At 44.9% G+C, this 72,089-nt stretch overlaps 1 protein-coding gene across 1 annotated transcript; it reads right to left on the bottom strand.

Annotated features, from left to right (window-relative positions):
• Positions 1–36,851: 36,851 nt before the first annotated feature.
• LOC135057553 (glutathione S-transferase P 1-like) lies at positions 36,852–70,935 on the bottom strand. Its single transcript, XM_063963403.1, has 7 exons — positions 70,899–70,935; positions 62,818–62,853; positions 61,732–61,844; positions 50,192–50,279; positions 40,427–40,530; positions 38,068–38,175; positions 36,852–37,185 (listed from the first exon to the last, which is right to left on the bottom strand). Coding segments are annotated over exons 1-7 (633 nt in total). The 5' UTR covers positions 70,900–70,935; the 3' UTR covers positions 36,852–37,002.
• Between the last annotated feature and the right edge of the window lie 1,154 nt (positions 70,936–72,089).

Below are 72,089 nucleotides of genomic sequence, written 5' to 3'. Positions count from 1 at the left end.
TGCCCCTAAATGTCCTGCTGTAAAGTGACTATGAGCTAAATCTAGTACCATTCTCCGATAAGGCTGGGCAACTACCAGCTGTTCCACCACATCCTCACCCTTTTTGACAATGTGGTACAAGAGCTCATTACAGATGTCCATGTGAGGATACGTAACCCTGTCACCTGGTACCACAGTTTCCCCATTAACAATCTTAACATTCTCTCTAGCCTTTATCAAGGTAGGATCCTTTAACTATTCAGATGCAAACAGATCCTTCTTTACCTCCAGGTCAGGCACGCTTTCAGTTCTAACTACTATGTCTTTGTTCCCAGCAAGAGGGTCCTCACTGGACTCCCCATCTGTCACTTCCCCAGCCAAACTAGCAAAAGGCAAAGGGTCAGAAAGTTCCGAAAACACACGTACATCCATAAAATCACTGGTATTATCAACTGGCTCTTTACTTCTCACATCTGTTAATAAACGTGATTCCCACAGTTTCCAAAAATGAGGAAAATCCCTCCCTATTATGGCCTCATGCACCAAGGTGGGGACCAGTCCTACTTTAACATTGCTGTCCCACAACAAGTTTCTATATTCACTTCAGCAGTGACATAATGTTGGGTATCCCCATGTATGCAGGTTACCCCAATAGGTATTTGCTGGACCTTTAAGGGGTTCACCAACCCAGCTTTCATGAGGGTAACTAAACTTCCTGAATCTAGCAAGGCCTCTACCCGGTTACCCTCTAAGAACACGTCACACATTTGTTTTTCCAACTCAGGTGAAGGTACCACAGTACAGACTAACCTAGCAAAGAAAGACATTCTGCGACATTCAAAGGCAGCATCACATTGCATGGGTTCTATTGTGACTGGGCAATTGGCAATAACAGGACCTGGCATACCACACCTAAAACATTTAACCACACGATTATCAACCCGTTTGGGCAGCATAGACCGTTCTAGCCCCATCGGCCTGTCTCCAGGGCCAGTGTTTACAGTCTCTCCAGCCTTGTGTTCTCTTAACCACCCAGCAACGTTTTCCCATGGAACAGTCTTACCAGTCTTTACTGAAGGGCGCTGTCGAGGATCTATGGGTTGCTGGGTGATCATCAGTAATTCCTCTGCTGCCAAATACCTCTCTAAGTGGTCAGCAGTACCCGGGTTTCCATGGCTCACCCACTTGCGCAGGACCATGGGCAAAGATCTCAAATAGCTGTCCATGATGACTCTTTCAATCATCTGGGGACCAGTTAATGTCTCTGGCTGTAACCATTTTTTTGTTAGCTGAATAAGGTCGTGCATCTGGGAGCGATGAGGCTTCTCCATGGCGTACACCCAACGGTGCACCCGTTGTGCTCGTACTGACAGCGTGACTTCCAGGCGGGTCAGGATCTCAGTCTTTAGTTTATCATAGTCCCGAGCCTCAGCAGGGCTTAAATCAAAGTACGCTTTTTGGGGCTCACCTGACAGAAAAGGTGCCAGCAGACTGGGCTTTCGGACGCTCTGCAGTCCTTCAAACGTGGTCAGGTAGGCCTTCACATCATCAGCCTCTGTCATTTTCTGCAGGAAGTGACTGGCCCGTATAGAACTAGAGCTGGTCGGAGCACTGACGACCACATCTCCAATCCGGGCTGCAAGGCTCTGCACCACTTCTGTTAAGGCTTCTCTATCCTGACGCTGTTGCCTGTAAAGTTAGTCAATAGCCACCTGCTGCTATCTCCTATTTTCCTCCATTGCCACCTGCTGCTGTCTGTTGGCCTCCTGCTGAGCCGCTGTAGCTTGCAGCAAGGCTTTAAGCAGTTCCTCCATGTCAACAGATTTTCCAGGCAGCTTTGTAGCTGCTTTCACCCAGGACATATATCAAATCCTCAGGGGTGAGTCTCAACAACTTCACACTGGGCTGTATCTGCATAAACCACCGTTTTCTGCAGGCCTCATTAAGCTGCTGCTTTCACTTATGCGCAGAACGGCATGCTCGCATTCTCCACCAAGTTGTAACGCTGTAAGGGAACAAGGTGCCATTTCCTGGGGTAAATGGCACCTTGCAGCAGCTGAGGAATCATACAAGTCCAGTTTATGGTACAACTGGCCACGACCAGTTTTATTAAACAGAAAATAAAACAAACACCAAAATAAAATGCCTTGCCTGTCCGGCACTTACTAAACACAAGACTTTCCGAACTGTCTCTAAACAAAAACACAGAGTCTTCCAGTCAATACTGTTTAGCTCACTTGTATATGGAAGCGTATCTCTCTCACAGAGATTCTGCAGTCTTCCCAGGTAGTCTGCCCACACTAATCAGGCTAGCAGCCCTATAACACTCTTACACAGCTGAAACCCTGATTAGCCCTCTGTGAGGCCAAAGACCCGAACTGGGCAGAATGTCTGGAACTTGCCCTATCTCTCTTTCAAGCCCCTTATCCAGCTTTTCCAATAAACTGAAAAGGTTCTGACAAAACAAAACATTTTCCTAATACATGTAAGACAAGAACCTGGGACAAATATACCTGCCCCATACTTGCCTACCTGACCCTCTCCATGAGGGAGAAAATGCTCTGTTCCTGGACTTTCCTGGTAATGTATGTCAAAGTCGAAAAATATCGTTATTCTCATCGCCTTGTACTAACCCCAATGCACGTGCCCGCTGCTCGTGCACCCACTCCCCCGTGCGTACGCATCCCCTCAGGTTGCGTAAGGGACGCTCCCACGTCGCCTGCGCGTGGGGATGTGCATTTATGGTGGAGTTTGTGTGCGTCTGGCGGGCGACTCGATCGCTACATATTTAACCAATATAGTGTGTTTTATAGGAAATAATCCCCTTAATCATATCTGCGAGTATGTTTAGTGTAAATGGTTCAGGGACTTGGGAATTCCTCTTTTCATGATACGAAGGGTCCGACACAGGTTGAACAGTGGTGTCTGGTACCTAACTGAAGAGTATTTTATTAGACACAATCCGGTGCCGGTTAGGTAAAGATTGATCGCTCCTGCGTATAGTTATGTCTATGAGTAGTTTATGGACATTTACTGTATTTTCGGTTCATTATCCATGCGGAGGGAATCCTAAGGACACCTCCCATCTGAGCAGTTTGAAATAGTCTCAGCCCACCTGTTCAAATCCACCTATGACCTTTTGTTATAATGCAGAGAGACATTCCTGTGTCCAATGAACAATAAGATTGTAGGGCCCTTTGTAGTGTACTGTATGTTGTGTATATAAAGACCACTGTCCCCTGACCGGCCAGTACTCTATTTCATCAACAATTATCAGTTGGATAATTGGAGGACTGGATCCGGTTGCGCTAGCGAGTGTTCCCCCGTATGGTATGTTTCTCTGTGGCCACTTTGTTACCCGTTTAATGTGAGCCATTCATTCTCATTCTATGTATTTGTATTTTCGATCATTTGCTAATGTTTTTATTTCTGTTTAGTTATTGTGTTTAGGTATTAATGTCAGGTCTGTAGTGTATGAACTGTATCTGTTATCCTCTTTTTACGTACTAAATATCGTCAGTAAAGGTGTTGGATCCTTAGCAAGGAGTGTGTGTTTCACTAGTTAGTATAAAGGGTTTTTGAGCGTCTCAGTCGCTCAAACAGCTTTCATATCATAAAGGTTAATCAGCATTACATTGTGGTAATATTACAGTAATAAGGTTTACAGCATAAGCATACCATTACAGTGTATTGTTACAAGGTTGTCTGTGTGTAGGTCAGTGAGCGTCAGCGCCGCTCGCATCCCGCTCTCACGGTACAGCGTCCGCTACGCTAATAGCGTAGCATTACGGTACTCGGACCGCCTATAGCGTGCTCGATACCAAGCGTAAGCCGTGAGCGAACGTGCCGCTCGTGCGTCTCGACCACGGCCTAGCGTCTGCTACGCTAAGTGTGTACCATTACGGCACCTCGTGCGCCTATTGCGTATGTTGTCTTTAATAAGTATATAGCTTAGGTTCAAGATAAATAAACAGGCATTATCAATTGAGGGCTCGTCCGGTCCACCTCATATCCGAAATCAGGCGAAAACAGGCAGACTTTATCGATCAGCAAAGGACGGGAAAGGTAGTATCCCCTGTATCCGTGCTTGTGATTGGGGATACAATAGTAATGCTGATCGGATAAGAGTCTGCGTCTGCTTTGCCTGGTTTGTAGGGATGTTGGTGGAATCCGAGGAAGGTAAGAACATACAGCTATTGTTTTAAATCTGTTTTTTTTTGTGTGTTTTCTCTCTCTCTCTCTCTCTCTCTCTCTCTCTCTCTCTCTGTTTGGTGCCAATTGCGCACACAATACATGCACACACACCTGTATTTTTATTTTGTGTATTTTCGCATAGTCACTCTTGTTGCCATTAGAATTGATTGTTAGACGTACTGAGGAAATTTGGTGTATCTGGACTTTGTGCGTACGAGTCTCGGGCAACGTACGAGACTATGTACGTGACGCAAAGGCGTACACACGTGGCGTATATTACGCAACCTGCGTATGTATACGCCCACTGAATCTCAGATCACATGATAGCATTGTTTTAGTGTGGGTGGTATAGTAGCCACCTGATAATAGCACAGGTTTGTTCAGTTACCAAAAAGTTTAGTTTAAAGAGAACCTTTTCTATTGCAAAACCCAGGAATTAAACTACTACCAGAATGAAAGGAATTTCTGTACAGAAAAGAATCAGTGTGCATATGAGTGAGTAGGAGTGAGTGTGCAAATAAAGGTATTCTTTTGTGAACCCAGAAATCGGGATCCCGTCGGAGACCACATCAGGTGAGTGGACACTTGGTGGCGTGGGACTGGCTTGCCCGCGTTAACATTATATAAGGTAAATGAGTAAGTAGTATTCGCAAACAAAAAGAACTGCGAAGGTTAAAGCGCAGCCCAGGGGGTTGGCGTAGTACCCATATAGACACAAGTTGAGCTCCGGCTGAAGGTTTCACAGCCTAAACAACCGATTCCGCTGGTCGTAAGGCGTATAAATAATAGTTATCTATACGAAGTGCGACTGTACCGCATGTAATTGTGTGCATTAGTTTGTTACCTTGATACCCATTAACAATTTATTGTGGGATCATAAACGCTATTTGTACATTCTAACGTGATTTGTGTAGGTTTTTGTTATTTTAAGGGAGTTTCGCTGTTCACTCAGGAAATCTCCAACAACCAATACTTACTGGGGAAGGTAGCATACTCCCACACGCCCCAGTAAATAGAGGTTACAAAAAGATCCCGAGATTGGGTACGACCAGTGGTGGGCACATTGCTGGAACTCGTATTGGCCAATAGGGGCGTAAGTGAGTGAAGGCACTAGTTGAACTTTCGCCGTCGCCTTACCGAGGGGAACTTGGTTTGTTTTGTAAGAATTTGCTAAAACAGCAATATCTGCAAACAATGGGGGCCAGTTGCTCAAAGAAGGGACGTCCAACAAGGGTTCACGTTGGTATTTGTTGGCCCAAAGGGTCAGCACGGTATATAACGTGTGAGAAATACGGATCACACACACAGGTATTATGCAAAGAATGGGAACGAATGACTGAGAATGATGGGGAACAGTTTCCCAGGGTGGGCAGTTTAAATCCTGAGGTATTGCAGAATCTAAGAAAAAGGATAGGTCTAATAAAGTCTGCAAAGCAGAGGATTAGACATTATGATTGTTTACAGGTATGGCATCAAGAGAGTGAAATACAACAGGAATTAGCTCAAAAAGCAAATTCACATCCTGGTAGAAGTCTGATAGCAACGGCACCACCACCGTATATAGTAGGGGAAAAAGTGGCTGCAGAGAATGGCATACGGGTACACGAAAAGGGTGCACTTAACCAATGTAGTAGTGATAAGAGTAAAATGAATATTAATGCAAATGTTAATGCTAATGCTAACCCGTGCAAGTTGTATCCCATTTTAAACTTCCCTCGGGAATGCGACCAGGAAGATGAGCCCACTACGATTTCAGCTCTCTCTCTAGTGGCCACCATAAACGATACTCCAGTGGGCACGGCCCAACCAGTAAGAGCGGTAGCGAAGGCCCATAGTGCAGGGACAGGTGAGGTTGTATCTACAGGTAAGTACGGCACTGTACACTATGCTGAAAATGTTACAACACACAGTGAAGAATCAACCCAGAGTGAGGTAATTGATCTTAATCCTGTCAGGGTGAAAGCGGTCCCCAATGGGAAGACCGACGCAAATGGAGTCACACCCATAAGGAATATTGCAATGCATTGTCCTTGGTCCCGGGCAGAATTAAGAATAATTTTGTCTGAATTTCCTGATCCCAGAAAAGATCTAGCCACATGTCAGAGGTTCATTAAGGACCTAGGTAACTCCACTGAACCTAACAACAAAGATTGGCGGACACTACTGCGGGCATGCTTGCCCTCTAGTATTGACCCTGTAAAATTAATTACGGATTGTAAGCTAGATGCTGAGGTAGCTCTCACTGACGAGTACAATCAGGAAAATGTTAGACAGATCAATCTGCAGTTAGGAGTATACTTCCCAGCCGTTGTTAAATGGAACAAAATTTTCTCCATTGAACAAATGGAAGGGGAAGCTGCTTCTGACTATTTCCACCGGGCACTGGAGGAAATGGCTAGATATACTGGGATCATGGACATTGTGGCAAAAGTACATCATAGAGAGGTAGCAGTGTCCGTATTGATGGACGGTTTAAAGGAAGTATTAAGGAATAGGGAACAAACCACTCAACCTAACTGGAGAGGTATGTCGGTGGCCACCTTAAGAGAGACTGCTGTCGGGCACGACAGGAACATCACAAGACACAGGCAGTCACAGGGTGATAAGCTGATGGCCATAAGTATCCAAGCCCTTACAACAAGGCCGCCTCAGTCTAAATCTCAGACCCCTGGTGGTAAGCCATATATGGTAAAATGTTACAATTGTAACAGGGAAGGACATTTTGCACGTAACTGCACCAACAGAAACTCACACAATGTATAACGACCCCCTAGACCAGAGCATGACACACAGTATGACACACGTAGATGGGATCAGGGACGGCAGAGACGGAGTTATGAGCCACATACAGGGGAAACAAGAAGGTACCCACCGAAAAGAAACTGGCAAGTCTCCAATAATTCCCAGTTACCTCCCTCACAAATTGTAGCAACCAATGCGCTGCGGGAGGGTCTAAATTCACACTAGGGGTGGGGCCACACCTGTAGTCTGCAGCCAGTGAAATTAATTGCGAGCCTTGGAAGTGAACCTGAGGTCACAAATGATGTAGCTGGTAGATCTCTACCTTTCCTTGTAGATACGGGGGCGGCCAAATCAGTGATAAATTCAACAGTGGGTATGAAGACCACTGGTAAGACAATTCCAGCCATGGGAGTAACGGGAGTAGTACAACACTACCCTTTAAGTAAACCAGCAGAGATTACGATAGGGCCTTTGCATACCAAGCATTCTTTTCTGCTGGCTGCATCGGCTCCGACTAATCTACTTGGTAGAGATTTACTGTGCAAAATGGGATGTGTCATATATTGTACTCCTGAGGGTGTTTTCTTAGATATACCTGAGAGACACGCTCAGGAAGTGCAGGATATGTTAGATACCCCACAAAGGTTAATGACGCATACTGCTGTTACAGATAGGTGTCCGTCCAAGGTAGAGGAAATGATTTCCCAGATACCGGAATCACTTTGGACCAAGGATAGACAAGACACTGGATTAATGGCAAATGTAGCTCCTGTAGTAGTTCGAGTAAAAGATGGTAGGATAGCTCCAAAAATCCCACAGTATCCTCTGAAGCCAGAGGTGGAGTTAGGAGTTTACCCAGTAATAAAGCGCCTGCTACAACAGAGCATTCTGGTTAGGACGTCCAGCACTGCCAATAGTCCCATCTTCCCTGTTGAAAAGAGCGGGGGGAGGGGTTACAGATTAGTGCAGGATCTAAGGGGGATCAACAAAATAGTTGAGAGCCAATTCCCCATAGTGCCAAATCCAGCTGTCATCCTTATGCAAATCCCTCCCACTGCCAAATTTTTCACTGTAATTGACCTCTGCTCCGCCTTCTTCTCGGTACCTCTGCACCCTGACAGTCAATACTTATTCGCATTCACATACAGAGGAGTTCAGTACACCTGGACTCGTTTACCACAAGGTTTCATTGACAGTCCAAGTATTTTCTCGCAAGCCTTGCATGATTGTTTACAGTCTTTTCAACCTGAGAGCGGATCAGTATTAATACAGTACGTAGATGACTTACTACTGTGTTCTGATTCACTCGAATCGTCCTTGAGAGATACGAAACAACTTCTGTTTCATCTTTCAGACACACAAGGTTTCCAAAGATAAGTTACAATTATGCCAGTCCAAGGTAAAATATTTGGGACACTGTCTGACACAAGGACTGAGACACCTCACCGCTGATAGAATTCAAGCAATTCATGACATGACTCTGCCACAAACCCAGCAACAGATTAGAACATTTTTAGGAATGTGTGGGTATTGCCGTAACTGGATCCCAGGGTTTTCCATTCTAGCCCTACCTTTGCAGGAGATGGTCTCATCAAACAAACCAGATCGGATTTCGCACACAGACGAGACTGAGATGGCATTTGAAAGACTTAAACAGTGCCTAACGCAGGCACCAGCATTAGGTATGCCAGATTATGGGAAACCCTTTGAGCTGTACGGAACAGAGAGTGCTGGGTGCGTGGCAGGTGTCTTAACCCAGAAGCATGGTGATGCCAGCAGGCCGGTAGCCTACTATAGCGCCCAGCTAGACACGGTAGCGCGATCCCTCCCCACATGCTTGCGAAGTGTTGCAGCGATAGCATTGCTAGTAAGTAAAAGCGAAGATGTAGTGCTAGGACACAACCTCACAATTCATACACCACATGCAGTGTCAGCCTTGCTGAATTCAGCCCAAACCAGACATGTCTCATCTGCACGGTTTACAAGGTGGGAATTAGCACTAATGGCCCCGGTAAACATCACCATAAGGAGATGCAGCGCACTAAATCCTGCAACATATCTACCAGGTGTGCCTGGACAGGTACAAAGGGTGGAGGATGAGAGTGATGGCGAAGGAGGATTTAGTACAGGAAACGACACGCATGATTGTATGGAATATTTGACCCAAAATTTCACGGCAAGGCCTGACATCAGTGACAACCCACTGGAAGATGTAGACTTTACTTTCTACACTGACGGTAGTTGTCACAGACAGACGGACTCGGGAGACCTGTGTACTGGATACGCAGTTGTAGATGACCAAGGCATTATAGAAGCGGAACCCCTAGGCCCACCACACTCAGCACCAGTTGCTGAGCTGGTTGCCCTAACCAGAGCATGCAAATTGGCTAAAGGTAAAGCGGCCACTATCTACACGGATTCTAGGTATGCCTTTGGAGTAGTCCATGATTTCGGGGCCCTATGGCGCCTCAGAAATTTCATGACGGCAGCTGGCATACCCGTAGCGCATGCAGCCCACATCAAAAGACTTCTAACAGCGATACAGGAACCCGACAGAGTGGCTGTTATCAAGTGTAAAGCTCACACGTATAGCCAAGACCCGGTATCACTTGGTAACAGCCGAGCAGACGAAGCTGCTAAATCAGCAGCCAGTACCCCCAGACAGACAGACATCACACAACTGATGGTATTCAATACTGTCAACACACCGAAATTGTGTGAAATGCAACATTTGTGTTCACCACAAGAAAGGGCAGTCTGGAGGTCAAAAGGATATGGCCAGGAGTCCTCAGGACTCTGGACAGATGGACAGGGTAAGCCAGTGGCACCCAGAGCATACCTTCCAAGTCTAGCGGAAGCGGCACATGGGCTGACTCATCTAGGCAAAGAAGGAATGTGTAAGTTGGTAAGAGCTTATTGGTGCGCCCCAGGATTTTCTTCCCATGCGGGTAAAAGAGCGATGACATGTCTCACCTGCTTGAGGAAGAATATCGGAAAGGCCATACCAACAGAGCCATCCCATATCCCTCCTACAGATGGTCCTTTCCAGGTAATACAAATTGATTTCATACAATTGCCACCTTGTAGAAATTTAAAGTATGTATTGGTTTGTATTGACGTGTTCCCAAATTGGGTTGAAGCATTTCCCGCGGCCACAAATACCGCTGTGTTTACTGCAAAGAAAATTGTGCAGGAATTTGTGTGCAGGTATGGTATCCCTAGAATCATTGAAAGTGACAGGGGTACCCATTTTACAGGTGATGTCTTTCAAGCAATGTGTAAGTTAATGGGAATTAATAGTAAGCTGCATACTCCGTACCGCCCCCAGGCGAGTGCGAAAGTGGAAAGAGTAAACAGCACTATTAAAAACAAGTTAAGCAAAGTAATGGCTGAAACAGGATTGGTATGGCCGGAAGCTTTGCCACTTGTACTATATAGCATCAGAACCACTCCCAGGTCCCCTCTAAATCTGTCTCCCTTTGAAATTCTGTTTGGTCGACAACCCCATGTTATGATTAACCCCCAGGATGATTTGAAATGTATCAATGAAGTAACCGTAAAGTATTTGGTTAAGATGAGTAAGCAATTGAGGAATCAGAATGATAATCTAAAGTTGGTGATTCCTGATCTGCCAGACAGTAATTGTCATGACATTGAACCTGGGGGTTATGTAATGATACAGAATTTTCTACGCTCAGGTTGCCTTATTGACAGATGGGAAGGACCATATCAAGTCTTATTAACCAGCACAACAGCATTGAAGGTTACCGAGAGCGAGACTTGGGTCCATTCGTCTCACTGTAAGAAGGTCGCTGACCCAGAGAGGTCCCGTGACAAAGAACAGACGGTAGAGGAAATTGTATCGTTAGAGTGTCTGTTTCAGGAAGGTTGAGACGGCACCTGAGCACTGAGAATAATATGATCGGAGGCTGTTGTCGAGCTAGATTTCTTTTTCCCTTTTATTGTTTTTTCCACTTCCCATCTCCCTCATTTTCTACCTCCCCCCCTTCTCATTCTTCTCCTTTTCCTCCTATAAGATGGACTTGCCCCAAGAGACTGTGATCCGGATTTTCCTGTTGACCCTATTGTTGACCAGAGCAGTCTGTTTCGGTGAGAATACCCTGGAGGTCGAGAAAGGATCTGGAATGGGTTCTGATGACCAGGATGGAGGCGTAGATTTCCAAGAGCAACACCATCACCGAGTAAAGGCGAGTATCAGAAAACGATCTGGTAGCATTGACAATAGAAGAAATTGTGAAGGATTGTTAGCTGAAGAGAACTGCATCTGTAGGCATTGTGACAGCATAGTCGAGGATGGGTGCATCAAGAAATGTCAGTCCAGTTTTAATATACACATGGACCGGCATCCATTGAGTGACTATCACTCCTTAGTGGGTAAAGTGTTAAACCATACAGACTGTTGGGTGTGCTCTCAAGTACCTCAAGGTCATAGCAAATCAGGACTAGTACCATTCCCTTTAACTGTAGGAGAGGTACTTGAGTTAAGTGGTGGGAGGCCGGTGGACAAGAGGTTTAACATCTCCAGTCCTCCTAGTTTGAAGCTCCACCAATATCATGTGGATAGGTCCTTAGTATGCTTTAACATTTCCAATCCCCGAAAGCCGGGAAATTGGGAAGTGTCATGGAGTAATCAAACCATGACATTTTCACATAGAGCCGATAGAATGCCCATAGATTCAGAGCTTATACGCCAGATAGCCGACAGTGGAAAATTTTTCCGGTATAGGTACACTCTAGGAAGTAGGACCATGCGAGTTGGAGAAGTATCACCAGGATACTGTGCACATATCATACAATCGGATACGTGTACTAGACAGATGGGAGAATTAGGGTTAGGAGATTTCACATGGAAAGTTTGTAACATGGTTATGTCATACTCCGTCCCATATGTTCTCCCCGATGATGCATATTTCATATGCGGGAGGAAGGCGTATAAGTGGCTTGCCCCAAACTCAGAGGGATTGTGTTACATTGGAAAAGTACTGCCTGAAGTAATGACTATATCCCATAACAAAATGAAAGACATTCACCGCGGTGCCCAAGCTCCTTATACTCACATTCATTACGAACACATCGTTAAAAGGCACCTGATAGAGAGGACAGAGCATCCGGCCTCTGATCTGATCCATGAATCCACCGGGATTCAATTCCTACTCGCGTTAGATATCACTCGTACCGCCAGAGGAGTGATAAATTATAGGTATATATCTGCGCTAGCAAACTTGTTAGACAATATCACCGAAATGTATGACGACACGTTCAGGTATACTGGGAGAGAGTTACAAGCCTACAAAACAGAGCTGGTTCAGCATAGGATGATTCTCAATTACCTCACAGCAGTGACAGGCGGGTATTGTGTTACCCTAGCAACTCAGTATGGTGTAAAGTGCTGCACGTACATTACAAACAGCACTGAGGACCCAGCCGAGGTCATAGACCAAAAGATGGATGACATTTTGCAATTAAAGTGGGAGTTTCGAAGGAGGCATAATCTTACTCTCGCTGCTGTGGGCAATGAACTGACCGGCTGGGTGTCATGGTTGAACCCACGAAATTGGTTCTCTGGTTTAGGAGAATGGGCCCAAGGCATTATCATGGATGTAGGGAAATTTCTCTTGTGTATTCTGGGAGTCGTCATATTGATTGGTCTGATATTTAGATGCGTTCGGACTTTAACGAAGTGTAAACATAGTACCAGAGTGATGAGTCTGAGGAGCGAGGACACTGTAATAACAACAACTAATTTAATTTACGACCCAACGATTGAGACAATGTTGTGATGAAAATGTGATTCCACGGTCCGTTTCTTTCACCCGTTTCTCCTTTGTTTTCCTCCAAGGTACAAGGACATCCACTTGGAAGAAGAATTTGACAACCTCTTTTATACAGACCATTGATGAACTGTGTCACAGACACCCAATACTTTTAGTGACTTTAACTATCTACTGGAAACCCAATACTTTAGAGACTGTAATTTTATGGACACTGGAAAAGCTTTTGCTCACCACTTACAGCAAAAGCACCGCGAGACATCAGACAACATGTACATCAGACAAGACATCAACAAGACCTCAATCGGCGACTGTATACTAAATCTCACATAGTTATATGACTGCATTTATAACGCTTGTTTCTCATCTTCATCTCTACAACCTCCAGGTAGTATCCCACATAGTCGACAGGTGATATTCACATACTAGCACCCACATACTCTCCCCCTTCATGTATCATCAACTAATATGCACCCCATTTGTTGCAACCAAAAGCCGAAAAGAGCTCGGTAGAGTTTGACAGCCCATCCACAGACCCTTAATACGGGATAAGAAGGATTCAAATGTATACTTCGCAATACCTCGAAGCTTGATTTAAAACACGTACGGCACGATGATACATGACCCCTCAGACATGGATTCATACACACATGCTTTACTATCTCACTAGGTCATATCTTTCCCACCTTCTCCTCTCCTCCCTTTACCCAATCATAAAAAGGTATTTACATGATGACATATATTTTTCTGTTTGAATTGTTTAGGAAGTGGCAGTTATTGATGACTGCCAAAGGGTGGACTGTCAAAGTCGAAAAATATCGTTATTCTCATCGCCTTGTACTAACCCCAAAGCACGTGCCCGCTGCTCATGCACCCACTCCCCCGTGCGTACGCATCCCCTTAGGTTGCGTAAGGGACGCTCCCACGTCGCCTGCGCGTGGGGATGTGCATTTACGGTGGAGTTTGTGTGCGTCTGGCGGGCGACTCGATCGCTACATATTTAACCAATATAGTGTGTTTTATAGGTAATAATCCCCTTAATCATATCTGCGAGTATGTTTAGTGTAAATGGTTCAGGGACTTGGGAATTCCTCTTTTCATGATACGAAGGGTCCGACACAGGTTGAACAGTGGTGTCTGGTACCTAACTGAAGAGTATTTTATTAGACACAATCCGGTGCCGGTTAGGTAAAGATTGATCGCTCCTGCGTATAGTTATGTCTATGAGTAGTTTATGGACATTTACTGTATTTGCAGTTCATTATCCATGCGGCGGGAATCCTAAGGACACCTCCCATCTGAGCAGTTTGAAATAGTCTCAGCCCACCTGTTCAAATCCACCTATGACCTTTTGTTTTAATGCAGAGAGACATTCCTGTGTCCAATGAACAATAAGATTGTAGGGCCCTTTGTAGTGTACTGTATGTTGTGTATATAAAGACCACTGTCCCCTGACCGGCCAGTACTCTCTCTCATCAACAATTATCAGTCGGATAATTGGAGGACTGGATCCGGTTGCGCTAGCGAGTGTTCCCCCGTATGGTATGTTTCTCTGTGGCCACTTTGTTACCCGTTTAATGTGAGCCATTCATTCTCATTCTATGTATTTGTATTTTCGATCATTTGCTAATGTTTGTATTTCTGTTTAGTTATTGTGTTTAGGTATTAATGTCAGGTCTGTAGTGTATGAACTGTATCTGTTATCCTCTTTTTACGTACTAAATATCGTCAGTAAAGGTGTTGGATCCTTAGCAAGGAGTGTGTGTTTCACTAGTTAGTATAAAGGGTTTTTGAGCGTCTCAGTCGCTCAAACAGCTTTCATATCATAAAGGTTAATCAGCGTTACATTGTGGTAATATTACAGTAATAAGGTTTACAGCATAAGCATACCCTTACAGTGTATTGTTACAAGTTTGTCTGTGTGTAGGTCAGTGAGCGTCAGCGCCGCTCGCATCCCGCTCTCGCGGTACAGCGTCCGCTACGCTAATAGCGTAGCATTACGGTACTCGGACCGCCTATAGCGTGCTCGATACCAAGCATAAGCCGTGAGCGAACGTGCCGCTCGTGCGTCTCGACCACGGCCTAGCGTCTGCTACGCTAAGTGCGTACCATTACGGCACCTCGTGCACCTATTGCGCATGTTGTCTTTAATAAGTATATAGCTTAGGTTCAAGATAAATAAACAGGCATTATCATGTATGATTGCCATCACCTGTGGTGAAACACCTTTCTTATCAATTAACTAGCTCACCACAGGTGATGGCATCATACATTACCAGGAAAGTCCAGGAACAGAGCATTTTCTCCCTCATGGAGAGGGTCAGGTAGGCAAGTATGACCTGCCCTCAAACACTATTCCAGTGTTCTTGTCACAATATATATGTGTGTGTGTGTGTGTGTGTGTGTGTGTGTGTGTGTGTGTGTGTTATACATGTTTGTAAAGTTAATCAAAAGTTTTTTGTTTAAAAAATACCGTCTTATCAATTTGTATTTAACTTCATGTATTGCTCCTACAATGGCCTCACAGTACTCAGGTATTATCTGTCCCAGGACTTGAGATGTTATAGTTGTGCTGTCCCTTAGATCCGCAAGGGTCCTCCCAGTAGCCAGGTAGCGCAGAGTAGCCACCTGTGTCTGCTCAGCAGAAATAGGTCTCCTGAAATTGTTGTCCTCTTTCTATATGAAAGGGGTGATTAGTGCGAGAAGCTCCTGGAAGGTACAGTAGGGTCATCCATATGCAGGAAATTCCTGAAGTCCTCAGGGTTGTTTTCACGGATCTCATGTACCAATGGCTGCGCTTCTTGCTCCACTATTTATTTTTCTTTATGGCTTGTAGTGTTGTCACCATAGCTGCAACAATACAAGCATCAGCCTTTCTTTTCCTCAAGCTCATGATGATGGGAATTGAAACAAAGTGAACAAACGTGTTCTCTCCACAGCACTATGTCATCTGATTTTTCTCTTTGTTTAGGTTCTGTAATCACGCGCTAATCCGGTCTATTATGGTAATTCTGTTTACATCTGATTTGACTGTAGCCAGAATCGGGAGATTGTTTATGGTGGTACAATCATTTTCTTGCAATGGTTTGGACGGGAGGAGATCAAAGGTCCCAAGTAAAATTATATAGGTGTGTACGTGCATATCGGCTGTAGTTGGGGACATTCCATCATGAGCAGGGTCGATCGAATGCTCAAATGAAAAGCCGGATTGTATAGGTGTGTACCGAGCATTAGACTGCAGCCTACAGAAGCTAGAGCTTGTTCAGCTACAGTATGTCCAACTGGAAAGGAAATCTACTGTAGCTTAAGGAAATTGCTATAACTAGATACTGAGATAGTGAAGGATATACATTCTCTCAAATTACCTCGGGCAACGATTTGCAAAGGATTGTTTAAAGGTACTCGCATATCCTTGTAACTAGTATAAGAAGTAACAGAAAACATTAATCTAAGAATACACCTGTATAGTACTCTGAACTGTGCTATTGTGGTACAACAGGGGTTAATGCAGCCCTGGGACAATACATTGTTGCCAGCCACAGGTCGCCTTGCTCTCACCTGATTGGATGTAAAAAGAGCGGAAATCCCAGGCATGGAATGTTGCCCTGGGAAGCCAGAGAGGTTAAATATGCCCTGAATCTGGTGGGAGGTGTGTAGTGTCAGCGTGGACTGTTCTCTGCACTGTGTCCAGCTGTCAGTAGTGTGAGAGGGGTGGGTGTTGCAGCAGCCCCAGACATCTATTGGAAGTGAGCAGAACAGAGTGACAGCAGTATTGGAAGCTGTAAACCATCACCAGGCAGAAATTTGCAGAACCCTGGAGCCAAAGACTTGTTGGCAGTACTGATACAAGTTGTATCCAGTTGACAGCAGAGGAAGATATGAGCTGCTTCCAAGGTAGGAAGCTGTGTGTGGTGAGTTTGAACTTTTTAGTTTTGCACACTATTCACAGACACTGCCTTTGTTGAACTATTTCAGACCATGTCTACCTACTTAAAGTGTTCCTCACCCTGTGATGAGTAAGTCCTCAGCCAGTACAACAGTTAAGCACTAATACCTGCTGCATAGAGACTGAGAGACTTTTGGTTAGACAGTAAAGGGGAGCCCCAAGCAGCTATTAGCAGCACATAACCTGCCTCTCCCTCCCAGTATGATACAAGCTGTAAGACAAGTGCATATCCTGCCACAGCCTGCATGGTGTGAGGGATTATGTAAGTCACCATACATTGAATGTGCAAATAAATGGATAGCATTATCATAACTTCAGTATTACAAGACTGCTAATACAGCCTGTCCATCTCTAAAACCACACCATATACCTCTATTGTCTGTTTCTGAGTTCAATTGCCTGTAAGTCGGAGGGTTGTGAACAGGAACTCACTGTGGAACTCTGATTTACAGTTATGCATCTGTGCAGTGCAAATGTTTCCTAGGCTTATTAAAGTGTAGTAATCTCTTGCTACAGCTTGCACCAAGTAAAGTGTTCACTATCACATCCCTTATCAAAAGAGCACCCTTCAGAGCTGCAACACTGTTCACTGTTATATTGATTTTTGCAACAAACATGGATTATATGGATTGTATTCTGACAAGTAGTGAATAATCTAAATTGCTCTATCATCTAGTGGCTAAAACCAAGCTTAGACCTTTTCTGGGTTTAATATATATGCATATATGTATATCCCGATTCAAATTGCTATTGTCACCATACTGGGATCTCTTATCTTACCCTGAACTCATGTGTGCCGGAACTATATTCCAGGGACATTTGTATATTGAACTGTCATAGTGATATGGTATATATGGTTCATGTTAATGTACTGATATATTACTGTGGGACGCGGTCAAGATCCCGCCAGACGGAATCCCGGTGGTTGGAATAACAACACCGAGATCCCTACCGGCACAATCCCGACATATTCTCCCTCTGTGGGTGTCCATGACACCCATAGAGGAAGAATAAATTAGTGTGCCAAGAGTAGCGAGGCACCATGCCCGCAGCGTGGTGAGCGCAGCGAGCCTGCAAGGGGCTGCGTTGCGCTCGCCCCCCTGTCGGGATTGTGCCGGTCGGGATCCCGGTGTCGGTATTCATACCGCCGGGATTCCGTCCGGCGGTAATACGTACTGATCCCATTACTGTAATATTTGAAAAGTCATTCATATTATTTGATATGCTGATTGATTGTGACGATTTCTACTGAAAGTTATTAATGTTTATATGACAAGTTTTCAGATTGCATTTATTTTATTCTATGCTTTATTATTATTTTCCTTCATTGGTCTACCTCTTGTGTGAACCCGTCCTACGGGTAGTATCCCTTTCTCTTACCATTTATGTCATTTTAATAAAACGCCTCATTGAGGCCTTAAACGCCATATTCCAGACTGGGCTTGTGCTTCTCAACTATATCTCCGAAATGGGTGTAGTACTGGTGACCGGCGGTCTCCTGACCGCCGGTCACCTTACCGACGCCGGGATCCCGGCAGCATACCGACGCCGGGATCCCGGCGGGGAGGGGCGAGCGCAGCAAGCCCCTTGCGGGCTCGCTGCACTCGCCATGCTGCGGGCTCGGTGGCGACCTGCGGTCGCCACGGGTTCTATTCCCACTCTATGGGTGTCGTGGACACCTACGAGTGGAAATAGTCCCTGTTGGTCGGCATGCCGACCATCGGGATAGTGAGCCGTCGGGCTCACGGAGGAGGTCATGTGACTGTCGGTCAGCTGACCGGCGGTCACATGAATACCACCCCTCCGAAATCACCAGCGAGTCTGTAGTGGAGACCGTAACCTGACGACTTGGCTGATGAACTGAGTGACTCAGATCAGGTCAGTGAATTACCTCCACACTTCTCACTGTATATGGCGGGATATCACACTATGGGTGTTTAGTTAATAAATATACATATATGACAAGAATTACTCTCCCACTGCGCTATTTCAAATAAAACACTAAAATTAATTAATTATATGGCTGCCTGTATCCTCTAAGTTCCCTGTTAGGAGGAACTAAATGTGTGAAAATATGAAACGAAATAGAGGAGATGGCGCCAAGGGAGTTATATCAACGCCCTACCTAAAAACGGACCCTTACAGTACTCTCCGGATAAATTACGTCAGATAACAAATACTAACATAAAAATTTATTAAAACAACATATAAACCCGACACAAATGTTCATAAGTATACAGAGTTGATACATTTACATTTGTCGCACAATTTGAACAATCAGTTTGTAGTGATGAGGAAAAAGCGTAGATATATCACTACGATTTCCTCCTTCTCCTTATTGTAGATTCGGAGGTAACATCAGATAATAGATAGATAAATAAACCAACGCGTTTCGTCTTGTTCCAAGACTTCATCAGGGGTAAAATCTCTTCATTTCAGAACATATTGTCAGCACATAAAAGGTCATTCAAAGATGTATGAACAACGTTTCAATATTTCAATGGGACTTGATTGATACAGCGAGGACCATACCTCATATATCATCAGCTTGAGTCTGACATTCAGATATTCGAATATGGGGAAGATTCATATGTGTATAGAATCTAACTGGTTCGCAAGCATAAGGAACCTCGTCGGTCAGCAGCTTGAACCTGACACTCAGAGACTCAGGAGTGAAGGCATAATCTGAATCAGGAGTGAAGGCATAATCTGATTATACAGAGACTTGGCTGTCAGCACTGCACCACTGGAGGGTCTACCACGTGTTCTAAATTGGTTAGACATTATACCCATTTGAATTGCCTTCACTCCTGAGTCTCTGAGTGTCAGGTTCAAGCTGCTGACCGACGAGGTTCCTTATGCTTGCGAACCAGTTAGATTCTATACACATATGAATCTTCCCCATATTCGAATATCTGAATGTCAGACTCAAGCTGATGATATATGAGGTATGGTCCTCGCTGTATCAATCAAGTCCCATTGAAATATTGAAACGTTGTTCATACATCTTTGAATGACCTTTTATGTGCTGACAATATGTTCTGAAATGAAGAGATTTTACCCCTGATGAAGTCTTGGAACAAGACGAAACGCGTTGGGTTATTTATCTATCTATTATCTGATGTTACCTCCGAATCTACAATAAGGAGAAGGAGGAAATCGTAGTGATATATCTACGCTTTTTCCTCATCACTACAAACTGATTGTTCAAATTGTGCGACAAATGTAAATGTATCAACTCTGTATACTTATGAACATTTGTGTCGGGTTTATATGTTGTTTTAATAAATTTTTATGTTAGTATTTGTTATCTGACGTAATTTATCCGGAGAGTACTGTAAGGGTCCGTTTTTAGGTAGGGCGTTGATATAACTCCCTTGGCGCCATCTCCTCTATTTCGTTTCAAATATACATATATATTTACAGTACTATGCTACATTCCGCAAGTATTTACTTGTAAAGCTATTCTGGTATTGCATGAATAAGCTTTTATTAGTAATTAGTATATTTGGTTGAAGAACCTTGCTTACATTCAGCTCACAAGAGTGACCCCAATTAACTTTGTGGTTAACCGCAGACTGCAAAGTTCCCATCATTGGTTATAATGGAGTGCCGCTACGCTACATTGTAACCAGTGTGCTCCTCCTGATTGACAGTGCAGGAGCACACAGCCAATCAGGAGAGTGCCATAATGTGGCGCTCCCTGATTGGCTGGCGGGACCTTCACTGACAGAAGTCACGGGGGGTCCCGCCAGTCGGGGAAAGGGGTTCCATGTGTAAACATGGAACCTCTTTAGTAGCGTGGGCCGAGTTCTTCATTTTTTTATTTTCAATAAGTATGTGGATTACAAAGTGAAAGAAGAGGACAGATCTACACCGGACTGTCACGGTGTGTGTATTGTGTATTTTTTGGGGTATTTTTTTGTAGTAGAACTACAGGTACCAGCAGGCCTGTTATTTTCCCGCATGCTGGTATTTGTGGTTCTCCAAGTACCAGCTTGCGGGGAGACTTGCTGGGACTTGTAGTTCTTCTACAAAAACCAATATTCTTTAATTTTACACAATGGCTGTCAGCCTCCCATCCACCACCCACAGATGGGGGACAGCCTCGGGCTTCACCCCTGGCCCTTGGGTGGCTGTAGGGGGGACCCCTTGATTTAAGGGGTCCCCACTCCTCCAGGGTACCCCGGCCAGGGGTGACTAGTTGGGGGGGTATTGCCACGGCCGCAGGGACCAGTATAAAAGTGTCCCCCGGCTGTGGCATTATCTCTCTGGCAAGTGGAGCCCGGTGTTGGTTCAAAAAATACGGGGGACCCCTACATATTTTGTCCCCAAAATTTTTTGAACCAGAACCGGACGCAGAGCCCGGGTGCTGGTTGATTAAATATGGGGGGACCTCAGTCATTTTTTCCCCTGTATTTTTTCAACCAGGACCGGCTCAAAGAGCCCGAGGCTGGTTATGCTTAGGAGGGGGGACCCCACGCAAAAAATGTTTTATTTTTAACCCATTCACACCACTTCCCACTGATAAGCATGCACGGATCTCACTGATCTGTGCATGCCTAGCAGAATACGGATTTAAAAAAAAGCAGGTCTATTTGAAAACTGCTTTTTTTTATGATTTGTAACATTTACCGGCAGTGTTTGGCTATTGCCGGCAGTGATTGTGAATACGAATTCTTAGTAAATTACCGAGTTGTATACCTAAACAGGCGTGTTTGACCGATGGTGTATTAATTTGTATTTTTTTCTATGCCCTCAAAACAAATACAAATGCCCTCATCACTGCCAAGATTTCTGTTTAGTAAATTCCTGAGATGACACTTTAATAAAAACCCCACAAAATCGGTCAAAATCGGGAGCTTAGCAAATATACCCCTTAGTGTCAACTCATCCTCCTTACCTCTCTGTGGAATATTCCAGGAAACTACAGTATTCGTAGAACAGAGATTACAGCCACCAGGTATAAAATATACATACCTTACTTCATATACATACCTGATACTCACCCCTGGGTATCACGTATGTCTAAACTGTATTATTTGTAAATAATAAAGTTGCACAAAAAGCAATTAAAACCATACATAAATAGAAAATAATAAAGTTCAAATAAATGCATACATGCATTGTTTTCTCCTTTAAAACAATTGCAAATACAGTAGCACTGTAATAATGCAAACAGATTGCAGTGGCATCACTACTGATAGTAGTGTTTTCCATTGGGATAGGGGGGCTACGGAGGATTCAGGTGCTTTGAGCTAATTAGAAGTATGTGCTATTCATAGTTCTGCCAAACACAGTCTTGTTTCCCACCTCCTGGCATCTTTTGAGTCACTTTCCCTCTGCTAGTCCTCCACATCTGGTCTCATTTCCTCCTTGTATTCAGAACTGTCATCTCCCTCAGTGCACACACGGGACTCTTTTGAGCTGCCTTGGAAAAGGGATTTGGGTGAGTCCTTATATCCCAAAGATTGAGATGATATTAGAGGGGGAGCAGTGTCAAGCTCAATATGTGTTAGAATAAAAGAAAATGTCTACAAAATTCTTTATAGATGGTACTTGGTTCTCTCCAGAATAGCTAGACTATTTCTTGAGGCCTCTAATCAGTGCTGGCGAGGTTGCAGATTGGAAGGCTTATTTCTTCACATCTGGTGGAGCTGCCCCAAGCTCTCCATTTTTTGGTCAGATATTAGGAACCTTCTCTCTTCACTCCTACAAATCTCGCTACCCCTAGATCCTAAATTTTTCCTCCTACCATTGCCTTTCCCAGAAGCTACCTACCACAGAATAAACTTATTAGGCATGCCCTTTCAGCAGCCACTTGTCAACTGGCAGTGGATTGGAAACAACCCCTCCCACCCACTCTCACCTCAGGTATCACCAGGGTTTGGTCAGTTCACCGCATGGAATTTATGACCAGTGTCATTAAACACTCTTCTATACAGTATCTTTTGACAAAACATGGGGCCCCTGGTTGTCCTTTTTTAAGGCTAGTTCTCCTTTCACATAAATCTTTTCCTCTCTCAAATTGATCTTGGTCTCTTTCCTTCTTTCCTTTCTCTTTTAATGGTCCTAGCCACGCCATTTCCTTCCCTAGCATTTCTTTCCTTCCCCTCCTGTAGTCTGTTGTATTATGATGTTTATGTCTCTATGTTTCTAGACAACTCCTTTGCTAATGAAAATGAAAAATTGGATCTAGCAGTGCATATATGACATGTTGTTGGCCGATTTAGCTTTTGTTTCCCCAATTCACTTAACTCTGCTGGTTTCAGACTCAATGCCTCAATATGTATTGTTTAATCTGTGTTTGTTTCTACTGGACCGTGTTCTGCTTTGTCCCTCAATAAACATAGGGGTATATTTACTAAGCTCACGATTTTGACCGATTTGGTGTTTTTTCATCAAAGTGTCATCTCGGGAATTTACTAAACTCAAATCTCGGCAGTGATGAGGGCATTCGTATTTTTTTTGAAGCCAAAGAAAAAAATACGATAATATACACCAACGGTCAAATACGGCTGTTATTTGATACAATTCGGTAATTCACTAAAAATTCTATTTCACAAACACTGCCAGCAATAGCCAAACACTGCCGTGAAAAAATACACATCGTAAAAAAAAGCAGTTTTAAAATAGACCTGTTTTTTTTTACCGTGTTCTGATAGGCATGCACGGATCCGTGAGATCCGTGCATGTTTATCAGTTGGAAGGGGTGTGAAAGGGTTAAATTTAAGTAAAAAAAATGTGTGGGGTCCCCCCTCCTAAGCAAAACCAGCCTCGGGCTCTTTGAGCCGGTCCTGGTTGAAAAAATATGGGGGGGGGAAATGACAGGGGTTTCCCCATATTTGATCAACCAGCACCGGGCTCTGCGCCTGGTCCTGGTGCAAAAAATACAGGTGACAAAAAGCGTAGGGGTCCCCCGTATTTTTTGTACCAGCACCGGGCTCCACTAGTCAGAGAGATAATGCCACAGCCGGGGGACACTTTTATATAGGTCCCTGCGGCCCTGGCATTAAATCACTAACTAATCACCCCTGGCCGGGGTACCCTGGAGGAGTGGGGACCCCTTAAATCAAGGGGTCCCCCCCACTCCAGCCACCCAAGGGCCAGGGGTGAAGCCCAAGGCTGTCCCCCCATCCAAGGGCGGCGGATGGGGGGCTGATAGCCTTGTGAAAAAATAAGAATATTGTTTTTTGTAGCAGTACTAAAAGTCCCAGCAAGCCTCCCCCGCAAGCTGGTACTTGGAGAACTACAAGTACCAGCATGCAGTGGACAAACGGGCCCGCTGGTACCTGTAGTACTACTACAAAAAAATACCCCCAAAAAAACAGGACACACACACCGTGACAGTAAAACTTTATTACATACATGCACACCTACATACACACATACTTACCTATGTTCACACGAGGCTTGGTCCACTTCTCCATGTAGACTCCACGGGGTACCTGTGAAAAAAATTATACTCACATAATCCAGTGTAGCAAGTGTCCTCTTTATAATCCACGTACTTGGCAAAAAAACAAACCGGAAACCCGAACCACGCACTGAAAGGGGACCCATGTTTACACATGGGACCCCTTTCCCCGACTGCCAGGACCCCCCCTGACTCCTGTCAAAGAGGGTCTCTTCTGCCAATCAGGGAGCGCCACGTCATGGCACTCTCCTGATTGGCTCTGTGCTCCTGTACTGTCAGTGAGGCTGCGCACTGAAGATACAATGTAGCGCATAGGCGCTCCATTGTATCCAAGGGTGGGAACTTTGCGGTCAGCGGTTGAGGTTACTCGCGGTCAACCGCTGACCGCAAAGTTCCCACCATTGAATACAATGGAGCGCCTATGCGCTACATTGTATCTTCAGTGCGCAGCCTCACTGAGCCTCACGAGAGCTTTCTCCAGCCCCACGCTGAGTCGCTGACAGAGACACCGGCAGTGATTGATTGCAGCTGCCCAGCACCCTTCACCTCCATCGGATTAAAGAGTGAGAGGACTGGAGGTAAAACACACACCCTCCCTCACTCTGGTGTTAACCCCTGCAGCTCATTTAAAGTAGTTATTTAAGTTTATACAGTATATATTGCCTTAGTATATACCACTGTGACAACTAAAGTTCATATGGATAAATGTATGTATGTATGTATATATGAATGTATATGTGTGTGTATGTATATATATATATATATATATATATATATACATACACATACATACTGTGTGTGTTGTACTTGGGGTCTGCTTGTCTGAGGGATATTATGGAGCATATTTTTTTTTTTATTCTATTTTAGTGTATTTTTTTATCTATTTTCTACTTTTATTATCTTATATATATTTTTTAATATATATATATATATATATATATATATAAAATAAAAAATATTTTTATTATTTTCTGTGTGTGTGTGTGTGTGTGTGTGTGTGTGTGTGTGTGTGTGTGTGTGTGTGTGTGTGTGTGTGTGTGTGTGTGTGGGCGCTAACTTACTGCCTTGCCCCGGGTGCCGTAAATCCTAGCTTCGGCCCTGCCCTAACACTGAGGACACAGGGACCCAGGGGACTTCAGCCACAACCCCTAGAGCTGGAAGGCTGACAGGCAGCTCATTGGATTGTTTCCAGGTGGGAAAGGAAGAATGCGAAGTGCGCACTAGTAGTCTGAAGAGATAGCACGCTGCAGTGTGAGGAGCCGCTCTGCGTAGAGCTGAGCTACCGCTGAGGGGACAGAAGCCGCTCGCCACGCTGAGCGGAGACTGTGCGCCGCTGAGGAGAGACCCACTAAAGGGAGCCAAGCAGAGGACGAGAGCTGAGAGCCGCAGCTGTGACCAGAGCCGGGACCCGACCGCCCCTGTCAGTCTGTCTGACGGTGAGGGGAACCATTACCAGGGACGGAGCCAGAGATTGAGTATCACCGTCAGCAAGCGCAAACACCGAGAGAGGCTGAGGCGCTGCGGAGACAGCGGAGGCACTGGGGAGGAACAGAGATGCTGGTGACATTCAGAGGGGAGAGCGCCAGTGAACTGCAGCAACAACCAACATACCCCTTTCACACTGCCAATGCCGATCCCACCCGGGAATTGGAAATGGGTCCTTCCCGGGTGGGATCCGGTATTGGTCGCTGCCACTGGCTTCCCTGACCCGGCAATATGCCGGGCGGGTTGCCATAGTGACGGAGGTGGAGGCTGAGGCGGCGCTGGGAGATGAGATCATCTCCGCTCCGCATCTTCCTGTTGTAGTGGACGGGTCCCGGGTCGCATTGACTCGGGAGCCTGTTTACGCTGCCATTGACCCGGTATTCAACCCGAGAATAACACTGCTATATTCCTGGGTTGAATTGCCGGGTCCGGCGACCCGGGATTTTGGCTATGCCCCTTACACACCGCACGCTGACCCATGTTGACCCAGCAATATGCAGAGTCGATACAGGGTTATTTGTGAGGTGTGAAAGGGGTATCAGCCACACTGACACCCCTACAAACAGCCTTTTGCCAGTAACAGCCTCCACAGTTAATCAGCGGCAGACGAGAGGGAAAGAGACATTGCTAACCTTGCTCCGTAGACCCAGCTAACGGGAAAGAGAGGAGAGAGAGAGACACTTCTAGATTTGCCCTATAGACACAGTTAACAGGGGCAGTGGAGAGAGAGACATTCCCAAACTTACTCTGCGACTGCATCCCCAGTTTTTCAGATTCCCAGGGACTTAAAAAAGCTTGTATTGCCAGCTTTGTATCTGTCCTTCTGTTCCCATTGAACTGTTTTCTTAATCACACCTTACCTGAAACCTGCTACCTGCATGTTGGCTGCTAGTAAGCTGTCTCATGAACTCAACTGCATAGCCTGCTTTATTGCCTTCATGTCTGCTCATTAGTGCTCCAGTTTATGACAGTGTACCTGCTATGAACTGCTATTCTCCCTCCTGACCTGCTGTCACCTGCCTGCAACTTTAATGTGATTTTGAACTGTACTGCTATCCTAATCCAGCTAGTTCATTGCATGACTAATAGTTTATCGTTGAACTGCATTGTATAATTGTAGACTCACCGCTGAGATAAAACCTGCTTTCTCCTATTCGCAAATTATATATTACAGCTTTGGGACTTGCTTATAATCTCAACTCTGCTTCTGCGACAGTTTATGTTTATCAACCTCCTGCATTGGTGTAATAATTGACTCTAGCTCTCACTCTCAGGATAGCAACAAGCCATAACAACAGGAATAGGAAGTCAACATTGTACTGTTTGCCCCGTATAGACATAGGGGAATACCACCTCTGAGTTCGTCATTAGTAACATAGTAGAGCGTGCACCTAGTGAACATTTAGGGAAAATCTCCATCTGCCTTAAAGTGAACTGTCTTGATCTTCAGCATTTCTAAACTGTGCTAAATTCTGCTATTGACTGTGATTTATCTGCTTCAACTGCTACCTTTGAGACTTCAATTTGTAGGGTGTTCACACTTTAAAGAAAGGGACTCCTTTGCTACTTCAGGTTAGCTACGAACTAAGTATATGTTTTAGTCAGAAAATAGATTGCAGTGACAGCTGAGGTTATACCGCCACCGTGTGGACATGCTGGGGTATTACAAGTGATCAGTATATTTATGCTATAAAGAGGTATTCTGCTAGTGCACTGTGCCCTTATTGTCTGCAATACTATTGTACATTCTTGTTTGCTTTGTTTACTTACATTCTGAATTGTATTTGGCTTTTAACCAATTAATCTTACAGTGGTGACCATTTTGTTCCTGAATAATACATTTTATGTCACCGTCCTATTGTGTGGTGACTTATGTGTTAGATCCTTCGGGGTTGGGGTTCTTGATCTTTCTGTCTAGGGTTCCAGCAGTGAGATACGCTCCAAGCGGTGATCCCGGGTGAAGAATTCAGGTATGTCCACAGACACCTGCATCAACATTCCGGTTCCACTTACTTACCTGTTACACAAGCACACATCAGTAAGCACAGAATAATATTACAGGGATGTATCCAAAGACCTGAAGAGTGGTTGTAACCAAGTAAGCTTATTTGCGCACATAGCAGTGGATACAAAGTTGGAAGTAAACTATCTGCATGTGCATGAGAAAAATGTGTGTATTTGTTCATATGCAAAGTTGTACACATGTTGTATTGCCTTCCCCCTATCTATATGATTGTCTCCATCAGCAGCAGCTGGCACTTCCTCCCACCCTACACTAGGTGACTTTCTATGCTTATATATCCAGACCTGCCTAGCCCACAGTTGTGCCAACAACCCCTGACTGATATTTATGGGAGAACATCCAATTGGGCCTTTTTTCAGGCATAAATGTAGATGCAAATAAAGGGGCTGAGAGTTGGGAACAAAGCAAAAAAAGGAGCAAATATTTGCATCTTGGCAAAACAATAGTGTTGCAGATTTATAATGCACAGGGAGATTAGGACAAAATATATTGTCCACAGTTGCCAGCTGCAGTTGATACTTTTGTGGGTGGGGATGAAGAGGGAGTGTTCTGTAAATGTACATTTGTAGGATCACGATCTTACTAGAGATGAGCGGGTTCGGTTTCTCTGAATCCGAACCCGCCGAACTTCAGCTTTTTTTACACGGGGCCGAGCAGGCTCGGATCCTCCCGCCTTGCTCGGTTAACCCGAGCGCGCCCGAACGTCATCATCCCGCTGTCGGATTCTCGCGAGGCTCGGATTCTATCGTGAGACTCGGATTCTATATAAGGAGCCGCGCATCGCCGCCATTTTTCACACGTGCATTGAGATTGATAGGGAGAGGACGTGGCTGGCGTCCTCTCCGTTTAGAGTGACTAATAGTACTAGAGAGAGAGAGAGACACAAATTTTGGGGAGCATAATATAGGAGGAGTACTACTTGCTGCTGATAGTGTGACCAGTGGCAGTGACCAGTGCCACCAGTTTAATGAATCCGTTCTCTGCCTGAAAAAAAACGATACACAGTGTGACACAGTCACACATACCATATCTGTGCTCAGCCCAGTGTGCTGCATCATATACTGTATATCATTATCTGACTGCTGAGTGCTCACTGCTCACACAGCTTAATTGTGGGGGAGACTGGGGAGCAGTTATAGCAGGAGTACATATTTTAAGTACAGTGCACACTTTTGCTGCCAGAGTGCCACTGCCAGTGTGACTGACCAGTGACCACTGACCACCAGTATTGTGATTGTCTGCTGACCACCAGTATATTGTGATTGTCTGCCTGAAAAAGTTAAACACTCGTCGTGTGGTGTTTTTATAAACGCATTCTGCAGACAGTGTCCAGCAGGTCCGTCATTACATAATATATACCTGTCCGGCTGCAGTACTAGTGTGATATATATATATTTTAATTTTATCTCATTATCATCCAGTCTATATTAGCAGCAGACACAGTACGGTAGTCCACGGCTGTAGCTACCTCTGTGTCGGCAGTCGCTCGTTCATCCATAATTGTATACCACCTACCCGTGGTTTATTTTTTTTTTCTATCTTCTTGATACTAGTAGCTTACTTTAGGAGTCTGCAGTGCTGACAGACAGTGTCCAGCAGGTCCGTCATTACATGATATATACCTGTCCGGCTGCAGTACTAGTGTGATATATATATATATATATATATATATTTTAATTTTATCTCATTATCATCCAGTCTATATTAGCAGCAGACACAGTATGGTAGTCCACGGCTGTAGCTACCTCTGTGTCGGCAGTCGCTCGTCCATCCATAATTGTATACCACCTACCCGTGGTTTATTTTTTTTTTCTATCTTCTTGATACTAGTAGCTTACTTTAGGAGTCTGCAGTGCTGACAGACAGTGTCCAGCAGGTCCGTCATTACATAATATATACCTGTCCGGCTGCAGTACTAGTGTGATATATATATATTTTAATTTTATCTCATTATCATCCAGTCTATATTAGCAGCAGACACAGTACGGTAGTCCACGGCTGTAGCTACCTCTGTGTCGGCAGTCCATCCATAATTGTATACCACCTACCCGTGGTTTATTTTTTTTTCTATCTTCTTGATACTAGTAGCTTACTTTAGGAATCTGCAGTGCTGACAGACAGTGTCCAGCAGGTCCGTCATTACATAATATATACCTGTCCGGCTGCAGTACTAGTGTGATATATATATATTTTAATTTTATCTCATTATCATCCAGTCTATATTAGCAGCAGACACAGTACGGTAGTCCACGGCTGTAGCTACCTCTGTGTCGGCAGTCGCTCGTCCATCCATAATTGTATACCACCTACCCGTGGTTTATTTATTTTTTTCTATCTTCTTGATACTAGTAGCTTACTTTAGGAGTCTGCAGTGCTGAGTCTGACAGACAGTGTCCAGCAGGTCCGTCATTACATAATATATACCTGTCCGGCTGCAGTACTAGTGTGATATATATATATATATATATATATATATTAATTTTATCTCATTATCATCCAGTCTATATTAGCAGCAGACACAGTACGGTAGTCCACGGCTGTAGCTACCTCTCTGTCGGCAGTCGCTCATCCATCCATAATTGTATACCACCTACCCGTGGTTTATTTTTATTTTCTATCTTCTTGATACTAGTAGCTTACTTTAGGAGTCTGCAGTGCTGAGTCTGACAGACAGTGTCCAGCAGGTCCGTCATTACATAATATATACCTGTCCGGCTGCAGTACTAGTGTGATATATATATATATATATTTTAATTTTATCTCATTATCATCCAGTCTATATTAGCAGCAGACACAGTACGGTAGTCCACGGCTGTAGCTACCTCTGTGTCGGCAGTCGCTCGTCCATCCATAATTGTATACCACCTACCGTGGTTAATTTTTTTTTTCTATCTTCTTGATACTAGTAGCTTACTTTAGGAGTCTGCAGTGCTTACAGACAGTGTCCAGCAGGTCCGTCATTACATAATATATACCTGTCCGGCTGCAGTACTAGTGTGATATATATATATATATTTTCATTTTATCTCATTATCATCCAGTCTATATTAGCAGCAGACACAGTACGGTAGTCCACGGCTGTAGCTACCTCTGTGTCGGCAGTCGCTCGTCCATCCATAAGTATACTAGTATCCATCCATCTCCATTGTTTACCTGAGGTGTCTTTTAGTTGTGCCTATTAAAATAGGGAGAACAAAAATGTTGAGGTTCCAAAATTAGGGAAAGATCAAGATCGACTTCCACCTCGTGCTGAAGCTGCTGCCACTAGTCATGGCCGAGACGATGAAATGCCAGCAACGTCGTCTGCCAAGGCCGATGCCCAATGTCATAGTACAGAGCATGTAAAATCCAAAACACCAAATATCAGTAAAAAAAGGACTCAAAAATCTAAAATAAAATTGTCGGAGGAGAAGCGTAAACTTGCCAATATGCCATTTACCACACGGAGTGGCAAGGAACGGCTGAGGCCCTGGCCTATGTTCATGGCTAGTGGTTCAGCTTCACATGAGGATGGAAGCACTCAGCCTCTCGCTAGAAAAATGAAAAGACTCAAGCTGGCAAAAGCACCGCAAAGAACTGCGTTCTTCGAAATCACAAATCCACAAGGAGAGTCCAATTGTGTCGGTTGCGATGCCTGACCTTCCCAACACTGGACGTGAAGAGCATGCGCCTTCCACCATTTGCACGCCCCCTGCAAGTGCTGGAAGGAGCACCCGCAGTCCAGTTCCTGATAGTCAGATTGAAGATGTCAGTGTTGAAGTACACCAGGATGAGGGTGTTGCTGGCGCTGGGGAGGAAATTGACAAGGAGGATTCTGATGGTAAGGTGGTTTGTTTAAGTCAGGCACCCGGGGAGACACCTGTTGTCCGTGGGAGGAATATGGCCGTTGACATGCCTGGTGAAAATACCCAAAAAATCAGCTCTTCGGTGTGGAAGTATTTCAACAGAAATGCGGACAACATTTGTCAAGCCGTGTGTTGCCTTTGTCAAGCTGTAATAAGTAGGGGTAAGGATGTTAACCATCTCGGAACATCCTCCCTTATACGTCACCTGCAGCGCATTCATAATAAGTCAGTGACAAGTTCAAAAACTTTGGGCGACAGCGGAAGCAGTCCACTGACCAGTAAATCCCTTCCTCTTGTAACCAAGCTCACGCAAACCACCCCACCAACTCCCTCAGTGTCAATTTCCTCCTTCCCCAGGAATGCCAATAGTCCTGCAGGCCATGTCACTGGCAATTCTGATGAGTCCTCTCCTGCCTGGGATTCCTCCGATGCATCCTTGCGTGTAATGCCTACTGCTGCTGGCGCTGCTGTTGTTGCTGCTGGGAGTCGATGGTCATCCCAGAGGGGAAGTCGTAAGCCCACTTTTACTACTTCCACCAAGCAATTGACTGTCCAACAGTCCTTTGCGAGGAAGATGAAATATCACAGCAGTCATCCTGTTGCAAAGCGGATAACTGAGGCCTTGACAACTATGTTGGTGTTAGACGTGCGTCCGGTATCCGCCGTTAGTTCACAGGGAACTAGACAATTTCTTGAGGTAGTGTGCCCCCGTTACCAATTACCATCTAGGTTCCACTTCTCTAGGCAGGCGATACCGAGAATGTACACGGACGTCAGAAAAAGACTCACCAGTGTCCTAAAAAATGCAGTTGTACCCAATGTCCACTTAACCACGGACATGTGGACAAGTGGAGCAGGGCAGGGTCAGGACTATATGACTGTGACAGCCCACTGGGTAGATGTATGGACTCCCGCCGCAAGAACAGCAGCGGCGGCACCAGTAGCAGCATCTCGCAAACGCCAACTCTTTCCTAGGCAGGCTAAGCTTTGTATCACCGGTTTCCAGAATACGCACACAGCTGAAAACCTCTTACGGCAACTGAGGAAGATCATCGCGGAATGGCTTACCCCAATTGGACTCTCCTGTGGATTTGTGGCATCGGACAACGCCAGCAATATTGTGTGTGCATTAAATATGGGCAAATTCCAGCACGTCCCATGTTTTGCACATACCTTGAATTTGGTGGTGCAGAATTTTTAAAAAAACGACAGGGGCGTGCAAGAGATGCTGTCGGTGGCCAGAAGAATTGCGGGACACTTTCGGCGTACAGGCACCACGTACAGAAGACTGGAGCAACACCAAAAACGCCTGAACCTGCCCTGCCATCATCTGAAGCAAGAAGTGGTAACGAGGTGGAATTCAACCCTATATATGCTTCAGAGGTTGGAGGAGCAGCAAAAGGCCATTCAAGCCTATACAATTCAGCACGATATAGGAGGTGGAATGCACCTGTCTCAAGCGCAGTGGAGAATGATTTCAACGTTGTGCAAGGTTCTGCTGCCCTTTGAACTTGCCACACGTGAAGTCAGTTCAGACACTGCCAGCCTGAGTCAGGTCATTCCCCTCATCAGGCTTTTGCAGAAGAAGCTGGAGACATTGAAGGAGGAGCTAACACGGAGCGATTCCGCTAGGCATGTGGGACTTGTGGATGTAGCCCTTAATTCGCTTAACAAGGATTCACGGGTGGTTAATCTGTTGAAATCAGATCACTACATTTTGGCCACCGTGCTCGATCCTAGATTTAAAACCTACCTTGGATCTCTCTTTCCGGCAGACACAAGTCTGCTGGGGTTCAAAGACCTGCTGGTGAGAAAATTGTCAAGTCAAGCGGAACGCGACCTGTCAACATCTCCTCCTTCACATTCTCCCGCAACTGGGGGTGCGAGGAAAAGGCTCAGAATTCCGAGCCCACCCGCTGGCGGTGATGCAGGGCAGTCTGGAGCGACTGCTGATGCTGACATCTGGTCCGGACTGAAGGACCTGACAACGATTACGGACATGTCGTCTACTGTCACTGCATATGATTCTCTCCCCATTGAAAGAATGGTGGAGGATTATATGAGTGACCGCATCCAAGTAGGCACGTCAGACAGTCCGTACTTATACTGGCAGGAAAAAGAGGCAATTTGGAGGCCCTTGCACAAACTGGCTTTATTCTACCTAAGTTGCCCTCCCACAAGTGTGTACTCCGAAAGAGTGTTTAGTGCCGCCGCTCACCTTGTCAGCAATCGGCGTACGAGGTTACTTCCAGAAAATGTGGAGAAGATGATGTTCATTAAAATGAATTATAATCAATTCCTCCGTGGAGACATTGACCAGCAGCAATTGCCTCCACAAAGTACACAGGGAGCTGAGATGGTGGATTCCAGTGGGGACGAATTGATAATCTGTGAGGAGGGGGATGTACACGGTGATATATCGGAGGATGATGATAAGGTGGACATCTTGCCTCTGTAGAGCCAGTTTGTGCAAGGAGAGATTAATTGCTTCTTTTTTGGTGGGGGTCCAAACCAACCCGTCATTTCAGTCACAGTCGTGTGGCAGACCCTGTCACTGAAATGATGGGTTGGTTAAAGTGTGCATGTCCTGTTTATACAACATAAGGGTGGGTGGGAGGGCCCAAGGACAATTCCATCTTGCACCTCTTTTTTCTTTAATTTTTCTTTGCGTCATGTGCTGTTTGGGGAGTGTTTTTTGGAAGGGCCATCCTGCGTGACACTGCAGTGCCACTCCTAGATGGGCCAGGTGTTTGTGTCGGCCACTAGGGTCGCTTAGCTTACTCACACAGCTACCTCATTGCGCCTCTTTTTTTCTTTGCGTCATGTGCTGTTTGGGGAGTGTTTTTTGGAAGGGCCATCCTGCGTGACACTGCAGTGCCACTCCTAGATGGGCCAGGTGTTTGTGTCGGCCACTAGGGTCGCTTAGCTTACTCACACAGCTACCTCATTGCGCCTCTTTTTTTCTTTGCGTCATGTGCTGTTTGGGGAGTGTTTTTTGGAAGGGCCATCCTGCGTGACACTGCACCGCCACTCCTAGATGGGCCAGGTGTTTGTGTCGGCCACTAGGGTCGCTTAGCTTACTCACACAGCTACCTCATTGCGCCTCTTTTTTTCTTTGCGTCATGTGCTGTTTGGGGAGTGTTTTTTTGGAAGGGCCATCCTGCGTGACACTGCAGTGCCACTCCTAGATGGGCCAGGTGTTTGTGTCGGCCACTAGGGTCGCTTAGCTTACTCACACAGCTACCTCATTGCGCCTCTTTTTTTCTTTGCGTCATGTGCTGTTTGGGGAGTGTTTTTTGGAAGGGCCATCCTGCGTGACACTGCAGTGCCACTCCTAGATGGGCCAGGTGTTTGTGTCGGCCACTAGGGTCGCTTAGCTTACTCACACAGCTACCTCATTGCGCCTCTTTTTTTCTTTGCGTCATGTGCTGTTTGGGGAGTGTTTTTTGGAAGGGCCATCCTGCGTGACACTGCACCGCCACTCCTAGATGGGCCAGGTGTTTGTGTCGGCCACTAGGGTCGCTTAGCTTACTCACACAGCTACCTCATTGCGCCTCTTTTTTTCTTTGCGTCATGTGCTGTTTGGGGAGTGTTTTTTGGAAGGGCCATCCTGCGTGACACTGCAGTGCCACTCCTAGATGGGCCAGGTGTTTGTGTCGGCCACTAGGGTCGCTTAGCTTACTCACACAGCTACCTCATTGCGCCTCTTTTTTTCTTTGCGTCATGTGCTGTTTGGGGAGTGTTTTTTGGAAGGGCCATCCTGCGTGACACTGCAGTGCCACTCCTAGATGGGCCAGGTGTTTGTGTCGGCCACTAGGGTCGCTTAGCTTACTCACACAGCTACCTCATTGCGCCTCTTTTTTTCTTTGCGTCATGTGCTGTTTGGGGAGTGCTTTTTGGAAGGGCCATCCTGCGTGACACTGCAGTGCCACTCCTAGATGGGCCAGGTGTTTGTGTCGGCCACTAGGGTCGCTTAGCTTACTCACACAGCTGCCTCATTGCGCCTCTTTTTTTCTTTGCGTCATGTGCTGTTTGGGGAGTGTTTTTTGGAAGGGCCATCCTGCGTGACACTGCAGTGCCACTCCTAGATGGGCCAGGTGTTTGTGTCGGCCACTAGGGTCGCTTAGCTTACTCACACAGCTACCTCATTGCGCCTCTTTTTTTCTTTGCGTCATGTGCTGTTTGGGGAGTGTTTTTTGGAAGGGCCATCCTGCGTGACACTGCAGTGCCACTCCTAGATGGGCCAGGTGTTTGTGTCGGCCACTAGGGTCGCTTAGCTTAGTCATCCAGCGACCTTGGTGCAAATTTTAGGACTAAAAATAATATTGTGAGGTGTGAGGTATTTAGAATAGACTGAAAATGAGTGGAAATTATGGTTTTTGAGGTTAATAATAATTTGGGTTCAAAATGACCCCCAAATTCTATGATTTAAGCTGTTTTTTAGTGTTTTTTGAAAAAAACACCCGAATCCAAAACACACCCGAATCCGACAAAAAAAATTCGATGAGGTTTTGCCAAAACGCGGTCGAACCCAAAACACGGCCGCGGAACCGAACCCAAAACCAAAACACAAAACCCGAAAAATTTCAAGTGCAAATCTCTAGATCTTACACATGCGCATACATTTAGAAGTTGGGAAGGGCTGCTGTGATACCAGGGGAATGTAATGCCGACCCCCATGTGGTTATTTGCATCTCCCCTCTGGGAAGTGACAGAAGAGAAATAACACATTTCGTTAGAGAAGCTTATCACTCTTTTCTGCATAATACTCAGACTTCACTGAGAGATTAATTACACTGCCCTTTATCCACCAGAAGCCTCAAAAGTTTCTTTCCCCAAGCTGTCCGCCTGCTGAACTCCTGAACATTGACTGACTAGACGTACATGTAACTCACCTGTGTCCCTACGGTATACCTATCTGTGTAACTTTACTTGCCCCCCCCCCCCCCCACACACACACACACACCTGCTTACCTGTTACCTACTTGGCTGTTGTATAGCAAACCGAAGACAAATTCCTAGTATACGTAAGTATACCTGGCCAATAAAGCTGATTCTGATTCTGATAAGCACTTAACACTTTTGCACCCTTTGTTCTTTTTGGCTGCTCATAGAAGTTCACTTGTGCCTTTATTTATCACTTTCCTTGTCTCCTAATAGAATGTATGCTCGTGTGACAAGGCCTTTAGTCTTTTTGACTTCCTATTACTGCTGAATTATGCTCAGTCTATTTATACATTCTTCTCACTGTACATCTTTGCAGAAAAGGTTAGAGCTTCACAAATAAAAACTACTACGACTACTGCCAACAATAATGTTGTTAATAATAATAATAATAATAACAACAACAACAACAACAATAATCATAACAACAACACTAATATACATGATGCACCACAGTGTGGGCCTAGAAGAAAACACGACAGTATCAAAATTAAATAGTTTATTGAAAAAATGTCCAGTTTATGTGGACTCAGTGTCCACATAGATAGGTAGATAGGTATCCTATTCTATGGTAGGGATAGGTTTTTCAAGCACAATGGGCTGTAAACTTTTCTAATGCACACCTGTAACTTAATTTACTTTTTGGGGCGAATGGGACGGTTCTTGCGCTCTTCAGACTTCAAATACTCGCTGAGTTTTGGTCGGGAGGCAATGCGGTCGATGTAGGCAGAGAGGAGGGATGACGAGGACAAACAAGTGGGGAAGAATTCAAGGTGAAATTGCAGGACATCCAGGAGATTGTAGTCAGCATATGAGATCTGTAGGAAGAAATAGATATGCTTCTTAGAAAATAGCTATACAATCATTTAAAAGCGTACAGTGGCCCTCATTCCGAGTTGTTCGCTCGTTCTTTTTCATCGCATCGCAGTGAAAATCCGCTTAGTACGCATGCGCAAAGTTCGCACTGCGACTGCGCCAAGTAACTTTACTATGAAGAAAGTATTTTTACTCACGGCTTTTTCTTCGCTCCGGCGATCGTAATGTGATTGACAGGAAATGGGTGTTACTGGGCGGAAACACGGCGTTTCAGGGGCGGGTGGCTGAAAACGCTACCGTTTCCGGAAAAAACGCAGGAGTGGCCGGAGAAACGGTGGGAGTGCCTGGGCGAACGCTGGGTGTGTTTGTGACGTCAACCAGGAACGACAAGCACTGAACTGATCGCACAGGCAGAGTAAGTCTGGAGCTACTCTGAAACTGCTAAGTAGTTAGTAATCGCAATATTGCGAATACATCGGTCGCAATTTTAAGAAGCTAAGATTCACTCCCAGTAGGCGGCGGCTTAGCGTGTGTAACTCTGCTAAATTCGCCTTGCGACCGATCAACTCGGAATGAGGGCCAGTATGTTGATGAATTAAGAGTAACAAATTTGATGTTTAAAAAATGCTTGAAGTTTCACTCTCTCTCTCTCTCTCTCTCTCTCTCTGTCTTCAGGGCAATACACATGTCATATGCTGACATCTTCGATATTATATAATAAATAATAGATGATTTGACCTGTTGACTTATTAAATATTCACCCTCCTAGTAACTGATACATATTTCATTTATTTAAAAAAATGAAAACACAAAATCACATTTTTAGGTGCTATCCCATCACTATCCTCCTTTTTATTTTTTTGTGGCTAGCACATGTGAATTACCTTATCTCCAACCACAAATTTGGTTCCGTTACAATTCTTGGAAAGAATCTTCTCAAATGCTGACAGATGATTGGGCAACTCCGTTAGGTACTTCTCCTTACCTGTTTCCTGTGGAGGAAAAAATAAAAATGAAAAACGCATTCGCTTTGTCAAAATTTTCTTTCACACTGTATGAAAACACTGCTCTTGCTACAGAACCCAAGTTGAAGTGTATATTCTGTGATAAGATATAAATTAACTTATATACACAGTACACTTAATTTGCCAAACTCACCATGTTGAGAGTATTTATATATGGCGTAATAAAGAGATGAAGATAGAGGGGCAGATGTATTAACCTGGAGAAGGCATAAGAAAGTGATAAACCAGTGATATGTGCAAGGTGATAAAGGAAGCAGCCAATCAGATCCTAACTGTTAATTTACATATTGGAGCTGATTGGCTGGTGTGTTTATCACCTTGCACATATCACTGGTTTATCACTTCCTTATGCCTTCTCCAGGTTAATACATCTGCCCCTCAGATACTGATATCCTGCATCTTCATCTCTTTATTACGCCATATATTAATTCTCTCTCTTAACATGGTGAGTTTGGCAAATTAAATGTAAGTCATTTGAGTGATTTATTAACATTTGAATAATCTGTTATGTTTTCTAGAAAATGAATTATCTCATTAGAGGGAAGTGCTTCCATATTAAGTAAACAGCATATTTTATGTAGCTGAGGACTATGGGCCTGATTCAGAGATAGACGCAGTACACACAGCAGCTGCGTCCAAAGACACTCAGTCGTGTGTAATATGTGTGTCTTGTGTTAAAACGCTGTGGTCCATCTGACAAAATCTCCTACAACTTACCTAACCATAACCATAACTTCAGCTAATTGTCGGCTGGATGTCATGTGACTTAGTTTGCATATTGAAGTTATACTTAGGCTATTTTGACCTTGACCCCCTTCAGTTTGGCATAGTTAGCCAATAAGAATCAGCCTGATTCTTATTGGCTGCTGCTGCAGAACAATTGACTTGTTGTGTGACTGTGGTCGATTGGTCAACAGTAGGGTGGCCAATCCCAGGCCATTTTTTCATTCCCGGGAATCGGGATGTAAAAATGATCAATCCCGTGATTTCCAAGATACCCGGGACTGGACATTTTTCAATGTGTCCCCCCCCCCCCTCCCTACCCTGACCATCCCAGATAACTCACTGCAATCTGGACGGGAGGGAGGGTGGGACATTTCCTGTGAGATTCGGTGGGCGGGCAGTGCAGGGCAGCGGTCAGGTCCGGCGGGTGGGTGGGCGGCTGGCAGCGCAGCGTGATCTCTGAAGTCACACTGCTCAGTGCGCCCAGCCGGAGCCAGGGGAGGTGAGCAGGGGGAGCTGGGCAGCATCTGAGCCTCCTGAGGACGCTCATTGCTGCCCAGAATATAAAAAACTAAGGTGCTGGCCAATCCTGAAATCCCCAGGATTGGAAGCTCCAATCCCGGGATTGAATCCCGGCCAATTTTAGGCCGGGATCCCATCGATCCCAATCCTGAGATTGGCCACCCTAATCAAACGCGATCTAATCAAAAGCGATCAATGCTTTGGCCACCTTTGCAGTAGGGCAACATCAATAGTTCTACTGTGTGCTGTGACTGGGAACATTTAAGGAAAGTGGGGGAGATATACTAAGAGGTGACAAGTATCAAATGCGCTATTTGCCACTTATATCAAACATCCACATGTATGAAAACAGATAATGTAGAGAAAATCACTTTTCTCTAGGGTATCTACAAAAATCTAATGATTTAGCCATCGCTATACTACTGTATGGTATATCTTTCAGATGTTACTAAAACAATAATAAGCACACTTCTGTGTCTTACAGTTTTTTGTGTCTTATGGCGTTCGTGGCAGTCCATGATATCTTGCACATCGCAGATTAGCTGGCCAGAAAGCAAGACGCAGCTCAACAGCACTAGGATGATGCGCTACTTGCATGGATCACCGGAGGGGTGAGTGTTCTCTCCCTCCACTCCAGCAGCCAAGGAGGCATCTCGGTGGTACTGCTTCCTGCTTCGCCAATTATAAGAGGCAAAGCAGAAAGAGCTTTGGTGGCATTTATACTGAGTGTTCGCCAATAAAACATGCTAAAGTTTACAAACAAATGCAGTTTACACTTATGTAACAAATCAAATTCAATACTTTTTAAATGAACAGAAATGGAATATCCAAAGTTTTAGCTATTTTACCTGTAGTATTGAATATAAACTAACACTAGAAAAATGTAGATTTTTTTTTTAAATTATCAGTGCAATTCTCATTTTCCTCATGTTATCTTCCCTAATTCCTTATCTGTTGAAACCCTTATACGTACAAATTCATGCATTAGCAGACGGCCGCACTTCATTCTCAAATCCTCCACACCATCATTCACCATGTCGATGAGTGCACTCTCCTCGTTACTGCTTCCAGCAATGTCTGAAGAAATATAATGCAGTGTATATTAGCACTGACATGCAGTGTATGTGGCATACAAAAACTTGTTTTGTGAAGAGGCATTTTTCTGCCTCGCCAACAGCTTAATAATAACCCCTGTTTACAGGGACAGAAGCGTCTTTGTAAGGTACAGTAGTTGTACAGCAAAGGCGGCCAAAACGTTGATCGCAATCTACTGGTAGCTCGCGGTGCTACCGTGGGTAGATCACAACCAACTTCAGTGATTTGCAGCATTCCCAGTGCTGCATTGCACAGGTGTGCGGCATATGCATTGTATGGAGCTGATACTGAACTGCATATAGCCATGATTAATTCACCTAGCATATTAGGTGGTCACAAGGTACACTGTCACTTCCAATCAGCCAAAGACAAATTCTGAGTGCTGCATGCTATCCTATAGGGCAGGTATGTCCAAACTGCGGCCCTCCAGCTGTTGTGAAACTACATATCCCAGCATGCCCTGACACAGTTTTACTGTCAGAGAATGCTAAAGCTGTGTCAGGGCATGCTGGGATGTGTAGTTTCTCAACAGCTGGAGGGCCGCAGTTTGGACATGCCTGCTGTAGGGTCTGATTACTCTACACAAGACATAGGGGGATATGTATGTCTGTCTGATGAACCTTCAGTCTTGAAATAATTAAAAATATGATGGTACATATACTTAGGTAGTTCTATAGAAGTGATGTTGCCCATAGCAACCAATCAGTGTGTGTGTGTGTGTGTGTGTGTGTGTGTGTGTGTGTGTGTGTGTGTGTGTGTGTGTGTGTGAGAGAGAGTGAATACTCATGAGTCAGTTTACCTCAGCTGCCACAGGGATCACTGCTGTGCTCATGGAGTCAGTGGACTCTGTGGAGCTGATTGAACTGCATTGTCCTGACGACTCGCAAGTCACTCTCCTTGCAAGTAGTTCAGTAGTTCAGTAGTTCAGTGATTCATTACAGACAGGGCTGTTTCTAGCCAATTTGGCTCCCAGTGCGAGATTTAAAAATGCGCCCCCCCATGACATAAAAAAAATGTGCCCCCCCCCACCACCACACACACCTAGATAAAAAAAAATTCTTGAGCGCGCACCCGGCAAGGAGGTGTGGCCTCATTTCAATGGGCATGGCCTCGTCTGAAAAGACTACCTCACAATCCTGTTTTTGACCCTGCTCCAACAGATCATGACCACCACAGGAAAAAAAAATTCTACCATATTAAGCCCCACACAGTAATGCCCCCTGCACCATATTATGCCACACACCGCAATGCCCTTGATACATTAAATCCCCACACTACGGCAGGCAAGAGTCCCCATTTCACACATTACGGCAGGTGTCCCCATTTTACACATTGAGAGAGAGAGAATACTTACAGAGGCGATTACCGCTCTTCGGCCCGCCTCACCAGTCGCTCCTCGCACCGGCCTTTCCCTCTTCCTAACTTGGATCCCCCTCTGTACTCCGCTGGGGGGGGGGAGGTTTCGCGGAGTGACGGGGTTGCGTCGTGACGTGAAACTCCGCCCCCCGAGCGGGTTACTCTGGGAGAAATAGGAGGGGGAAGCAGGGAGCCATAGTTAGTGCCATGGCGGGGGCCCAGTGCGGTTGCACTGCTCGCCTGCCCCAAGAAACGGCCCTGATTACAGATCACTGATCAGTTCACTGACTCAATGACTCATACAGCCATACGAGTCAGTACAGTACTTCTCAGCTACCATGTGTGGCACTGCTGTGCACAGGCATATGCATTGTATGGAGCTGATACTGAACTGCATATAGCCATGATTCATTCCCCCAGTATATATTAGGTGACAAGCTACACTCCCAATCAGCTAAAGACACAGTGCTGAGTGCTGCATGCTATCCTGTAGGGCAGGCATGTCCAAATGGCGGCCATCCATCTGTTGAGAAACTACACATCTCAGCATGCCCTGACACAGCTTTAGCATTCTCTGACAGCAAAACGGTGTCAGGGCATGCTGGGATATGTCGTTTCACAACAGCTGGAGGGCCGCAGTTTGGACATGCCTGCTGTAGGATATGATTACTCCACACAAGACACAGGGGAAATGTACTATGAACCTTCAAGTGACATAAAGTTGAGCAGTTGCCCCTAGCAACCAATCAGCTTCTGTCACTTTATATACTGTTGAAGATAAATGACAGAAGTTGATTGGTTACTTTGCAACATCTCCACTTTATCTCTCTAAGGTCTGTTACATTGGGGCAAACGGACTTTTTTTTCCTTTTAATTACCGTATTTTAAAAGCAGAAAAAACAAAGTGACTTATGACATTACTCTGGATTTGGGTCTTTCACATGCATATTATGAAGTAAAAAGGAGTACCAACAATGGGATTAATATTGCAGAGATACATATGTCACTATAAGGTTGCTATATAACTTATTGCTTTTCTTAAAAATAAAAAAATCTGACATATTACACACATCTGATCATTTGAAAAAGATTATAACTCCTACAATGAGCTAGTATTAGAAATACCTACTCTATGTGTAATAGTCTAGACTAGTTCTATATCTAATCACTCCTTTCAGTCTCAGAGTCAGTGAGTGAAATTATGAACTAAATGAACTAGATGAACTAATCTTCTGAACTAATCTTTTCAGTGAACTAGATCATAATGAACTAATCACCAAACTGAACTAGATTTCCCATCACTACGGATGACGTCATGACGTCACCTGCGACCCACGATGTGAGGAGCCTGTGCGACGTTGTATGCGGCGGGACTCAGAAGCAGGCACAGTATCATAGCGGGGAGCCAGCCTCTGAAGCAAGCCAGCCAGTCGGGAGCCTCTAAAGCCACCCAGATAGCTATCCAGCAGGAAGCCTCTGAAGCCAGCCAGACAGCTATCCAGCGGGAAGCCTCTGAAGCCAGCCAGACAGCTATCCAGCGGGAAGCCTCTGAAGCCAGCCAGACAGCTAGCCAGCAGGGAGCCTCTGAAGCCAGCCAGCCAGCCAGCATGGATTACAGTATGTTGCACAGCACGCTGTTATGGAGTGGGAGGGGGAGGTTATGCTGCACATGAGAGTATCTGCACAAGGAGGGGGGATCTGGACAGAGGGGGAGGGGGTATTCTGCATGGGGGGTATTACAAAGAGGGGGACTCTCCACATGGTGGGGGAGTATGTTGCAAAGCGTGTTGTTCTGCAATGGGAGAGGGAGGGGGGATATGCTGCAATGAGAGTATCTGCACAGAGGAGGGCATTGCGCATGGGGCTGTTCTGCATAGAGGGGGTACAGCACAGGGGGCTGATCTGCATATATGGGGGTATAGCACTGTGAGGGGGAGGGGGGTATTCTGCACAAGGGGGAATCTGCAAAACATTGTGCTTATTAATATTAAAGGTTTTTTTGTAATGTGGACATTACTATTGGTGCTGTTATTTAATGTTGTCATTCTTAATGCTATTTCTAAATGTCTGCGTCCTTATTGGTGTTGTTATTTAATGGTGACATTCTTAAAGCTATTTTTAAATGTATGCGTCCTTATTGGTGTTATTTTGGCGTCATTCGTATAATCAACAGCCATGTGTTGAAACAGCCAAGTTTCAACGCATGGACGTCGGTAGATCACCAGTAAGTAAGTAAACAAAAAGTAGATCTCAGGTCCGAAAAGTCTGGCCACCCCTGTTGTACAGTATGTCTTCTTGTGGTTGTACAATGTTACTGTAGTGTTCTTCAACACAAATCCCTGGCACTGCAGATTGGCTTCCTCTACATCACGCACACACATGTACAGTTTCCCTGTACAGTGCATAACTATACTGCGTGCATTCACAAAACAAAGTTATGCTTTCCTCCATTAGCATATTCAGTTGCATCTTATGCTTACAATTTCCTACTATTATGTAGGCGGAGGAAGAGTGAGATGGGTCGGATAAGAATAGACTGAGTACAGTAAAGGGGTGATTACGTAAAAGCTCCCAAGATTTCTCTTGTGGGTGCTCAAGTCCAGGTGCAAAAGATACAATAGTGGTGGTGATGATGATGATGATGATGTATCGGATTGGTGGTCAGAGGAACACTGATGCTCCTTCCCACAACTTAGAAAACCTTGTGAAATAAAGTGTAGGGGACAGCAGACAGTGGACATTGAAATTGGAGGAAGAAAAATGTCAGGTTCTAGTTTAATTCCGTTCTGCTTCACAATCATAGTGCATGGAACATATAACAGTCTATGCATCCAATGCAAAAAAATAAAAATACAGAGGAGTACAGATGAGTTATTGGGCTAAATCTTACAAGCAGCGGGTTCTAAATCCCAGCGGTTTCTGGCAGGTTCTAAATGACACTTAACCTGCTGGTTAGTAAATTTTGCTCAATTAGTCTTTAATAAATATGTTTCTCTTCACTGAAGGTAAGGGCAAGCTGATTTGTTTCACTGGAATAATTCTACAAAACAAATCTACAAATTTCTATTTTAAGAAGAACTGAATATACAAAAATTGCTTATTTGAAACGTAGTCTTGATATACAGAAAATACTATTTACCCCGGAAAATAAATGCAGCTTACCAGGTAAGTTAGTTTTTAAATATCTAAATGAATTGTAAAATTCTCTTGAAACATTACTTTAAAAAAAAAAAAAATGCATGGGCACGGCTTCACAGGTAAAAAACTGGAATGATATGCTATGGCTAGAGTTGAAAAATATTACTGCCGATGGGGCACCGCACGGTCAGGCCCTGTTGGTGGAACTACTGTATGCCTTTGTTAGACGGGGCAGTGTTCCCAATATCAGTGCAGTTCTGGGTTGTGTTGTGCGTTTAATACTAAATCTAAATATCCAATCCACCATTCATAGAGATTTCTCAAAAACACAGGGCTAGATGCATAATCGCTTGGAAAGTGATAAAATGGAGAGTGAAAAAGTAACAGCCAATCAGGTTCTAACTGCCATGTCACAGGCTGTATCTGGCCCACAATCTTTAATTTCCGTTAAATGAAAGGACTCACGTCCTTCTGTGCCCTACTATCGCAGTCTGTTCTACTGATACTGTATGTAAAAAGGATCAAATCTCCTAAAGCAAAGGCACCTTGGAGTTATAAAAAAAAAAAAGATTTTTTTATAATTTCCTCTTTCATTTTTTTTAAGAGGATTAATATAATTTTTATTGATCTTTTAAATATCTCTGTAATATTGCCTCTTATTACAAATATATTTATGAATCATTCAATGAAATGTGAGAGTCTAGTGTGTGATTTCATTTGATTAAAGGACATCATTTATTTTTGATTCAAGTGTTTATTTGCATTAAAACTCATATTACTTCATATTTTAATTAGAGATGAGCGGGTTCGGTTTCTTTGAATCCGAACCCGCACGAACTTCACTTTTTTTTTCACGGGTCCGAGCGACTCGGATCTTCCCGCCTTGCTCGGTTAACCCGAGCGCGCCCGAACGTCATCATGACGCTGTCGGATTCTCGCGAGACTCGGATTCTATATAAGGAGCCGCGCGTCGCCGCCATTTTCACACGTGCATTGAGATTGATAGGGAGAGGACGTGGCTGGCGTCCTCTCCATTTAGATTAGATTTAGAAGAGAGAGAGAGAGAGAGATTGCTGTGATACTGTAGATTAGAAGAGAGTGCAGACAGAGTTTAGTGACTGACGACCACAGTGACCAGTGACCACCAGAGACAGTGCAGTTGTTTGTTTTATTTAATATATCCGTTCTCTGCCTGAAAAAAACGATACACAGTCACACAGTGACTCAGTCTGTGTGCACTGCTCAGCCCAGTGTGCTGCACATCAATGTATTGTATATAAAGCTTATAATTGTGGGGGAGACTGGGGAGCACTGCAGGTTGTTATAGCAGGAGCCAGGAGTACATGATAAATAATATTATATTAAAATTAAACAGTGCACACTTTTGCTGCAGGAGTGCCACTGCCAGTGTGACTAGTGACCAGTGACCTGACCACCAGTATATAATATTAGTAGTATACTATCTCTTTATCAACCAGTCTATATTAGCAGCAGACACAGTACAGTGCGGTAGTTCACGGCTGTGGCTACCTCTGTGTCGGCACTCGGCAGCCCGTCCATAATTGTATATACCAGTGACCTAACCGTGGTTTTTTTTTCTTTCTTTATACATACATACTAGTTACGAGTATACTATCTCTTTATCAACCAGTCTATATATTAGCAGCAGACACAGTACAGTGCGGTAGTTCACGGCTGTGGCTACCTCTGTGTCGGCACTCGGCAGCCCGTCCATAATTGTATATACCAGTGACCTAACCGTGGTTTTTTTTTCTTTCTTTATACATACATACTAGTTACGAGTATACTATCTCTTTATCAACCAGTCTATATATTAGCAGCAGACACAGTACAGTGCGGTAGTTCACGGCTGTGGCTACCTCTGTGTCGGCACTCGGCAGCCCGTCCATAATTGTATATACCAGTGACCTAACCGTGGTTTTTTTTTCTTTCTTTATACATACATACTAGTTACGAGTATACTATCTCTTTATCAACCAGTCTATATATTAGCAGCAGACACAGTACAGTGTGGTAGTTCACGGCTGTGGCTACCTCTGTGTCGGCACTCGGCAGCCCGTCCATAATTGTATATACCAGTGACCTAACCGTGGTTTTTTTTTCTTTCTTTATACATACATACTAGTTACGAGTATACTATCTCTTTATCAACCAGTCTATATATTAGCAGCAGACACAGTACAGTGCGGTAGTTCACGGCTGTGGCTACCTCTGTGTCGGCACTCGGCAGCCCGTCCATAATTGTATATACCACCTAACCGTGGTTTTTTTTTCTTTCTTTATACATACATACTAGTTACGAGTATACTATCTCTTTATCAACCAGTCTATATATTAGCAGCAGACACAGTACAGTGCGGTAGTTCACGGCTGTGGCTACCTCTGTGTCGGCACTCGGCAGCCCGTCCATAATTGTATACTAGTATCCAATCCATCCATCTCCATTGTTTACCTGAGGTGCCTTTTAGTTGTGCCTATTAAAATATGGAGAACAAAAATGTTGAGGTTCCAAAATTAGGGAAAGATCAAGATCCACTTCCACCTCGTGCTGAAGCTGCTGCCACTAGTCATGGCCGAGACGATGAAATGCCAGCAACGTCGTCTGCCAAGGCCGATGCCCAATGTCATAGTACAGAGCATGTCAAATCCAAAACACCAAATATCAGTAAAAAGCCTCTTTTTTTCTTTGCGTCATGTGCTGTTTGGGGAGGGTTTTTTGGAAGGGACATCCTGCGTGACACTGCAGTGCCACTCCTAGATGGGCCCGGTGTTTGTGTCGGCCACTAGGGTCGCTAATCTTACTCACACAGCTACCTCATTGCGCCTCTTTTTTTCTTTGCGTCATGTGCTGTTTGGGGAGGGTTTTTTGGAAGGGCCATCCTGCGTGACACTGCAGTGCCACTCCTAGATGGGCCCGGTGTTTGTGTCGGCCACTAGGGTCGCTAATCTTACTCACACAGCTACCTCATTGCGCCTCTTTTTTTCTTTGCGTCATGTGCTGTTTGGGGAGGGTTTTTTGGAAGGGACATCCTGCGTGACACTGCAGTGCCACTCCTAGATGGGCCCGGTGTTTGTGTCGGCCACTAGGGTCGCTAATCTTACTCACACAGCTACCTCATTGCGCCTCTTTTTTTCTTTGCGTCATGTGCTGTTTGGGGAGGGTTTTTTGGTAGGGCCATCCTGCGTGACACTGCAGTGCCACTCCTAGATGGGCCCGGTGTTTGTGTCGGCCACTAGGGTCGCTAATCTTACTCACACAGCTACCTCATTGCGCCTCTTTTTTTCTTTGCGTCATGTGCTGTTTGGGGAGGGTTTTTTGGAAGGGACATCCTGCGTGACACTGCAGTGCCACTCCTAGATGGGCCCGGTGTTTGTGTCGGCCACTAGGGTCGCTTATCTTACTCACACAGCGACCTCGGTGCAAATTTTAGGACTAAAAATAATATTGTGAGGTGTGAGGTATTCAGAATAGACTGAAAATGAGTGGAAATTATGGTTTTTGAGGTTAATAATACTTTGGGATCAAAATGACCCCCAAATTCTATGATTTAAGCTGTTTTTTAGTGTTTTTTGAAAAAAACACCCGAATCCAAAACACACCCGAATCCGACAAAAAAAATTCGGTGAGGTTTTGCCAAAACGCGTTCGAACCCAAAACACGGCCGCGGAACCGAACCCAAAACCAAAACACAAAACCCGAAAAATTTCAGGCGCTCATCTCTAATTTTAATAATGTACCAAATTGTGATTGTTAGGATTTTACTATATGTAGACTGTATGTAATATAAGAGATGCTCTCCCTTCTGATCAGTATGCATTCTAGAAGCAACTAAGAGTTGTCTGACAGTATAAAAGCATGAGGATGTCGGCTGAGGGCTTAAATACAGAAATCCGTGGTGACATGTTATATATCTGTAATCATTTATACAGCAGTAGGCATGCATTATTTGTTATAATACATACATTATATTACATCAGAACTCGCCATACAGATTTCAGCTAATTTATAATACTTTGTACAGTGGGCCTGATGCAGAGATGTATGCAAATCCAATTTTTTGTAGTTGAGTGATTATTGGTGGTCTGCACATGTTTCCGAGTCACACTGCGCACGTGCCACAATGGTATTGCGATGACGGTCGCAGAGAAGATTTATTCGCAAATTGATAGGGACCATTTGGAGGAGGTAATGGGAGTGGCAGCAAAAACTCAGGTGTGTCAAGACCATTTCTGGGATGTGTCGCAGCTTACGTAGTTACAATGGCTCCGACATCTTACTTACAGCGGCCATTCTGTGCAATCATAAGGTTTCTTAGATACGTGATGTTTGCCAATGTGTGTCAGATGACTGCGGTGGACCAGGGACACAGATTATAGGTGTCTCTATACAACTCCCGGTGGCTGTGACAATAACATATTTTCGCACAGCCGCTGTGTACAAATTTGCAGCTATGAATGCATTTGTATACATCTCTGAATCGGGCCCAGCCCTATCACTGGTGCAAGTGATCTGTCTGAAATCAGCCAGATCGCTACATACACTCAGCTCAGTATAATGCTATCTACATACCCACGACATTCCCACAGCGCACTTATCGTATGTGCATACACACAGTTACTCCCACTAAACTGCAAGTGGAGATGTACGTGGAAAGTGTAAACTATAACACATGCACAGCTGAGATCTGACTACAGAGCGGACTTGCAAGCAACTCTGAATCACACCCTAAGGCCCACCAAAAGGATTAGTTACAGCTGATGGGGCTCATGGTTTTTGTTTTGTTTTTTGTTGCTGTTTTTTTACTTTTTTCTCTATTACTGGCTTTGGTACCATGTGCCACTGTCTACCCCAAGATATGTCATCTGCTATCTAGTCCTCATTCCTACATACTATCAGACTCACTGGTGGGCTGCCTGTCATGTGGGGGGTGGAGCCACGTAACAACACACAAAACTGGCACCGCAGACACGTCGGCCTACCAGGAATCTTCCTAGTGAGCCCAATAGCCAATCAGCCCTGCTTTTATACCATTCATGTATAGTAACAACAACATGTATATGTGCAATGGGGCATGGTCACGCTTCCTAAAAGCCCCTAAATTTCCCTGTTGGCTTTAGGAATACTCACCATATTTGCGTCCTAGATACCTCAGAATGCTGTTGCTCTGATACAGAACAAAGCTTCCATCCTGAAACCGAGGCAGCTGACCAAAGGCCTGCAAGAGATCCATAAACATTGATTAAAAAAAAAGATTTCAAAAGCAATGCACCTTTATTTCTATATGTGTTTTCAAACCTTTGTAATATACAGATTTGTAAAGCAGGTCCATAAACACTGTAATGATTAGGAAAATTAACCTAATTTATGATCAGAAGCAATTTTATGTTCCATGGAATATTCTGGATTTCAAACTGCAATTCATTATAAAAGAATCCATGTGACTGACTGAATTAAGGGGCTGTTTCAGAGATAGACGCTATAGCACAGCTACTGCGTCTGCAAAAGTCACAGGAGGCATCTTGTGTAAATAGATGCCCAGTGCCGTCTTCTGTGATTCGCTGCTGCATCAGCAGAGGCAGCATCAGATCCCTCTGTGTAAACATCGGGCATCTGAGTAACTCACACTGCTCTAGCTGACACGCACCTTATTTCTGGAACCATGCCTGTTGCTGCCCACAAACACTGGCGACATTTCAATCATGATGCGGCTTTTGGGGCACTGCAAGTGACATTACAGCCTCAAATCTGCACTTGAGCAGTGCGGCCTGTGCACATGCACAGATCTCAAAACATTGGAGATGTCTTGTGTAAACATTCAGTACGTAAGTACATCTCTGATATAGGCCCTAAATCATAGCCAGTAAATGCTTGCATCAGATTATTAGTTGAGGGAAATAGCACAGACTGGTAGATATGATAAATCTACATTTCTGCAGCGGGGTACACTGGTATTATACAGGGAATAACATAAGGGTGTAGAGTTGGATCTTGATCCAAGGCACCAATAGGCTAAAGCTTTGACTGTTCCCATGATGCACTGCACCGCCTCCTCTATAGCCCCGCCTCCAGGCACTGGAGCTCAGTTTGTAAGTTGGTGCCTGCAGTGCAGGTCACTAACAGGTGGGGCTGCGCTAGGCAGCCCTGAAAAGATCTTTTTAGAAGACTTCAAGGGCTGCAGCCCTTTCTATGTCTTTATGACATGCTGTGCTGCGGCTCCATCACCTCCCTCAGAGGCGCTGCATACTCCCACGGCTGGGTTCCCGGGTACTTGCAGCGGAGACACACCAGTTTTCAGGCACACCACCGCTGTCACTCTCCAGGCTCACATGGCTGCACTAAAGGGAGGAGGTAAGAGGGTTCCCCAGGCGGGGACCGCCGGTAAATCGCGATCCGGTTGCGGTCCCAGGAGATGGACCAAGCCGCTGGCATGGACACTATGTCGCACAGGGACCCCACTATATACACCAGGGCAAGGAGCAGAGGTTGGATTTATTTAAATCTGTTTATAAAAGGCTCCACAGTACCCGGTAGTGAAGTCCAGTAGCAGGGATAAGGTGCTGACCTGTAGCCCCTGCCCCAGCTCCAAGCACCATCTACTGCTGGTGTTCCCGCCCTGGAGCTGCATCTCTCTCTCTCTCTCCCTCACTCCCTGAAGAGATTTTAGCGCCATTACATAGCTGGGCTGATCTCCGGACTGCTGGGCACTGTCGCCTCTGTAAATCCGCCTGTGTCATCAGCGCCAGTGGCGTCACAAGGGGGGTGCGGCCCACTGAGAGGTGACACCAAAATTCCGGCTCCTGCACAGTGACAGGAGCCGAGTACTGCACTGTTATATTATGTGCAGCAGTCGGCTCCTGTCACTGTGTAGGAGCCAGCACTGCAGGGACAGCACCCCTGGGAGTCAGCCCTCACCTCCCACACCCCCACAGTGACAAAAAAAACGGGTGTCGGGATGCAAAGCCCCACCCCCTCCTGCAAAGCCCCGCCCCTTTTGTGCCTTCAAAGGGCTAAAAACAGGTGCCTCCACGAAGCCCCGCCCCTCTATTTAAGCCCCACCCATTCCCACAAAGCTCGCCCCTTTTTTCTCGCTGCCGCACTGGGTGTTGCAGAGGTTAGTGACTCCTCGGATCAGTGCTGTGCATTTACAGACACATAAGTATTCTACATGTCATTTTAGACAGTGTTAGTTAAGAACAAGTGTACTGCTATCTGAATATTTAGTACAAGTATTCTGTGATATACATCCAGTGTTTACTGTGCATTGTTATATCTGTATACCTACATACCTATATGTAATTACTAGTCCAGTGCTGTTGTATTTATATGTAATAATTCCTGCATTGTACCTGTTACTGAGTGTGCCTGTGGCTGCTGTGTGGATTCCATTCTTGTGTATCACATGTTTTGCTATCACTATATTCTGTACCCTGGGAATTAGGTGCATCAGGGTCTCATATAATATATAATGCTACACAGGGTATACTGTTTATATTTCTGACTGTGTTTTTCAGTCACCCCACACCACTTAAATCCTCTGTTTGTGCTCTGTATTTACTGTCACAAAACACAGGGGATTATTTGCTGGTTTTTGTGTTTGTCTGGATATATTGTACTGTTGCGCCCTAAGGCTACATTCCATACAATGTCTGCTACGCAGGGCGGGACATCCGCGGATGCTCCTGCATTATGCAGTGCTGCCGTCATGGATTCGCCAGTGGGGGAAGTGTTAGCTGCTGGTTCAGGCGCTGGGGGTCATACATTTCCCAGTCCGTCTGCGGCACCTGTGGCTAATCAGGACCCACCTTGGGCAGCTTTTTCAAATATGCTGACTATGCTTGTATTGCATCTTATGCCCCTGTGGGGCCTCCTGTGCCATTACAGCCACATATTGTCCCTGTAGTTAATCCGCCATGGGCGGATGCTTTGTCTACCCAGTTACAGCAATGAAATCAGACTTTGGTTAGACAAAAGTCCACCCTATGTCCCTCTGGGGCCAAGGGGTCATTTAAGCGTGCCATTTCTTCCTCACAATCCCCTAATATTTTTGATAATTCTTCCGATGAGGATGGGGAGTATACTGGTCCGTCAGACACTGATACAGTTGCTTCTGATGAGGAATTTACAACCCAGGTTGATGTTTCTAACCTTGTGGAGGCTATCAAGCTGATTCTCCAAATTGATGATGACATTGAGCCTCCTGTTACATCTAAGAAACCCAATAAGTTTAAAAGTCAGATGGTTACTAAATTTGTTTTACCACATTCTGACCTTTTAATTGACATACGTCAGGAATCCTGGTCATCTCCAGGAAATAAGATTTCCCTGTCTAAAAAGATGCTAGCCCGTTATCCTATCCCTGCGGAGTTGAGTAACAAGTGGGAAACCGCCGGTGGACTCTCATGTCGCCCGTCTTGTGGTGTCATCTACTCTGCCTGTCACCACACTGAAGGAACCAACAGATAAGCATGTGGAGGGATGCCTGAAGTCTATTTACACTCTTACCAGTGCTGTACATAGACCCACTATGGCGGACTCTTGGGCGGCAAAAGGAATTGAAGCATGGGTTCAGACAATTGAGGATGAGCTACCTCAGGATTTTTCTGACACTGCCAGACAATATCTGTCGTATATTACCACAGCCTCTCACTATATTAAGGAGGCGGCCTCTGATGCAGGGGTCATGGCGGCCAAGTCATCTACTGCAGTACGTCTATCCTGGCTCGCCGGATTCTGTGGTTGACGTCCTGGAAAGTGGACCTGGACTCTAAAAAGACCTTGGAGGTACTTATTTTCAAGAGAGATGTACTTTTTAGGGAGGATCTGAACAAGATTGTGACTGACTTGGCGACGGCTTGGTTTCTCCAAAGTACTAATCCTTCTGCTCAGAAGGCTAAGAGTACCACTTTTCGTTCCTTTCGACCTCCAGGTAAAGCAAAAGATCAGGCGTACCCGAGACAGGCTCATACTTCCAAAACTACTAAGCCCAAGTCTAAACAATCCTGGGCTGCCCGTCAACCTGCTTCCAAACAAGACAAGCCTGCTGCATGATGGGGCGGGCCTCCTCCTGGTGGGAGGCCGACTTCTGCAGTTCGCCCAGGCCTGGTTAAAGATTCAGATGCCTGGGTGTGGGAAGTTGTCTCTCACAGGTACGCAATCTCTTTCAAGAGATGTCCCCCTCGCCAGTTCTATTCAATGGTTATCCCCTCAGATACGTTGAAAGCGCAAGCTTTACACCGGGTTGTACAATCCCTCCTGGAAACAGGAGTGGTAGTGCCAGTACCTCTATCCCAGAGAGGCAGGGGATACTATTCAACCCTGTTTCTAGTTCCGAAACCGTATGGATCTTTCCGACCTATCCTCAACCTCAAATCATTGAACAAGTATGTAAGAGTGTACAAATTCCGTATGGAAACTCTGCACTCTATTGTGCTGGCCATGGAACCCGAGGACTATATGATATTCCTGGACATACAGTATGCTTACCTGCACATACCTATTGCCATTTTGCATCAGCAATATCTGCGGTTTACTATTGCCAACCTTCATTTTAAGTTCCAGGCTCTGCCATTTGGACTGGCCACGTCACCTCTGATTTTCACCAAGGTCATGGACGTGATGATGTCTTTCCTCTGTCGTCAAGGGATCAGGATCCTGCCATATCTGGATGACTTGCTGATTCTGACGAACTCCCAAGATGTCCTCCTCAGTCAACTGGAGATGTTGGTCCAATTCCTACAAGCCCACGGGTGGCTCATCATTTGGAAAAAGTCCTCTCTGGTCCCTGCTCGGAGCATGGTGCACCAGGGGGCGCTGCTGGGCATGCACAGCCAAAGACTATTTCTGTCTTCAGAGAAGGTCCTGAAACTTCAGGAAAAGATCAGATACTTCCTCTCTCGCCAGAGAGTGTCCATACACTCGGCGATGCAAGTACTAGGCCTCATGGTGTCGACTTTCGACATGGTAGAGTGCTCAATTTCATTCCCGCCCTCTGCAGAGGTTAATCCTTTCCAAATGGGACAGCCTGCCTCATCGGATCAGGTCTCAAATGATCTCCTTGACTCCGGAGGTACATCTGTCACTGAGCTGGTGGGTACAGGACCAACACTTGAGCAGGGGCCATCCCTTCTGGATCTCCAACTGGGTCCTCCTGACAACGGACGCCAGTTTGCAAGGTTGGGGCATGGTGTTGGAGCAACACTCTCTCCAGGGGCAGTGGACCAGCGAGGAATCTCTCCCGGTAAACATTCTGGAATTGTGGGCAGTGTTCAATGCGTTGAACAGACCTGTTCAAGTACAGTCAGTTAACTCCACCATGGTAGCATACATAAATCATCAAGGCGGCACTCAAAGCCGCATGGCAATGATGGAAGTGTCAAAAATCCTCCAATGGGCGGAACGCCATCTGCCAGCCATATTGGCAGTGTTCATTCCGGGAGTCCTCAACTGGGAGGCAACTTCCTCAGTCATCAGGACGTGCATGCTGGAGAGGGGAGTCTTCATCCTGAAGTCTTTCAACTCCTAGTGGACAAGTGAGGCCTACCAGATATAGACCTGACGGCGTCTCGACACAATCACAAGGTTCCGGTCTTTGGAACAAGGACAAGGGAATCTCAAGCAGTGTTCGTGGATGCACTGGCAATTCCATGGAACTTTCGGCTGCCATACATGTTACCTCCAGTGTCACTCCTGCCCAGGGTAATATTGAAGTTCAAGCAAGAAGGAGGAATACTACTTCCAGTCGCTCCAGCGTGGCCCAGACGGCATTGGTTTTCAGACCCGCAGGGTCCCTCGATAGAGCGTCCTCTTCTACTTCCGCAATGCCCAGACCTCCGCATTCAGGGCCTTTGTGTATACCCGGACCTGGCCAGACTGGCTTTGATGGCGTGGCTCTTGAAGCATCACTCCTGAGAGCAAAAGGATTCTCTGAGGCTCGGATTTATTACAGGGTCTGGAATCCTTACTTCACATGGTGTGCTGCTAAGGATTATGATGCATATACTTTCAAGACTACCAGACCTTTGGCTTTTCTTCAACAAGGCATAAACTTTGGCCTTCGTGTGGCCTCCCTCAAGGTTCATATATCTGCCTTGTCAGTGTGGTTTCGGAGAAAAATTGCGTCTCTTTCTGGTGTTCACACTTACACTCATGGTGTTCTATGTCATGCTCGGCGTAAGTTGGGGTTCCGACAACCAAGTTTTGGCTGAAGGGACAGCTGCCTATGAGGAGAGTAAATGAGGTGGCTGAATGTAATTCCTCCTCATGGGGTGGAAGCCTAACTAAGTGTTAACGTTTGCCAGAGGGCATAAATAAAAGGAGGACTTCGTAGGAAGATAATTGTAGTTTTAATGAATAATCAGGCTGTACACGAATATTGGTGCAATTGAAGAAACTGGAAGAATTAGAGTCTATGGTTAAATGACTTGAAGAGTGAAGCTGAAGAACTCCAGTAAAGAAGAACTGAAGACTGTGTTTTATGATAAAAGACGAGGCTGAAGAACTTGGACTTTGAAGAACTGAGGACTGTGGTTTGTGATTGAAAGACGAGGCTGAAGAACTTGGTCTTTGAAGAAATGCAGACATCTGCGGGAACCACCGTTAGCACCTGGAGCTCCTCTACGACCTGGGACCCCGTGAGTGCTTCCACAAGTGGCAACGGACTTAGACGGCAGGAATGCAGCAGCGTTTAGGTAACCGATGTATGAGAGAAACCAGGACCAGGGAACCAGAAGTAACCTGGGAGCACAGAGCTGGAGAACCTTTAACAAGGAGGTAACATGAAGCACTGGTACTCTCCCTCTGAGCCAGCCCCCTTTTGTAAGGGGAGAACATGCAGGATTGGCTGGACACAGATTGGGAACTTTATTGGTAATACTCTGGTCTCTAACATGGCTGCCCCCAGCCCAGGAGACATACTTAGCTGTTAGCACACAGCTTTAGCCAGCTTCTGTCTCTGACACACTATACTGTGTCACCACTAGAGGACCTTACCGCAGCGATCCCCGCCACAGCGCCCGGCTCACCAGACCCTCGGCCCTTGGCAGCGGCACATCCGTCCAGAAGGACCTGCCGCCGCAGCCGCGCCATCCAGCGGGATGGTAACCCACGGGAGCACCCGCCGGAGATAAGGCTCCAGAGCCTGACATTCTATGGATTAGCCTCCCTATGTCCCTCCTGTGGCTCCATGGGATCTATCTGTCATCTTAAATGGCCTGGAAGAGTCTCCATTTAAACCTCTTGAGTCTGTGGACCTTAAATATCTTTCGCTTAAGGTTGTATTTCTGTTGGCTATTGCCTCTGCTAGGAGGGTGTCGGACTTAGGCGCTTTGTCCTGTCATCCAACCGTTCTGATTTTTCACCATGACCAGGCTGTTCTTCTAACTCGCCCTGATTATTTGCCTAAGGTAGTATCATCTTTTCACTTTAACCAGGAGATTGTGGTACGGGCATTCATCTCTTTTGGTCTGTCCTCCAAAGAAAGATCTTTGGATGTGTTACGGGCTCTCTGTGTTTATGTGGAGAGGACTGCCTTCATCAGGAGGTCAGATTACCTTTTTGTACTTTTTGGTTTTCACAAACGTGGCTGGCCTGCGAATAAGCATACCTTGGCCAGATGGATTAGACTGGTGATTGCACAAGCTTATGCGCAGGCTGGGCTCCCAGCTCCTGCTGCTATCAAGGCCCATTCTACTCGGTTAGTTGGACCTTCTTGGGAGGCTCGCCAGAGCGCGTCCGCTGAACAATTGTGCAAGGCGGCTACGTGGTCCTCTGTGAACACATTCATCAGGTTCTATGACTTTTATACTTCCGCCTCCCAGGATGCTTCCTTTGGACGCCAGGTTCTTGTGCCCGTTACAGTACATCCCCTCCCATGAGGAACTGCTTTACTACATCCCTGATGTTATTCCCTGTGGAATACCAGTGTACCCCGCTGCAGAAAAGGAGATTTATGCTAAGAACTTGCCTTTGTTAAAATCTCTTTCTGCGAGGTACACTGGATTCCACAGGGTGCACACCCTGACGCACTTAGCTTCTTTGGGTTTATATGGCATTAGCCGCTAGTCCCTTCTCCTGTCGTGGGAATGTGGTTCTATGTGACTAACATCTACTGTCTCTCTTACCTGCCACTGCATTGGACTGGTTAACAAAACTGAGCCCCAGTGCCTGGAGGTGGGGCTATAGAGGAGGCTGTACAGTGCATCCTGAGAACAGTCAAAGCTTTAGCCTGTTGGTGCCTTGGATCAAGATCCAACTCTACACCCCAATGTTATTCCCTGTGGAATCCAGTGTACCTCTCAGAAAGAGATTTAACAATGGTAAGTCTACCATCAATCTCCTTTTTACTTTAAAGGACAACCCAAGAAATGGCCTTTTAACAAGTATATGTTCAGTAAGTTGCAATTATTTTACGCTTTAAGTCTCTTCACCTTTGAGTAAATAGTAAATTTTGATACAGATGTAGCCAAACTAATCATTGCTGCGATGCATTCACACGTGCGCACTTATTGCAGCAACAATTAGCCATTGCCGGGTGTGAATAGTCACACCCGTAATCCTGCACATAAAGGAGCGCACTAGTCGCACCTACCTAATCGCAGGTGCAAATAGTCACATCCGCGATTAGAATGACTACATCTGTATATTGATTCTCTACTCTTAAATTGGGAGGATCATCCCTAATTAGACAATATTTTTTCCAAGAACATCCTAGCACTGTAGATTATGTAAGTCCTTATACCTGTCCCTACAATGAGATAACAGGATTTTGGGCCTAATTCATATTGTAGGCAAGCCCAATGGTATGCATACAAATACGATGGTTGTGGTTCTGTGCAGGACAGGTCTTGTGATATGGCTCACAGCCCCCTGTCAGTTGCAGCATGATTGACATGTTCTAGCATTTGGGGGGCAGCACCTGGCACAGTTCTTCATAATGGGGGGTGTCGCCCCCGTCTTGAAGGGGTGATGGGTCTAGGGTCTGCATTGTCGAACACAATCTTCCTGGACCCTGGTGTCCAGATACGATGGCCAGCCTGAGTACTCTTCAGCTTACACAGGCTGTCCGCTGCCTAAAACCATCATGAATCATAGTAACATAGGGGGTAATTCTGAGATGATCGCAGCAGCAAGTTTGTTAGCAATTGGGCAAAACCATGTGCACTGCAGGGGGGGCAGATATAACATTTGCAGAGAGTTAGATTTGGGTGGGTTATTTTGTTTCTGTGCAGGGTAAATACTGGCTGCTTTATATTTACACTGCAATTTAGATTTCAGTTTGAATACACCCCACACAAATCTAACTCTCTCTGCACATGTTATATCTGTCCCCCCTGCAGTGCACATGGTTTTGCCCAACTGCTAACTAATTTGCTGCTGCGATCAACTCAGAATTAGGCCCATAGTAACATAGTATCTGAGGTTGAATACAGACAATTGTCCATCGAGTTCAACCTATTTGTGGTCTCCTATGCATGATGATTTGACTAAAATTTCTGACTGATGCTGCTGTCAGCCGTTGCATTTTATCCCTATTTATAGTAACTATAATGCATGACTATGCACCATACCCCTGGATATCCTTATCCATTAGGAATTTATCTAACCCATTCTTAAAGGTGTTGACAGATTCCGCCGTTACAACTCCCTCGGGCAGGGAATTCCAAACACGTATTGTCCTTACCGTGAAAAAGCCTTTACGCCGTATTGTGCGGAATCTCCTCTCCTCTAACCTGAGCGAGTGTCCACGAGTCCTCTGTGTTGATCTAACCAAAAACAGGTCCCGCGCAAGCTCTGTGTATTGTCCCCTTATATATTTGTAGATGTTGATCATATCCCCTCTTAGTCTCCGCTTTTCCAATGTAAACATGCCTAGTCTTTCAAGCCTTTCCTTGTATTCCATCGTCTCCATGCCCTTAATTAGTTTGGTCGCCCTCCTCTGTACCTTTTCAAGCTCCAGGATATCCTTTTTGTAGTACGGTGCCCAGAATTGTACACAGTATTCAAGGTGTGGCCTCACTAATGATTTATATAACGGGAGTATAATACTCTCGTCCCTAGCATCAATACCCCGTTTTATGCATGCTAATATCTTATTAGCCTTCTTTGCTGCAGTCCTACTTTGGGTACTACTGCTTAGCTTGCTATCTATGAGGACACCTAAGTCCTTTTCCAGTACAGAATCCCCTAATTTTACCCCATTTAGTAGGTAGGTGTAATTTTTGTTCTTGTTACCACAGTGCATTACCTTACACTTGTCTGTGTTGAAGCGCATTCTCCATTTGGCTGCCCATGCTTCTAATTTAACTAAGTCGTTCTGAAGAGACTCGGCATCCTCCTCTGTATTTATAGCCTCCTCCTCTGTATTTATAGCCAATATGACAATCATGACAGATGGTTGCAATGGTCATGTAGGTGAATCGCAACCAATGGTCACATGTGGTAAATCGCAACCGATGGTCATCCAATACTGCGTTACGATGAGAGCTGACCTTTGCAGTGTGGGGACTTCTGGGTTTGTGACCCAGGAGTCCATCTGCACATGGGTTGTATGCGCAGAATGCAATAAGCCCATAGACTTCTATTCGGTGACAACATCTAAAGACGGTGTTAGCCATTGGGTCCAAGCTCTGGAATACATCACATTCCAGGGCTTGGTGCATACGCAAAAAAGCTGCCAAACCTCCAAAAACCGCAGTTTTGAAGTTTGACTACAAAAAAAGATTTCATGCATCTCGCCCTTAATGTCTATTTTTGAGCTCACACAGTGTATGCTATATTTGTTATCCTTTTGTTAACCCACGCATCTTGAGTCTAAAGGTTGGAGAACACCCCCATTTGATTCTGCTATCTTCTAGGAACTTAATAGTGGAGTTCAAAAAGTTTGAGCTGCATGCTCCTAACCTCCATTGGATCTTTTTTTTTTGCAGTTATCTTCACTTCTTGATAAATGTATCCCCAATTGTGGTTTGAGGATGTCCACAGCCTGCATGTGGTTGTGGTTACATACTGACAACCCTAAAAGGCCACAGTACTTTCAGAGGAGAAACGGGCTCATTCAACTTGGCCAAAGTTGTCTATAGATGTGTCCTCACACACCATTGCTGCAGTCACACCAAACAGCCATTTTTGGTGCACCAGGTCCCAAATCTTCACATCAATAAACAACTGTGCTAGTGTACATTATACCGCCGGCATACCGACAGCTGGGCGAGCACAAATGAGCCCCTTGCGGGCACGGTGGCGCGCTACGCTATTTATTCTCCCTCCAGGGGAGTCATGGACCCCCAAGTGGGAGAAAAGATGTTGTTATGCCAGCGGTCGGGATTCCGGCGCCGGTATGCTGGTCGTCGGGAGCCCGGCCGCCGGCAAACAGAAGATTACCCCAACATTTATATATCTGTGTGTGAATGAGTCTGAATCTGTATACGAATGCTTCAATGTAGAGGCCACACAAATCCCTGGGTAGTTAAAGTTGCAGCCCAGTGTCTCTACTGCAGAATGAGTGTTGTATTGCTGCATCTGCCATGTGAAAAGACACAATGCTACACTGCTCAGCATAGCCCAGTGGTTCTGGGCATCTCACAACGTATGGCGTACTAAGGTTTACATTTGTATAATATAGTGGATGGTCCTGTGGGTAGCTGGCATAGCATGTTTGAAAAGGGTCTCACCGCTTCTTTCTTCAAAGGACTTTTTCCTCCAAACCAGTCTGGGAACTGTACCGCTTCTTCTTTCCATGAAGCCCCTTGGTCTGCAAGCAGTATTCGTATGGGCTCAGCCCTTCCTATAAATCAACATTAGAGAATTAGTCAAGAGCACATTTATATTAAGAAATAAGACTAGCAAATCAATACAAGACATATGGGCAAATGTACTAAGTCTTGGAGAGTGATAAAATAGAAGGAGATAAACTACCAACCACTCAGCTCTTGTCATTTTTCAAACATAGCCTGTAACATGGCAGTTAGGGACTGTTTATCTCTCTCCAGTTTATAACTATCCAATGCTTAGTAAATCTAAATCTTGCCATGATGTGGCAATGTGAATGGTGTAATGGTTAGCATTGCTGCTTCAGAGCACTGGGGTCATGGGCTCAATTCTCACCATGGCCCTAACTGTGCTGAGTTTGTATATTCTGCCTGTGTTTGCGTGAGTTTCCTCTGGGTATTTCGGTTTCCTTCCACAATCCAAAAACTATACATGTAGGTTAATTGGCTCCCAACAAATTTAACCCTAGCATGAGAGAGAGAGAGTGTGTGTGTGTGTGTGTGTGTGTGTGTGTGTGTGTGTGTGTGTGTGTGTGTGTGTGTGTGTACATATGGTAGGGAATACATATTGTAAGCTCCAATGGGGAAAGGACTGATGTGCATTGGTGTAACTAGGGCCAGGCAAGCAGGGCGGCGCCATGGGGCAGGAATTGTACCTGAAACCACCTGCTACCATTGTGCTGCACTGTCCACACCCCCAATACTGGGTTGCTGCCAGGAATGCTACCAATGTCACATCACGTTGCCCCCAGCTGTGCTGTCTGGGGTCAGCCGCAAATGTCAATGGTGTTCTTTTTTTGCATATGCATTCCGAATCTTCTAATGCATATGCAGATTTGTGAGTTCATTGGTGGGCGTCTTTTATCCTTTCTAAGCAGCTCGTCACATGCGATTTTTAGCAAGAGCAGATTTGTGAACATCACTATCTCAGCCTCAATAGCGATCCATAATGAATCAGGACCACAGTCTGTTTAGTAATCAGTCACTTACCCCTCAGTGGGAAATAAGTTATAACGTAGCCAGTCACTGGAAAACAGAAAGAATATAGTTGTTACAGAAATACTGTATCATTATGTGTACAAAGGCATATTCAATCATTTCAAAGAATGATAAGTGACTATTTTGATTAGGAAGACCAGATTGCTTTTTTTGTTAAACTGCACATCCTGTCTTGAGCATGCACAGAAACAGGAATCGATGCTTGGCTTCCCAATTGTGGTCATACACACACAGGGGCTAAGGTTGATGCTAAAGCACAGCCACTGCGTCTTTTTACACAGCGGATGTGCAAAATCATGCTTAGGTAAACAAATGCCCACTGCTGGCTTCTCTGATCCACTGCTGAGCTTTTACTTCTATCTATCTATTTATCTATCCATCTATCTATCTATCCATCCAGGGCTTAAAGTGGTCCTGGTGAGATGGTGGAACTCATGGAGAAGGACCATGGAGGCACCAGGACCTGAGGAAGGAGTAGGTTGCTGCAGCTCATCAGTAACACTAGTGCCGCTTGAATCATTGATTGCCGCAGATAATGGGGTGCGCTTTTCTGTTGGAATTACTGTGCAGCGCAATGGAGATGGTGGAACTAGTTCCCCATACCATTACAGGTGGTGGAACTCAGTTCCACCTCGTCCCCCCCCCCCCCCCCCACACACACACACACACACACACACACACACTTTAACCCCTGTATCTATCTATCTATCTATCTATCTATCTATCATATTAATATTTGATTTTTAAGGCAAAAATATTTGTAAAAATGTAAAAAAAACAAATTAAAAAGCTTTTCAGATTAAATGTTTTTATTATTTTCACATTGTGAATTGGTCTGAACAGGGAGTACCACCGTTCTATGGGCCTAATTCAGACGTGATAGCATCAGCAACATTTTTCATTAATGGGCAAAACCATGTGCACTGCAGGGGGGGACAGATATAACATGTGCAGAGAGAGTAGATTTGGGTGGGGTGTATTCAAACTGAAATCTTAATTGCAGTGTAAAAATAAAGCAGCCAGTATTTACCCTGCACAGGAACAAAATAACCCACCCAAATCTAACTCTCTCTGCACATGTTATATCTGCCCCACCTGCAGTGCACATGGTGGCTCATTCCGAGTTGTTCGCTCTGTATTTTTTTCTCGCAACTGAGCGATTAGTCGCTAATGCGCATGCGCAATGTCCGCAGTGCGATTGCGCCAAGTAAATTTGCTATGCAGTTTGGTATTTTACTCACGGCATTACAAGGTTTTTTCTTCGTTCTGGTGATCGTAATGTGATTGACAGGAAGTGGGTGTTTCTGGGCGGAAACTGGCCGTTTTATGGGTGTGTGCGAAAAAACGCTACTGTTTCTGGGAAAAACGCGGGAGTGGCTAGAGAAACGGAGGAGTGTCTGGGCGAACGCTGGGAGTGTTTGTGACGTCAAACCAGGAACGACAAGCACTGAACTGATCGCAGTTGCCGAGTAAGTGTGGAGCTACTCAGAAACTGCTAAGAAGTGTCTATTCGCAATTTTGCTAATCTTTAGTTCGCAATTTTGAGAAGCTAAGATTCACTCCCAGTAGGCGGCGGCTTAGCGTGTGCAAAGCTGCTAAAAGCAGCTTGCGAGCGAACAACTCGGAATGAGGGCCCTGGTTTTGCCCATTAGAGAAAGACTTTGTTGCTGTGATCAGGTCTGAATTAGGCCCTATGTTTGTCTTTCCTCACTACTATTTGTGCTGATTGAGCTGTTTATTTATAATGTTCTACAAGCCTGTTTTGGCAACAGGAGTTAGGAAAGCTCTGTCGTATCTACACAACTGCTAATTAATCAAGATTCAATTTTTTTTGTACTAAGTGCATCCATACTAATGAGATATAAGTAACTGGATACCAGAGAAGAGTTTGTTATGTAGCAAGGTGATCACCTTGAGGAAACACAATAGTAAAGAGGATCATGAGTGACGCATATACCCAGATTATTTAGACGTGACCTGAGGCGTTTTAGGAAATGAGGGTCTGGTGTGCAAATTTGTTGCGTGCCCACTGTGAAAATAAGTCACTGTTGTCACCAAAGAAGATAGGAAAAACTCTGGAAATCTGCCATGACGTTGCTATGTTCTGCGCATGCACCTTAATTATAGAGATATCCTGAGAAATGGCACCAATAAGATATTTACAGGAATGTCTTCTCTGGAAATGGTGTGCTGACAGCCACTTGGGCAGACCCTCTTAGACTCAACGGCACCCACTAAACTCTAGATAACCTCACTGGACCCGATGTTGTACAGAAATGTACTGGTGAGACATTAAGATGAATTTTACAGAAAAATGTGCACACTGCACATAAACATACATCCATATTCTGTGAACCCATGTGCTTCAGGTGGGTCAGGGGCCATAAACATAAACACTACCCTAAGCTTGCTGCACATATGTATAAATATGTTAGATATGAGAAATATGGCTGAGGTGAATCTTTGGAAATAATAATGGTTGTCACATCTTAAGTTTGAAGCAATGCAAAATGCAGAAATGTTGCAACCGACTGTCTACTGAGACATCCACTGACAACTGCGCTATTCCATCATGGCAGGTGCTAAGACGCACCATCGGTTGCAACATCAAAGATTGCACCTACCATATGGCAGGTCTGAACATGGCCATCTGCATCAGTGCATCTGCGTATTTGGACTCCGTTGTCTGCGTATTTGGACTCAGCTGCATTCAACTAAATTCTGTTTAATCTCTGATTAATGTATCAATTACTGCTCCAAACAGCTGCTATTGCATCTGCATTCCGGGCCCGATTCAGTAAGGATTGCAGTTTCTGCGATCAAATAGTTGCCGCCCAGAAATACAGAAAAACCGCCCATCGTAAAAATTGCGAATGTATTGCAATATGCGGGCTGATCGCAAAATCATACGCAATTACTGTAACATCGAAGATTTTTCCTATTTGCGAAAGACAAGGTTGTCCACAGTTTTTGCTAAACAAGAGGCTGGAAATGGTTTTCGCTGACGTCAAATGCCCTCCTTGAAAACGCCTATGCACACTTGTGTTTTTTCAGACACATCCAGAAAATAGCGGGTTTCCGCTCAGAAATGCCGGCTTCCTGTCACTCAAACAGCGGTTGCATTGCAATCACAATGTGTACGCATTTTCTGTCTCTGTTTTTGCTAGTGCATGTGCAATGCGAACGATGTAAATGTGATGTAATCACCCAGATTGTGAAACGCAAATTTTGCAATCCAACCTGAATTAGGCCCTCTGTACAAGTATTTATACTCACACTATTTAATTACATTGTGCCGGTACAGCAAACAGTACAGTGCCAATCCTGTTAGCAGCAGACTACAGTGCCATTCCTATTAGCTTCAGACTACAATGCCATTCCTAATAGCAGCAGACTACAGTGCCAATCCTGTTAGCAGCAGACTACAGTGCCATTCCTATTAGTAGCAGACTGCAGTGCCATTCCTATTAGTAGCAGACTACAGTGCCATTCCTATTAGCAGCAGACTGCAGTTCCATTCCTATTAGCAGCAGACTACAGTGCCATTCCTATTAGCAGCAGACTACAATGCCATTCCTATTAGCAGCAGACTGCAGTGCCATTCCTATTAGCAGCAGACTACAGTGCCATTCCAATTAGCAGCAGACTGCAGTGCCATTCCTATTAGCAGCAGACTACAGTGCCATTCCTATTAGCAGCAGACTGCAGTGCCATTCCTATTAGTAGCAGACTGCAGTGCCATTCCTATTAGCAGCAGACTGCAGTGCCATTCCTATTAGCAGCAGACTGCAGTGCCATTCCTATTAGCAGCAGACTGCAGTGCCATTCCTATTAGTAGCAGACTGCAGTGCCATTCCTATTAGTAGCAGACTGCAGTGCCATTCCTATTAGCAGCAGACTACAGTGCCATTCCTATTAGTAGCAGACTGCAGTGAAATTCCTATTAGCAGCAGACTACAGTGCCATTCCTATTAGCAGCAGACTACAGTGCCATTCCTATTAGCAGCAGACTGCAGTGCCATTCCTATTAGTAGCAGACTATATTAGCAGCAGACTACAGTGCCATTCCTATTAGCAGCAGACTACAGTGCCATTCCTATTAGCAGCAGACTACAGTGCCATTCCTATTAGCAGCAGACTATATTAGCAGCAGACTACAGTGCCATTCCTATTAGCAGCAGACTGCAGTGCCATTCCTATTAGCAGCAGACTATATTAGCAGCAGACTACAGTGCCATTCCTATTAGCAGCAGACTACAGTGCCATTCCTATTAGCAGCAGACTATATTAGCAGCAGACTACAGTGCCATTCCTATTAGCAGCAGACTACAGTGCCATTCCTATTAGCAGCAGACTGCAGTGCCATTCCTATTAGCAGCAGACTGCAGTGAAATTCCTATTAGCAGCAGACTAGTGCCATTCCTATTAGCAGCAGACTGCAGTGCCATTCCTATTAGCAGCAGACTGCAGTTCCATTCCTATTAGCAGCAAACTATATTAGCAGCAGACTACAGTGCCATTCCTATTAGCAGCAGACTACAGTGCCATTCCTATTAGCAGCAGACTATATTAGCAGCAGACTACAGTGCCATTCCTATTAGCAGCAGACTGCAGTGCCATTCCTATTAGCAGCAGACTATATTAGCAGCAGACTACAGTGCCATTCCTATTAGCAGCAGACTACAGTGCCATTCCTATTAGCAGCAGACTGCAGTGCCATTCCTATTAGCAGCAGACTTCAGTGAAATTCCTATTAGCAGCAGACTACAGTGCCATTCCTATTAGCAGCAGACTGCAGTGCCATTCCTATTAGCAGCAGACTATATTAGCAGCAGACTACAGTGCCATTCCTATTAGCAGCAGACTACAGTGCCATTCCTATTAGCAGCAGACTGCAGTGAAATTCCTATTAGCAGCAGACTACAGTGCCATTCCTATTAGCAGCAGACTGCAGTGCCATTCCTATTAGCAGCAGACTATATTAGCAGCAGACTACAGTGCCATTCCTATTAGCAGCAGACTAAATTAGCAGCAGACTACAGTGCCATTCCTATTAGCAGCAGACTGCAGTGCCATTCCTATTAGCAGCAGACTATATTAGCAGCAGACTACAGTGCCATTCCTATTAGCAGCAGACTACAGTGCCATTCCTATTAGCAGCAGACTATATTAGCAGCAGACTACAGTGCCATTCCTATTAGCAGCAGACTGCAGTGCCATTCCTATTAGCAGCAGACTGCAGTGCCATTCCTATTAGCAGCAGACTATATTAGCAGCAGACTACAGTGCCATTCCTATTAGTAGCAGACTGCAGTGAAATTCCTATTAGTAGCAGACTGCAGTGCTATTCCTATTAGCAGCAGATTAGTTATAATAATTACACCCACTCAATGTCCCACTAATCAGCACAGTGGTTTAGGGGGGGTGAGTCAGACCTGATCTCTGGGCTGCTATGCTGTCCTGCGTTCAGATAGTCGTCGCTTCCAGGAGGAGTGTAAATTTGCTGAACAAGTGTGTGATTGCATGTATACGCCGAGCTGCAAAAATCCACTGTGTGCAGTCTCTGCGCAGCCCAGGACTTACTCCTACAGTGTGATGAGAACAGGCTGATCAGGACCGGACACCCTCCCTAAAAACGTTTGGGAACCCCTGCTTTTTCCCGGATACTCCCAATAAACGGTCAGTTACCACCCACAAACAGACTCCTCCTGTCACTCACCTTGTGAACGCCCGTGCAATAGGATTTTTTGCACCATCCCTTCGCTGACCGGCTATGCCCTTTGCGGTGCATATGCATGTGCCGTTAGGACCTGATCGCCCGTTGTGCAAAAATGCAAAGCAGCAATCAGGAATGAATCAGGCCCTAGGTCTGTGTATCTTACCCCAAGCCTACTGATGAAGAGTACATAGCTACCACTTGGCACTTATTAAAGTCACATCCTTATTCCCTTTCTCCCTAGACCAACCATACTGTGCATAGCACACACTTGCCTACCTGACCCTCTCCATGAGGGAGAAAATGCTCTTTTCCTGGACTTTCCTGGTAATGTATGATTGCCATCACCTGTGGTGAAACACCTTTCTTATCAATTAACTAGCTTACCACAGGTGATGGCAATCATACATTACCAGGAAAGTCCAGGAACAGAGCATTTTCTACCTCATGGAGAGGGTCAGGTAGGCAAGTATGGCATAGCAATAACAGAGGAGAAAGACACCAGAACAGAGAGCCACTCTGGGGACCTAAACACATCTTGCTGTAAGACTACTTGGGTTCTCATCCCTTCTACCAATGCCAGCGTAAGCATCACCCCACTTTAGGCAGGTACTCACCAGTCTTAAATGCTTTTCTTCGAAGCATTCAGCATATTACTGGATGATATATTCTTTCTTTCTACTCAGCAGTTGGATCAAGTATCTTCAACTCCTTCATCCTCCTCTCACACTGGAGCACTCTGTGTGTATTGTAAGCTACCCCCCAGGCTGAGGCACAAAGCCAGTTGGCAACACCACAATAAGTCAAAATCAGAGTACTAAGCAGTGATAAAAGTGGAGAAGTGAGCCAGTGGAGAAGTGAGCCAGTGGAGAAGTTGCAACCAATCAGCATTGATGTAACATTTATAATTTGCATACTACAAAATTATACAGGGCAGCTGATGGGCAACTTCTCCACTGCCTCACTTCTCCACTTTTATCACTGCTTAGTACATGTCCCCCTAAGACTTTGCCAAACTTATTCAAGCAGTTGGCCATGTTGTCCTGGAAACACTTGTTGCTGCCCATTGTTTAATCCTAGTTTCACCTAGACAAATTGGGGTTTTAGCCCCTGCTAAATATGAGTTACAGAGGATTCCAGACGACAGCCCCTCCATTGTGAAGGTATCAATATGGCAAAGTAATGTTTCCTAAAAACTACTCTGCTGATTCCACAGAAGAAGCAAACTAGTAATAGAAGTAGGGCAATGATGAGTCTGAACTTCTTGACAGTACAGAAGATGGGCTACGGCTTCTACTGAAAAGCCTGGGATTGTGGTGGTGAATTGGGTAGGATTGTATTTCTTTTGGGTAGAGAAGTGAAGTGTGTGGTTGAGAAGCTGGCACTTCACTCCTAGGGCTCTGTGATTATAACCTCTTTTACTGTAGGTAAAGTTGTTAAACAGGTTTGTCATGCAGAGAACACACTGGTAATTACACTGGTAATTGTTATTGTATGTTGTTATTACAATAAAGCCTGTTCGTGCAACAAATCCTGTTTAATAAGGCAAAACCCAACTGGTGTTGCTGTTTTAAAAATTAACACTTTAAATGTATCTGCTAACTCGCTAATATCATATGTGCAGTACGACAAATTAATATTATTTTATTTGGTACAGATCCTCATAATATTTAATTTGGAGACAAGAGAAATATAGCCCATAATTAAACCATGCTGCACTTCAATATATTTATTTTCTATGTATGCAGGGTAAATACTGGCAGCTTTTGCATGTAGTCCACAGATGCTGGACAGCTTTATTTTTACACTGCTACATAGAATTGATATAGAGCAAGCCCCTCCCAAATCAAAAGCTCTCTGCATATTTTAAATCTGTACCACCTACAGTGCTACATGGTTTTACCATGGCATATCTCCCAACATGACCCTCTCCAGGACTCGGGACACAATGCTTCGCATCTGTATTTTTCACTTAATGTATGATTGCTGGCACCTGTTGAACAGGTGAATGGATAAGAAAGATGTTTCACCACAGGTGATAGCAATCATAAATTAAGAGAGAAGCCCAGGAGCAGAGCTTTCTGTCCCTCCCGGAGAGGTGATGTTGTGGGAGGTATGCCATGGTGCAAGTTACTTGCTTTAATTTGCTTTGCTCCCAACTCAAAATCAGAGATAAATTTAAACACTACTATAAAAGTTTTCATTCATTATATAAACAAATAAAATTAGATTGTATATTGAATTCATTCAAATTAAAATAATCATACTGTATAATGCTTTTGTTAAAAACGAAAATAATTAATAGGAATCTAACATCTTTATACAGCCCTTGCAACCAATACAACCAAGTTCTTACTTGTTTGTCCTTTCAGGGAGTCGTCTAGGAACTTGTGCTTTACATCCAAACCTAGACTGTGTTTATATAGAAGACTACTTTTGCTGAGTCACAGTGACAGCCCTCAACGTAAAACGAAGCATGCAAATTATAGATGCTGCTTTTCTGTGTGCTTGCAAGGCATAAATCAAAGAAAAATCATGTTATTGTAATGTGTGTATACTATACATGCATGATACTTGCAGATGTTCCTGGTGTGCACTTTGCAAAAAGTGATCATGCGCACTTCTCAGTTTCATTAAACATACTGTATGTAGTTTAGACTGCATCATCAGATGCAATTGGCACAGATTTCTTTAGTAGATAAAAGCACAGTATGATACAGATTTGTACCTGGGTATACGGTTCGTCAAGTATAGGACCATGGGGGTCATTCCGAGTTGTTCGCTCGCTAGCAGTTTTTAGCAGCCATGCAAACACATTATCGCCGCCCACCGGGGAGTCCTTGCAGCAAACAAATAGTATGATAGTATAGGCATTAATGAATCTTGGTGGGACGAATCTTACGATTGGACAGTCAATCTTGAGGGTTATATGCTGTTCAGGAGAGATAGATTAAATCAACAGGGTGGAGAGGTATGTTTTTGCGTAAAGCCATTTTTAAAACCTGAAATACGGGAAGATATTCATGAGGGGACTGCAAATACTGTTGAGACCTTATGGGTAGAAATTGCAAGCGGGGGAAAGGGAACAAAAAAGATAGTATTAGGACTACGCTACAAGCCCCCTGGTATGAATGTGTCTGATGAGGAATTGTTACTGAATCAGACTGAAAAAGCGGCAGGATTAGGTGACGCAATAGTGCTGGGACATTTTAGCTATCCGGAGATTAACTGGAAAAATGATTCATGTGACACTGGTAGGGGCAATAGGTTTTAAAACACAGTAAATAATCACTACTTACTTCAATTAATCGAGGGAACAACTAGGTACAATGCAATCATAGACCTGGTACTAACAAACAATGGGGATTTGATATCAAATATTATAGTAGGGGAGCCCATGGGAAACAGTGACCACAATATGGTCACATTCAATATCAGTTTTCATAAGCAGACCTATATAGGCTCAACTAGGACTCTAAACTTTAGTAAAGCTAACTTTAACCTGATGCGGGAAGCTCTAAGCTACATTGAATGGGAAACCTTGTTT

This window comes from Pseudophryne corroboree, chromosome 3, assembly GCF_028390025.1.
Source record: "Pseudophryne corroboree isolate aPseCor3 chromosome 3, aPseCor3.hap2, whole genome shotgun sequence".
Classification (NCBI taxonomy): Eukaryota; Metazoa; Chordata; class Amphibia; order Anura; family Myobatrachidae; genus Pseudophryne; species Pseudophryne corroboree.
This window is presented reverse-complemented; position numbering and strand designations above follow the sequence as displayed.

Coding starts and splice junctions, on each gene's coding strand:
- LOC135057553 (XM_063963403.1), bottom strand. Junction 40,531..50,191: donor GTATCTAGGACGCAAATATG/GTGAGTATTCCT, acceptor ATATTTCTTCAG/ACATTGCTGGAAGCAGTAAC. Junction 38,176..40,426: donor GTCTGCTAATGCATGAATTT/GTACGTATAAGG, acceptor TTTCCTCCACAG/GAAACAGGTAAGGAGAAGTA.